This window comes from Hyperoodon ampullatus (genome assembly GCF_949752795.1).
Source record: "Hyperoodon ampullatus genome assembly, chromosome: 3".
In the NCBI taxonomy this organism is placed as follows: domain Eukaryota; kingdom Metazoa; phylum Chordata; class Mammalia; order Artiodactyla; family Ziphiidae; genus Hyperoodon; species Hyperoodon ampullatus.
In genome coordinates, this window is record NC_136916.1 from 123,475,099 (window position 1) to 123,547,187 (window position 72,089).

Below are 72,089 nucleotides of genomic sequence, written 5' to 3' on the forward strand. Positions count from 1 at the left end.
AGAAAACAAACATGGGGGAAAGCAGGGGTGGGGGGGTGAATTGGGAGATTGGGATTGACATATATACACTAATATGTATAAAATAGATAACTAATAAGAACCTGCTGTATAGCAAAAAGAAAAAAAAAAGTCAGAGTTAACCTAGTCTTTCCTACTTTATAGTCTGGCATCAGCTTTTCCTCCTTATTGATGTAACTTCGGTCTGGCATCCTCTTCCAGTACAGCTGTGTCACATCCCCATTAAAAACCTGCTTGGGTAAACATGTGCCTTCATCAATAATTTCTCAAAGCATTTCAGGAAATTCCCTGTCAGCTACTGTATCTGAACTTGCTGCCTTACCACTTACTTTTACACTGTGAAGGTTGGCTTTAGCCTTGAACCAATGAAACCAGCCATGACTGGCGTTAAAAGATGCACCCTCTGATTCTCCACCATGTTTCTTCTTCAAGCCTTCATAAAGGCTTTTAGCTTTCTCTTGAATCAACAATAAGCTGAGCAGGATTCGACGCTGAGGCTGATCTTGCATCCACACACTGAGAAGTTTCTCCATCTCCTCCATCACTTTTCCACGTTTCTTCAATATTCTTGTCAACATCATCGGCACAGCAGACTTTAAATGTTCCATGATCTTGTCCTTGTTCTTTAGAATCATGCTGATGGTTGAACGATTAACATTATAAGAATGAGCAAGGTCTACCATCTTTTTGCCTCACTCCACTCTCTCAATTATTTTCACTTTTGTTTCCATCATTATGGCTTGGTTCTTCTTAGCAGTACCAGCTACATCACTGCTGCTTTTACGCTTACTTCCAGACATCCTGGGCTTGAAATAAAGATACTGTACTACTGTACTCTATACAGTACTTTATTGTCAAGTACACAGAAGTGTAACCACTTGTAGAGGATGCATGCATGTGACAATGTACATCAGACATTTGAACTAACTTACGTGATTGGATATGCAAATGCACACCCTTATCGTTGAAAGTTCCTAACTTGAAGGTTTGTATGTAGGGGACTTAGTGTATGTAAAAAGTAAACAACACATTCAAAAATAACAGAATAAAGAAGAAATCACAGGGAAAATTTTAAAATACTTTGAGATGAAAAAAAACACATCCCCAAACAAAGGATATAGCTAAAGCAGTGCTAGAGGAAAATTTATAGTTAACATCTACATGAAACAAGGATCAAGATGTCAAATCAATATCCTAAATATTCACCTTAAAAAAACTAGAAAAATAACTTATTCTCTTGAATAACCAAAATTGTATACACATTGATTAGCAGCTCCTTTCTCTTCCCCCCAGCTCCTGGCAACCACCATTCTATTCTTTCCTTCTATGAATTTAACTATTTTCAATATTAATATGAGTGGAATTATGTAGTATTTTTCCTTCTGTGACTGGCTTATTTCACTTGGTATAATGTCCTTAAAATTCATTCATGTTATCACATATTACTGGATTTCCTAGTGACCAGATTTACATTATGCCTATAGATAACAATATTTAATTACACACTTAAAAATCTGTTACAAGGAAAGACCTCATGTTAAGTGTTCTTACAATAATAGTAATAATAATAATAGACAACTAAAAAACTAGAAGGTAATCAAACCCAAAATAAACAGAAGAAAATAATAACTATTAGAGTAGTAATAAATAAAATGGAGAATGGAAAAATAAAGACTGTAAAACAAACCACAGTATGTTCTTTAAAAAGATCATCAAAATCAACAAAAACTTAGCTAGATTAACCAAGCAAAAACAGAAGCCTCAAATTACTAAAACAAAAATGGAAGAAGGAACGTCTCTCCCAACCTTATAGAAAAAAAACCCAAAACGTTTTATAAGGGAATACCATGAATAATTGTATTCCAACAAATATGATGCCATAGATAAAATGGACACATTCCTAGAAAGACAAACATTATCAAAAGTGACTCAAAAAGAATTAAAGTGTGGATAGACTTTAAACAAGTAAAAACAGTAAATTAGAAATTTAAAACTTCCCATACACAAAAAGTATAGGTCCAGCTGATTCACTGAATTCCACTAAATGGAATCACTATAATTGCCATCAAACCCCCAGCTGGCTTTTTGAAAATGTTTTTAATAACAATTGTATGTATTTAAGGAGTACAACATGATGCTTTGATATACACAGTGAAATTATTATTATAGTCAACCTAATTAACATATGCATTTCCTCACACATCGACCTTTTGTGTGTGTGTGTGTGTGTGTGTGTGTGTGTGTGTGGTGAAAGCACCTGAAATCTACTCTCTCAAATTTCCAATGTACAATACATTAACTGTAGTCATAATGCTATACATTAGAACTCAAGACTTCTTCATTCTGCATGACTACAACATTGTACCCTTTGACCAACCTCTCTCCATATCTCCCATTTCTCAGGCCCTATAACCATCATTCTATTCTCACATCTACATTTTTCCAAAGACATATAAATAGCAAACAGTTATATGAAAAAGGTGCTCAAGACCATTAATCATCAGGGAAATGCAAATCAAAACTAAAATGAGATATCACCTCCCAGTGGGCTTTTTGCAGAAGTTGAAAAGCTGATCCTAAAATTCAAATGGAAGTTTAAGGAACTCAGAAGAAACAATGTTGAAAAAGAGAAACAAATGTGAGTTGATGTACTCACATTTCCCAATTTCAAAACTTACTACAAAGTTGCTGTAATCAATACTAAATACAGTAATCAACTGATTGTAATACAGTAATAAATTACTATAAATAATCAACACATTACAGTTTTGTCATAAGCATATAGATCAATGGAATACAATTAAGAGTCCAGTGTAAATCTTTACATTTATGTTCAATTGATTTCTGACCAATATAATTCAGTGGGTAAAATTTTTTATTTATTTTATTTACTTCCAGTTTTATTGAGGTATGTTATGATTGACAAAAATTTTATATATTTAGGTTGTACAATACATTTTTTAAGTTGTACAACATAATTTACTGTATGTATATATTGTAAAATGCATACTAGATCAAATTAATTAACAGATCCATCAATGTGTTAATCAATATTTTTTGTTTGTTTTTGTTTTTCATGATGAGAACACTTAAGATCTACTCTTTTAGCAAATGTCAAGTATCCTATACAGTATTATTAACTATAATCACCATGCTGTATATATATCCTCAAAACTTTTTCATCTTATAACTGAAAGTTTGTACCCTTTGACCAATATTCCCCCATTTCTCTCACCTCCCACCATTCTTCTCTGGTTCTTTGAATTTGACTTTTTTAGATTACACATATAAGTAAGATCATATAGTATTTGCCTTTCTGTGTGTGGATTATTTCACTCAGAACGATGTTCTCCAGGTTTATCCATGTTGTTTCAATGGGCAAACTCTTCAAAAAATGTTGTGACAACTGTATATTTATATGTAAAATGATAAAGTTGGACTCCTACCTCATACCATATACAAAAATTAACACAAATTGATATTGATTAAAAATGAATAATAACAGAAATTCAGATGGAGAAACTCTCCCAGAAGACTGTATCTACCAAGTGATAGAAATAGACAACAGAAAAAAGAGAAAGATGAAGAATAGAGGTAAAAGTGGTGATGAATATTAATGATACCAAGCAGGGCCCTGTGGGGCTCTTGGGCACAAAGCCTTCCTGTGTCCCCCATTTCTTTGCTTAGATGAAATAGTCTTCATTCAGCCTCCATAACTTTCTCTGACTTCCAACGGGCAGATTCAAGCAGTTGTTAATTAGGGAAGGGAAGGGATGCAAGGCAAGGGAGAAACAAACACTCAAGAGAAACAACAGTGAAACCTTGGGGCAAGGTCCAGGTTCCCCATCAATGGATACTCACAAAGATATGTTTGAGCTGTTCTGCAGATACTAAAACCCCCTCCAGGTGGGAGAAGTTAATGATTAATGATGGTGTGCTGCCCGGAAGCACATAGACCCCAGACCAGTTGGTACCTGAAGGTTGATGTTGCTGACTCCCACTTACCTCACCACCAACCAATCAGAAGAATGCAAGCCTGTCACTTCCTTGATCCTTATCACTTACCCCTGACCATGAGCCCTGACTATAAGACCTCTCCCTATTCCCCAGGGAGGGGGGCACAGTTTCTGAGGCACTAGCCTGCTGTGTTTCCTCTTTGCCTGGGAAAGAAATAAAACTACCCTTTCTCTTTCCCCAAAACTCTGTCTCTGTATTTCTATTTGGCAATGGTGCACAGAGGGCCAATATTTTGGCAACGTTAATATTCCCAGAAGGAAGGAGGGGAATAAGTAAAAAAAAATAGTAGGAATATTTTTGGTCTTTTTTACTTATATTTTCTGTGATTTAACACTTCTTTCACTGACCAATTGCTTCTGCTGAAATATTTATCTGCACCTCTGGTTTTGTCCTGAAACCTTAGAAGAGCACTACAAGGCATAAGGGAAAGGAATCTGGATTTGAGAAAGTTGCCAGGGTCAAAGTGGAATCCAAAAAGAAAAGGAGTGATTTGATCTGGAGATGTGAGGTCTCATCAGGATATCATTCCCTCCCCTGATTTCTGAATACCAACCAGAGCAGAAATGTGATCATGGGACTTGGCAGCATTTTACAAATGCAAAGCTGACAGGTCAGACTACCCAGCCCTCAAAACACTATTGTAGGGGCTTGTGCAGTTTTTCATTGAGCAACAACTCAGCAACTAATGGCTCCTAATTTACCATTTTGGTTGGAGGTGAAGGGATGGGGAAGTGGTAAATGCCAGGCATTTTCCCTTTGCCATTCCTGCTATAGTTGTTTTTACTTACTGGTCAGGAAACAATATGTAGATTTTGATCTTCATTCAAGGGTTAGAAAAATTACTGCAGGGTAAGTCCACAGACCAACTGTGACACCGATTTGAGCCATTAGTCCACCTATCAATTGACCAGTATAAGCTCCCAGCCTTAACTGTTGGCAATGATAATGTTTGGGGTTTACTACTTTGTCAGCTAAGTCACTGTATGAAATAGCTCTTTGGAGGTGTGGGTTACCTCCTTTTCCCAGCATACGTTTATCCTTGTAAATGGACTCAGGTGCAGTTGGGGAAAAATTGGGTATTAGATATTTTATATTCTTGTAGATTCAGTCTCAAAAAAACCCCTTAAAAAACAAACAAAAAATCCCAGAATTTCTCTTAATCAATAGTTTCTCGAATTGGGAAGTAGTTTAGTCTGGAATCTGAGCCTAAGATTACCATTTACTTTACATTTGAGGCAGCTGATGTCACCCATCTGCTTCCCAGACTTTGCCTTTTTTCCTAGGTTATAAAATCCGGTAACACACTAGTTGATTTTCCATCTATTTCACTTCTATACCATGATCTCCTAGCCACTGCCCTAAAGGCCTGCAGATTAAGGCACCCTAATTTCTCCTCTGGCTTTGTTGCCCATGGGGCATTTTTTTTCTTCATGACACTATGAAATGAACTAGTGAGGAGAAACTGGGGTCTTTGAGAAAAGCTGTGTTGTCTCTCATCTGTAATTCAGCGTGACTGAGAGCTGTTGTCTTGCAACCCAGGCCTTCAACATCAATAAAAATGAGTCTAGAATAGCAGAATCTGTCTCCTATTCCTTCAGGGATCATAGTTTGGAGGTAGCTTCTCTGGCTCACAAGCTAATTTCATCTGACTATGCCCAGTTCACTAAGTTTTCTGTTTCTCCTTCTCGATATTCTGACAAGGCAGTTCTTACATCACCTACATATTTATCGCAGCACATTATCATGCACAAACCAGTGTCCTGAACACAACACTAAACCACAAATCATGAGGAATTTTATGTCAATAAATCCTCCCCATCCAGTCTCGAGATCTACTTCCACATGTGTTTCCAATGCCCTCTAAATCCCCTCCACACATATCAGTGAGATGATTCTTTGCAGGTGTGTCCTACTTCTGTGGGGAGCTTAGGCTGACTCTATCCTAATTTTTGGTTTGAAGATAGAGTGCATGAAGTAGGGGTAAATCCTGGTGTTGAACGACTACATTTTTTGAGGGGGCTGACTCAGATTAGGACTTTCTAAGGGTCTCCAAGCCAGAGGGTTTTCTTTTAAAGCTGATAAAAGGAGCTGCTACTATCAGCTTGGAAGCTGTAGGGAAATCTGAGCTAGAAGGTCCTTAAACTGTTTATATTAATGATTTTGTCCTAGTACTCAGGTCTCATTGTTTCCCTGTAGAGGCCCTGACTTCCATTTAAGAGACTTGATGAAGCTATGTATTCATCTTTTGTAGTTCTTAAAATTAAATCCTCGGTCTGGGGACTTCCCTAGTAGTCCAGTGGCTAAGTCTCCGCTCAAAGGAGGGGACCCGGGTTTGATCCCTGGTCAGGGAACTAGATCCTGTGTGCCGCAATGAAGATGCTTGAGCTGCAGCTAAGACCTGGAGCAGCCAAATAAATAAATAAATACGTAAATAATAAATCCTGGGTCTGATTTTCAACACGTTTTGCCCTAAGTCTACAAGAGCTAAAGTTTCTTTTAATAATGCCTTGGGGCATTAGTTGTTAGTTGTGTGCCTTGATTTATTGGTTGGCTATTCCGTATTTATGAAATTTTGGAAGGTACCTAAAACCTTTAACTGACTCCTCTGACTCTACAGTTCTTATAATTTTGATTGCCTTCATACATTACAAATGATACTGCTACCTCAAAACACCAACGATTCACCTTCTGAACACACCATAGTCAGGTGCTGCTCTCAACAATGTTTTTTTTTTTTTTTTTTTTTTGCGGTACGCGGGCCTCTCACTGTTGTGGCCTCTCCCGTTGCGGAGCACAGGCTCCGGACGCACAGGCTCAGCGGCCATGGCTCACGGGCCCAGCCACTCCGTGGCATGTGGGATCTTCCCAGACCGGGGCACAAACCCGTGTCCCCTGCATCGGCAGGCGGACTCTCAACCACTGCGCCACCAGGGAAGCCCTCAACAACGTTTTATTTTATATTTTTTTACCTCCCCACTTACCACCAGCGATAGTTATCTTCACCATCTGACAACTTGGTTAATTACCACATTCAGAATCCCGTCCTGAAATTATACTTTCTCTACGGCCACTACAAGCAAGAGCTGTAATTTGGGTTTGCCCCCTGAAGCAGAGCTGGAGTCTAGGGCTTGCATGCAGGCAGACTACTTGGGGAAGTGACCCCAAGAAGCAGGAGTGAGAGACTGTGAAGAGTGAAACAGGGGAGGAGAAATGTTGGGCTGCGCCCCGCAGGCCTATAAGGCCTGTGCTTGCCCAGCTTCAAGACCGAAGAAAGAGCCCAGAGTCAGCAAGAGACATCCACGGTTTAATGAATGGGGGAACTTACATGTCTGAAGCAAGGCCTGGAGTGAACCCCACCGTGTGTGGCTGCTGGCAGGCAGGACGAGGGGCTAGTCTTTGCTCCCGGTGGAAGCCGGGCGGGAGGGAAGATTACCAGTTATAGGGGAATTGACGTCAGCTGGGCTCATTAGTTACCAGGGAAACCAGTAGAGGGGCACGCCCCTCACCACCCCTTTGATGAGAACAATCACCAGCTGGGGCCTGGGGCAAGTATGTAGGAAGATCAGTCATGTGAATGGGGTGTAGGTGAATCAGGCACTGGTCGGGCAGGGGATGTACAGAGAGCAAGAGAACAGCCATCTTGAGTGGCCTGACTGTACAGAAACATAATCCAACTGTGGTTTATTGAGCTAAATACTACACTGGGGAACTAGAGCTTGATCCCACTGGGGACTTTAAAGGGCCATGCAGAACGCACCTGAGAATTGACTGCCTGAGTATACATATGTCAATCAGAGTTTCATCTTATTGCATTTAACTCCCTTACACGTCTGGATTTGCACATGAATCAGAATTGCCGAGCTGGTTCCCACTGTCATCCCAGTGGAGGCAGTGATGACCCAGAACAGAATGAGAGAGTTATGCAATTGCTTGCCAAAGCAGCTAGAGTAAGTTAAACGTGGGCCAAATGGAATACCAAAATATTTTACATACTGAATTGTTGCAATTCCACCTCCATGTATTTAACATAAGTTAATCTTCTGTACATATTCACAACGATTCACCTAGAAGGAATTTTTAATTACAGCACTGTTTTTACAGATCATATAACCAACTTGCATCAGAAGTCTCATAAATGGGAGAATGGTCTAAAAATTCAGTACAGGCTTACAGTAGAACACTGTACAGAGAGAAAATGAACAAACTATTTTTACATGTAGAATATGACATCAAGTACATAAAATGGAAAAACATGGCAAAAATATCATTGGTTACTAATAGAAAGCATATATAGGTGGTAAAATTACAAAAACCTAGAAGGGAAGAAAAGATGCCAACTTCAGGGAGTGTTTACTGCTAGGGAAGAAGAGAAGCAAAGGGGTTGAGGGGGTGCTGCAGAGTGAGCTGCAACTGTCTCTGCAAAATTGTATTTATTTATTTATTTTTTTTTTTGCGGTACGCGGGCCTCTCACTGTTGTGGTCTCTCCCGTTGCGGAGCACAGGCTCCGGACGTGCAGGCTCAGCGGCCATGGCTCACGGGCCCAGCAGCTCCGCGGCATGTGGGATCTTCCCGGACCGGGGCACGAACCCGTGTCCCCTGCATCGGCAGGCGGACTCGCTACCACTGCGCCACCAGGGAAGCCCTGTATTTATTTTTTTAGTATGTTAATCAACTCTTTAACTTTTAAAAGTGTGCATGATGTGTGCTTGAGATTTTATTGTATTTATTTCTACTTTGGACTAAGGTTGGACTATTTTTTAATTAAAATGGGTTTCAGAAAGAGTTATTAGAAGGTAGAAATTTAGACAGTGTATAGAGACTATTCTGGTGAATTCTCTACGGGGACAAGGTTATGGATTCAAATAAAGACTTTTTGTTGTTTTTTTTAAATGAGAGCGATGTGAGCATTTTTAAATTGAGTATGTCTACATATCTATTTCATTTTAAAACAATACAATTCCTGAGCTGCAAAGAAAACAACCTACATGTAAATGATAAAATATTAATATATAAAAGTTTCTGAGAGGAAGAAAATAATTAACATAATTTTAAAAGATCCAAATACATTTAGAGGAGACTTAAAAATAGGAAAGAAACCTCAGTGATAAATGTATAAGATATATTCAACTAGGGCCTCCCTGGTGGCGCAGTGGTTGAGAGTCCGCCTGCCGATGCAGGGGATACGGGTTCGTGCCCCGGTCTGGGAGGATCCCATATGCCACGGAGCGGCTGGGCCCGTGAGCCATGGCCGCTGAGCCTGCGCATCCGGAGCCTGTGCTCCGCAACGGGAGAGACCACAACAGTGAGAGGCCCGCGTACCGCAAAAAAAAAAAAAAAAAAAAAAAAAAAAAAAAAAAAAAAAAAAAAAAAAAAAAAAAAAAAAAAAAAAAAAAAAAAAAAAAAAAGATATATTCAACTAGTAGAAGTCAGATAAACTAAAAATATAATTTAAAAGTATTATATTGTATTATATAAATATAAAAAGGAAAAACAGCTGTTATCTCTTAAGCTGGCTATATCTAAAAATAAAAATACTTACAATTATTTGTAAATTGAAATATATGTGTTTGTATATATATGTCCCCAAAATCTGTATATATGTGTATGTGTGTGTACCCTCTTAATATAGTACCCAGAATAAAAATTTTAAAGGACATTACGTAAAGCACAAAGAAGCTATTCACATATTAACACAGTAATTTCATCTTAGAATCTCCCAAGAGAAATTCGCAAAAATGTGTAGAGCAAAGGTTTGCTTTTTCTTTTGTGCTTTGTTTAGTTTTTTTAAATAAACATGAATGTTCATTCTGGTATTTCTTATATCTCATATTTTAAAAAATGAATGGTTGATATAATAAAGTGTGGTGCATAATACGATGGAAATCAGATTTACTAAAAATGCTTTTGATTCATAATATTTAATAGTATTGGAAATGTTCATGACATAATTTGCAATTTATGTGTAGAATCCAATTAATGTAAAATTTGTGTGTGCTTGTATATATACAGATAATTTTGTAAGTACACTTCACATTTTTATTTTTAGTAACTCTCTTCATTCTACCTCTGGATCATGATATCACATGTTATATGTTTTTATTTTCTTTTTAAGCTTTTCTCTAATTTACAAATCTTCTGCAGTAAGTACATATAACTCTTTGTATTCTGATTTTAAAGCATATTTTGTAAAACTATCAGAAATGTAGAGCTATGTTAAATTGCATTATATTCTTTTAAGTAATACATAACAGGTCATTTTCCTTTTCATGTTTTTGCTTTAATTCATGCTCATTCCTTCAAATTAGTATATTGTTAGTTGTTATTGTGGAACCTCCTCATGTGCTAGAATTTATAACTTTAATTCCTTCAATAATCTACGAACAAACACATACTATACTGTCTCTTTAAGGCCTGGCCATAGACTATATTTAAAGGGCACATTATGCTTTACTGATAATAAAGCTTCAAATATAATCTATTGTGAACCCTAATTGTTTTATCAAGATTCTGTCAATAAAATAAAAGTCATTCTAGATATTTTAAGCAACAGGAGAGTTAAAGCAGAAAACTAGAGTCTTCCACAGCAGGGAACACCTGTGAAACAGTCATTCAGTCAGCAAGTGCAGGATTCTCAAGGAAGCCTCCTTGGATGATTTCACCTGCTTGGAGTATCCAAGCTATTAACATGAGCTTGTCTAGAAGATTCTAAAAACCCTAATCTATAACCTTTCTGCAACTGCTATCACGTTAGTTCCCCTTTTTCCATTTCCTAAATCACTTTTGAATGCCTGTCATTAGCAGAATCTAACCTAGAAACCAGCTCACAAGAAATTCTGAGAAAAGGAGTTCCCAGGCTTCTTCCCTCAGGGGTAGAGGGAGACAGCTGATGCTGAGTTAATAATCAACAATCAGGTACATGTAAAATTTGTAAAAGCTGAGCTGAATTGGTTTCCCAACCATCTGAGTGGAAAGAGCAATATAAAAACACTTCATTTTATTTTGGCTTCTTAGAATTCAAATTTAATAGCAATTTCCTAATTTAAGGTAAACTTGGGAGCAAGAACTTATAATGCATACAAGAAATGACATTACGTGAGGGATATGCATGTGGGTAGACTGGGCAATAGATAGAAAGAAACATCAAGGATGGAAAATATTGGTCTCAGTATATGAAATGGACCTGTCTAATGTTCATTTCATCAGAGTGATCAGTCTGTCCACATAATATGGAATATTTTTCTCTAAATAGCCAAATCTTGTTATCTTGGTTTATATTTTACTGAAGCCCCAATACTTACACTACTTTTAAGGAGACTTTAGAAATATACTAATTAGTTAATTAAAATGCATGTTGATAAATGAAAGATAAGCAACCTGCAGTTTATGATGTTTTATCTTGGAGTTTATCCATGAAGGTAAATACATATTCTGTCAATATTTTTTTAAAATATTCATTTGAGATGTACTTTGAAAAATAATGAGCATTATTTTAATAATAATTCCTAGGAATTTCAAGTTTATACTATTTATATTCTATGTACAATATCTGATTTTCAGTATTTTGATTATAAAAAGCACAATATAATCAATGCAGCAACAGTATTTTTTCAAATACTGAATTTACAAACATTGTATTCATTTAGTTGCCTTGCAAGGAATTTCAGGTCATACGTATTATTAGGCTTTTAAAAGTGATCAGTGATTATGGAAAACACAGGACTACTTACAAAAATAAAATGATACAGAATTTACTGACTGCCCACATGGTTCAGTTGCTTTGACTTATTATAGATATTTTATTAAAAATAAGATTTTTATCCATCAGGAAATTGATATATTCTTAATCTTCTAAATAAAATAATATAATTTCTAATTAATTAAAAAAGTAATACAACTGTGGATGTAACATTATTCCAGTCTTAATCCACACTGGAGGTTACTGTCTCAATATTTTATATGTAGTTTCTACAGATTAGTCTAAAATTTTCAATAAGTGGCTTATTACATAGGATCATTCCCCTAATTTTATATAGCACACAATTTAGCATTTATTCTATTATTCTTTAATATTTTTCATTTAAGCAATCTATTAGATGTCTAATAAAATATATATGGCCAAAGGCTTTCATTATTTTTAAGATATAAGAAAATTTTCAAAAACAGAATTATAGTCAATATGTTAATCAAATAAATAATTCTCATAGGAGATGATAATCATCATTACCAACACAACCTACTAGAAAATATCATTAACTAGAACCAAAGCAGGAATTTCACTGTTAATTAATATTTAATTAATTGTACTATAGCTATTAATTATTAATTAATATACATTCCTTTTTGGCTACATTGCTTCTCATCATATACATTTGGCCATCACATATGTATTTGCTATAGGAAATTGGAAAATACTTACTGTTGAATATATGTATGAAAAGAATATGTGTAACTCTTGACATAATATTTTTCTCTCAAAGAGGAGTATTTTCTCTTCAGACTGGATTTCTCTTAAACTGCTAAAGCAATTTATTTGGTCAGTTATGTTTTTTTTCCTGTTTTCTGGTTCTTTTTTTTATGGAAGGAGATATATAGTTATTCTGTTTTAAGATTCTTATAGAATTCTGACAGAAATTGTATGTCTCTGAGAAATCTAATAAAAATCCACTAAAAAGAAAAAAACATAAGTTTAGTTTTAATGTGGTAATACTCTGTTAGATATTCAATTTTAGGGAATAACTGGTATATAATCTATGTAGGTAACTTTATCATGTTATAGAATGTTTTATTTCTTGGGTGTTGTGGCTACTTTAAGCTCAGCTAAAATAGTGATTGTCTCATTAACACGGCTGTTTCCATTGAGGAACCTGGCTCACAATGTGCTCTACTTGATTTAGCACACTGTATGAATTGCTGTGCTCACCTGCTCTGTTATTACTTATCTGCAAAGCACCTAATATTGTCCTTAGCAGAATTTTGCACTAAATATTTATTATATTAATTACTCATAATTAACTATACAATATCGCTCTGATTTAATTCATTAAACACTTGATAAAAGCAGATGCTGTTTCTGTATGGGTGATGACCTGATAGTCAATGACAGATACTATCTTAGCTAACTCTTAACTGACTGATTTTTGGGTAGCATAATTAGAGAATCATACATTTTAGAATACACCACTCCCCCAAATTCTCTATAGCCTACCACATAACCATGCTCAACCCACTTGAGCCCGAGCATTAGGTGGGATTCCACTGTGAGAAGAGTCCAATTACTTAGATGTGGGCTTTATCTTTCTTATTAAGGGAATCACTAGATAGATTTACCTTCCTTTCTAACTCTTGTGTGTGCATTATACCAAAAGAAACCTTGAAGTTATTGGAATGAGGATAATTTCTTAATATCTCATTGTTATATTATTCCTTCTTATTTATATTCTCTATTACATTTACTACACACATGAATAAAACACATCTGATTAGATAAACTTAATTGTCTAGAAGCCCATTTAACTTGTATTATATTACATTCTTCTTATAATAAAGACCCTTATTGTAGTTGAGCTAAGTATTAGCTGAAATAATAATCTCTGAAATCTGTGTCAATACAAAGCAGATTTTTTTAAGAGCATGCATGAGTTTAGTTAATGGTGGTCATATAAATCAGAAGATTCTGTTTCATCTAGTTATTCATGGATGAAGAAAATGGAGGCTCTTCAATTTTTGACAAGTGACTTCCAAGGTCACTTTGGAGTTGTCCACACTCTGCCTACAGATGCAAGAAGAAATACACTGAATTCCTTCAGCCAGAATTCAATGTCATAAGCTTTCCTAGATGCAGAGGCGATAGGGAATCCTGAGTGGTGTGACCTGAGCAAATCATTTCACTTCTGTATGTCTCAGTCTACAACCTGAATTCATATATTCCTACCAAATAAGATTGTTTGGATTATCAAATTCAATGAGGCAATTCACTCATTCTGGCTTCTGCTCTCTTCAAGGCTTTAACTCTGTTTCCTTCCTACCCTTGGGGAACATAACAGTTTCCCACAGTTACTGTGCCCGATATTTAACGACCATATATTTTCCCTTTTATCCTTCTAACACCATTAGGAATATTTCCTTCGTCACAATTTCTGAAGTTAAAGCCTTTAAATTATGCTGTCAGTATCCCTCCTGATGATTAACAGACAATTCTTTAGCTTTTAAATGCTCCACTTGAGATAAATATGTCTTGGGAAATACAAACTAATAAACCAATTTTGATTGGATATATTTTATGAAAAATCAATGATTTATTTTGTAAGTACACTGATAATATATACATCATAATTCCACTGAATACTACCTGATTTATCTACCTAATATTCTCTTTTATTAAAGATGTATTTTTCCCTTAAGATGTTTGACTTTTTATATGTAACTACCAAAAAATGAAAGTGAGCACATTGTGTGTTTATGATTAGAAATGCAGTATTTTTATCATAAAATATGAATGGAAAATTCAAACGAAAATACATCTTATGAATTTGTGTCTATAACAAGTAATATCAATATGCATTTTGTGAGAAAATTGACGCTTTAAGCAGTTATTCAAATAAAATATAACATCAAGGAGCTGCAACATATACTTACAAAGATATTGAGAGTTATAAAAGATTTTCATTGTACATATAAAAGCAGGAAGTACAAATTTTCCAACTGATACTAATTTTGAAGATCTTTATGTATATTTTAGACTTTTTTTTTTAAAGGTTTGGCATTTTATAGTCACGTATGATATAATAAAGTGTTAATGTTTGCTTTATCAATGTGATGTCAAAAACCTCTAATTATTGCCAACTCAATTCATGAATGACTAATTACAAAAATAAATAATTAACAGTAAACCAGAACTAACAAGTTGTGATACAACATAACTAATAATCTTCTAGTTTGTCAAATAAATGAATGGGTTATGAGATAGAGACAATGATAATAAATGTCAATCTGTAGTGTCATTTATCTATGAGTAAAGATATTAATCTTTTGACATTATAAAATGCATAGTGATTTTTGCATATAACTCTAATTCATTTCCTGTTTGTCCTATTGCAGCATCACATTTGTAACACTGCAGTTAAGACCCTGTTAACATTTCCCTTATAAAATCCATATTTTCAACTATTTATAACTATGTGATTAAAATTCTTTTCAGAATGAAACTTGGATTGCAAAATCTCTTTCTAGGAGATATTTTAAATAAAAATTTAAAAGCCGAGTTTTACAGTAAGGATATATCTCATTATGAGAAGTGTGTACTGACAAGTGATGATGGGCTATTGGTGGTTCTTAATTACTTCACGTGTTTCTGCTCCTTAATATTTCTGTTAGATGAGTAAAATAATACATGGTGTTAAGTAATTCATTTTTCATTAAAGACAAACAAGATTTATATTAGTTCTGTAAATACATATTTAAAGTAAGGCTGCGACTTCCCTGATGGAGCAGTGGTTAAGAATCCGCCTGCCAATGCAGGGGACACGGGTTCGAGCCCTGGTGCGGGAAGATCTCACATGCTGCGGAGCAACTAAGCCCGTGCACCACAACTACTGAGCCTGCGCTCTACAGCCCATAAGTCACAACTACTGAAGCCCGTGCACCTAGAGCCTGTGCTCCACAACAAGAGAAGCCACCGTAATGAGAAGCCCACGCACCACAACGAAGAGGATCCCCTGCTCACCACAACAAGAGAAAGCCCACGTGTAGCAACGAAGAGCCAACACAGCCAAAAATTAAATAAATTTAATTAATTAATTAATTAATGTGTCATATTCATGAATCACATGACACACTTTAAAATTTTTTTTAATTTTATTTATTTTTATACAGCAGGTTTTTTAAATTTGAATTTTATTTTTTATACAGCAGGTTCTTATTAGTTATCTATTTTATACATATTAGGGTATATCAATCCCAATCTCCCAATTCATCCCACCAGCACCAGCCCCCAACCCCTCTTTCCCCCCTTGGTGTCCATACATTTGTTCTCTACATCTGTGTCTCTATTTCTGCCTTGCAAACTGTTCACATGACCTACTTATAATGGGGTACTTCATGCTTTCTTCTAATCCCATTAGTTTAGCGTGAATTTTCTAAATGTCTGCTCTCAAATCTGTTTGTTAGTTTTACTTGAGTTATTTACTTGATAGTTATTTCATTAAATATTATAAACTGTCTCATGAAATATTACATAAATTAGGATTTGGAAAAGAAATAGTGTGTTTCTATAAAATCACTGTTGAGGGACTTACTTGGTGGTGCAGTGGTTAAGACCCCATGCTCCCAATGTCGGGGGCCTAGGTTCAATCCCTGCTCAGGGAACTAGATCCCACATGCATGCCACAACTAAGGAGACCACATGCCACAACTAAGGAGCTAGCCTCCCACAACTAAAGACCCTGCTTGCTGCAACTAAGAGACCCAGTGCAACAAATTAATTAATTAATTAATTAATTAACTAAATAAAAAAGAGAGACCCCTAGTTCTCTTAAAAGCACAGTTGAAATATTTAGAAAATACTGGAAAAAGCCTTTCAAACTAGCAATGTATGCCAGGTATTTAATGGATGGACAAATTAACTAAATATATAAGAATTCTATACACAGATTATTTCATAAGTGTCTAATTTCTTGATAATTTCTAAAGAAAAAAGATGAAAATAGCAGAGGATACATTGTACATGTGTTTTCTGCAAAAATTTTGCCAGAACTTTATTACTATGTATTCATGTTAAAAGGAATTATTTGCCTATAAAAAGCTTGGTGGAAAATATGCATTTATACATTTTTAAGTTAAAATATTATATTTAAGTTAAATATACATCTTTAAATCTGTTTATTAGCTTACCAACTTCAATGTCATCAGAATCCAAGATATTTATAAAATTGCAAAGAAATCCAGTTTGGTAGAGTTGTTTCCATTATTTATTGTGTTCATCATATAAGAAACTTTTGTGATTCTGTTTTACCGATATTATTATAAACTTGTTTATTGTAATTGTGCATGTAATACTTATCTTCCTAACTACATTTATCCTATAAAAATGCAAGAGTTTTCATGTATTTTTTTGTTTGAACAAGATTTTGTATCACTCTTCTTAAGCTACATTATTGGAGAATGGATTTTTCAGCAACATGAATTAGGCGTTCATTTATGCAAATCCTCCATGTAGTATCTTCATAAGTCAACCAAATAGAGTACTCAATACTAGGCCCTCATAAAAGATCGGCTAGTGTGTAGGGGATATCATAGCCTAATAAGTAAATAAATATGCAAATGGAAACAAACAATCAAACAAGAATATAGGAAAAAGGCATGACAATGTTAATACACTCCCTATTCTCCTAGTCGAGGTCCCAGTGGAAGAAACTCTAAAGGCCTGTATATCATGCAGATCTGGATGGAAGCAGCTACGTATTTCTTTAGGACAAGAAACTTGACTACTTAAGAGCACTGATTTTTCAGGTAGTTTGCTTACTTTTCTTGTTGCAAATCAATGGTCTTAAAATGTTATGTGAACAAGCTAGATATATACTACAGAGTTTCTACTGTTTGAAGTCATGCCACAAATTCTTGTTCTTGTTCATTAACACTGGCCTCCCTCATACATCTGTCTAGACTAGTCTTCTACAACTTTCAGAAGAGAGCTCTATAAGTGCACAGGTCTCTTTAGTATTTGCTCAAATATATTAACTTGATTAAGCTATGGAGTTTACTTACATTTAGAAAATAAAACACTCTCAGTGTAATTGCACATACTAGTGAAAAGTTTTCTTTGATTCATTCTGTATTTAAATATAGACATGGTTATTTATTATTTAGTGTTGTTTCACTTGAAGAACCATTCCTCTTCTTAGGCACATGATCATATTTTCTCTGACCCTCTAATGAATTGTATATTATTGACTCTACCTCTTCTGTCTTCAACCTCACCTTGGCATCTTATTCTTCATGTTTAGAATTTAAATGCAGCAAGTTTTTATTAAATTAAAAAAAATCAAGCATGCCTACATGTTCCTCATATTCTGTATCCATTTCTTTATCTGACACTCACTTCTCAATTTACCTTGCCTGTATTTCCATCAATACACTAAAGAGCTATCATTAAGGTCAGAAATTACGTCTATTGCTTGAAATTTAATGATATATTTTATTTCTCATATAACTTGACTTTATATTTTTATTCTACACATTTGATAATTCTTCCAGTTGAATCATTCTCATCTGTAATTTCCTGAGGTTTTCCCACAACTATAGCCACTTTTTCTCAAACATACAGCTCTACTTTTAATCTCGGAAGTTCTAAAAATGTAGGCCTAGTTTCACTTCTGTGGATATTCTTGTCTTTAAGAAAGTCACAACTTTGTCACTGGCTACCCTTCCCAATAACTTCTATCAATACTTAGGACCCCCAAGTGCTTAGGAACTCCTTTGTCACAGGTCTCACCTCTGACTCACATGCAACAGCACCTTGAACATCTCAAAACCATCCACAGACATCATGTCCAATGCTGAAACTTTTATCTCCTCTGCAAGATTAATTCTTCTTCCCCAACTCAGTGAGCATCACCAAACATATCTAGTTGCATAAATAAGAACCTAGGAGTCAATTCTACATTTCTCCCCACTCCACCACTCTGACCTTCCCCCAATCAATCTGTCACTAAGTCTGGCATACCATACCTCCTAGATAGCACTCAAGTAATTCTTTCTGTTTTCACTGGCAAGACACTGGCCCAAGATGCTTTAAGGGAGACAAAATTTCACACTATCTAAATTTACATTTGGTAAGTTACACAAAGTCTTAGCTTCATTTTCCTCACCTATAAAAATGGAATTAATGATGAGGGTGATTTGAGGACTAGATAGACGCATGTTTAATAAATGCATAATAATGTCAGTAAAGTTTTGTTAAACTTAGCTTTTATATAGTCTTTTCTGTGAATAGCAGGAGAGAATAGCTATAAATATATGTTGAATATTCCAGATCAGTTCTCCACACAGGAGCAAGAGCAGTGCTTTTGAAATGCCAATTTCACCATGCCATCCCTTGATCAAAAGTTTATCAATTCTCTTCTGTTTTTCTTAGAAGGAAGCACAAAACAATTAACACTGCCTCTGAGGCCCCTTAGTGATGTAATATCAGGATTCTCTCCAAGTTAATTTCCAGACTCTGTTTAGTTACTCTTGCTTCTTCTTGACTTAGGACCTTCCCTGACTTCACAGCCTAGGGTGGGCTCCCTATATATACATGGTTTGTCAATTATGCATATTTCCCCTTCAGAACATTGTCAGGGTTTAGAATTACATGTATATCTTCTTATTTTACTTATGTTTATTTGCATCCCTAGTCTACTAAGTTTCATGAGAGAACGACTATGCTTTATAACTCATTCTTTTTTTTTTTTTTTTTTTTTTTTGCGGTATGCGGGCTTCTCACTGCTGTGGCCTCTCCCGTTGCGGAGCACAGGCTCCGGACGCGCAGGCTCAGCGGCCATGGCTCACGGGCCCAGCCGCTCCGCGACATGTTGGATCTTCCCAGACCGGGGCACGAACCCGCGTCCCCTGCATCGGCAGGCGGACTCGCAACCACTGCGCCACCAGGGAAGCCCTATAACTCATTCTTATAAAGCATAACATGTCCAAGGTCTAACATGTTATCTGGCTTAAAATGTTATCTGGTTTAAAAATGTTCAATTAACATTTCTGAATAGATTTATGCATTAAGAGATGGGTGAATGAACTTTAAACACACTGTAATTTTACTTCTTTTTCAGGGGGAGATCATCATGTGCATAATTCCACAGACTATTCCTCTACACAGGATGTTGTTTTGATATTCTTTTCCTTGCCCTCTAGTTTAGATAACTAGCAAGAAAAACAGAACAGAAAACTCAAACATACATTTAAAGGAAGATAATGCATTTGTGATGGCAAAATGCTAAAAATACCCAAAGATACAAGACTTATTTTTCATATAGTTTTCATTCGCAAATATTGATAGTAGAGTGATTATTTTTCGAGCAATATCTACTGAGTGCATGTTATGTCCCAGACGCTCATGCTGTGACTTAGGGCTAAAATAATGATACAAAATATTATGATGGTTAAGATCAAAGTCTCTGGTACCAGCTTTTCTGTGTGAGAATCCGGGCAAATTCTGTAACCTCTATTTGTTTCCCTCTCTTTAATGATGAATAGAAGATAATAATATCACCTAACCTCCAGGGTCATTGTGAGGATTAAATGAATGTAAAGAATTTAGGACTATAATTTGTGTAAAGAACTGTGCTTGGCATAAAGGAAGTTTTATATATTATAAAACATATCACTACCATTATTTTATAGCTTTAGTACTTAGCTTACAATTAAATGGGAGAAAAAGCAAGTTAATAGACATCAGCAATATACAATGATAAATGATACCACAGGGAAATACAATGTTTTATGGAGTCATAAAGTGGGATGCACTACCTGAATTTGTGGGTGCAGAGAAAGCTTGATGCAATAGTGCGGCATCAAATAGGACCTGAAGGGTGAGACCAAGTTAGTCTGAAATGAATGTGAACAGCCCTCTGAATGGCAGCATACATAGAATTAGCATACACAGTTTTCTTGACTTGTTAGTGTGGTGAAAGCCTAAAGCCCATCTTGTCAAACCATGTGGAGACAAAAAGTTTACGCAAAAAAGGAAAGATATCTCGCAGTCTGCTGAAACCTGTGACTTACAATGGGAGCAATTCTTCACCTTTCCCTTAAACATCTGTTTACTTACAAGTATATTTTTTCTCCAAGAGAATGACTCTAGCTTAGGCAGTCACTTAAACAACTCAAAGTATTTAAAAATATAAATTGTCTTTTTTTTTTTTTTTTTTTTTTTTTTGCGGTACGCGGGCCTCTCACTGTTGTGGCCTCTCCCATTGCACAGCACAGGCTCCGGATGCGCAGGCCCAGCGGCCATGGCTCACGGGCCCAGCCGCTCTGCGGCATGTGGGATCTTCCGGGACTGGGGCACGAACCCGTGTCCCCTGCATCGGCAGGGGGACTCTCAACCACTGCACCACCAGGGAAGCCCAAATTCTGTCTTTTGATAGGAATCATGATATCCTTTTTCTCCTTTTCTCTCTCCCACTTCCTTTTTCTCTGCTTCCTTTCTTTCCTTTTTTCTTTATAAGTTTTGACATTTTTTTTCTTCTTTATCATGCCTATGCTACTTTACTTCATTAAGTAAGTTTTGTTTCTTTTATTTTTTGTTTTCTCCTAGCACTGTAGGAATTCTAGATTGTTGAACCCAATCTGGGTCTTCTGGTTGAAATAATTTTTTATTCCTCATTAAAGCATACAGACACACACACACATAAGATGTTAGCTATGAAACATAAATGAGCCAGAATATAAAAGTGATTTGAAGTATAAGGAAAGGAGATGAAGGAATAGAGGTCAATCCAGCTCTGCTTTAATACCAGTTCTTCAGTGTTAATACTAGGGTTCTACAATTTAAGGGAATCCACTCATGAATGGTGACATGGGTTTATTCAGAAAGTATTATTACATAAATATGTTAAACAGAAATTCATATGTGCAGATTATCTTGAAAATATATATCTGAACTGCCTTAGTATTACTTGTGCAGTTCCATCATAACAAGGAATTGGGGGGAATACTTTGTTGCTTTGTTTTTTAATGGGTAAATAAATTGTTTTAACTTTAATAGATTAGATTATAGCAATAAAAATGACTGAACTACTTCATGCGATATTACTAATCTCACAAATACAACGCTGTGATTGAAGCCATACATAAGAGTATAGTTTGTATAACTGCATCTATGTAAACTTTAAAAAGAGATGAAAGCAAATCTATGATGTTCAAAGTTAGGAAAATACAAGGGCAATAGTAGGATTTTCCTCCAAATCTATATGGTATCAAACAAAATAAACATTGTTGAGCAGTAATACAATGTAATATTTTTTCTTAAGTACACCCTCTGTCTTATTCCCTCAGGATCTTTGCTTTCAGGTCCACTTTACTTAAAAATAATGTAAGAACAAGGAATCTAACCAAAGTTAATATCCATAGCAATATATAGGAAAAGGGCATGTAAAGAAACTGGAACATTTTTGTTGCTTTTATCTAACAGATTGTTTTTGCTTTAATTTGATAATATATATTTTTTTAATTGTAGATTTTGTTTGTTTTGGATCCTTGAGTACATTAAAGAAAATGTGTCTGTAACAATTTTATGAAGGCCATAGCTGTCCAAATCAAAATTCAACTTGATGTTTTAAGCCACATTCATATCTGAAACTATAAATCTCACAAATTGCTTACATAGAAATAGGTAAATGAAAGTGAAAAGTGTCAATGAGCTGGTCTGCTGAAGTGATTAATCTATTTGCCATATATACATATGTCTACTGTTCAACCAAATATTGCATGTTCATTATTATTTGATTAAATGTTTCTACAGGCCCTTAAATATTAATACAATTCTTGTATCCTGATTTGAAATAATCATCAAGATCTGTCAACTATTTTCCTTTGTAGTACTGGGTTTGGAGTGACTCCAGAAGTCCTTTGTCATGTGTGTTGCTTAGAGATGTTTTATCCCTAGTGAGTGGAATGTGAGCTGACAAACTTGCCACTATACTTTGCCAGTATTGAAACTGTTGCAAAGGGATTATGAGATTTATCCAGGGCCAGAGTGCTAATCATTGACTAGTTGGCTGAAAATTATGCTGTAGATGCCTGATTCTTAACACAATTGGCTGTGTAACATCCCTTGAGAACATTGGTGCTAAAAGATTCAGGCTGTTTCAATTTACTCTTTTAATTAAAACATAGAACTAGAGAAGAAACAAATAAAAGAGATGAGAGCAGGGCTTAAAATATCCTCTAGCTCGCCCTCAGTATTCTTTGTCACAATTCTGCTGTAAGGCTCCACCAACATATCTCTGAACAACTGCCACTTTTTCTTTTTCATTATGCAACATGCCGCATTTATGGGCTCAAAATGATACTTTACATTCCATTTCCTCAACATAGCATCATTAGAAGGAACACATAATTCCAAGCACTGACACCTAGAAAATGCAATGCATTGTATTACTTCATTATACTTCCTTGTTTAGAGTTAAAAATGTAGATTAAAGAATCCCATCATCAAATTTTACTGAGCACAAACTGTTCAGAAACTATCAAATATAGACAGTAGTTTAATAGTAAAATAATAGAACTTCCTTTAAGAGAATGGTGTTAACATACCTTGTGAAGAGAGAAGAACTAAAAGTTTAGTGCAGTCTAATGATTCATACATGTAAAAACAGATTTTTCTCCCCCAAAGAAAAATTTACTCCAGATTAAAGGTACGAATTATAAAAATAAAATTGGGGAGAATTATTTATTTTCCATTATGCATTTATTCATAAAACACAAGCAGTCACTGTGCTAAGCTTTAAAGAAGAATGAGATGGACATGACTCTTTCGACAAGCAGCTTATATTCTACAAAGTGAGGCAGAAAACACATACTTAGTTACACAAAAAACAAATACTGATAAGTGGTGGGTCTCAGGAAGGAAAATCCAGGACAGTAAGAATTTGCTAGTCAATTAGCTGAGTATGTGACTTGTGATATTTGGAAACACTGCATTTTTTTCCAGTTAGTTTTTAACCATAATGAAAATAAACATGTTACTGAGTCCAAGCTTGCTCTGCTTACCACACAACAGGCCAGTGAATCCGAGATGGGGTGTTGAGGAAGGAATATTACTTTATTTGGAAAGTCGTCAAACCGAGAAGATGGCAGACTAACATCTCAAAATAATCATCTTATCAGGGTTTGGATGCCAGCTTCTTTTATAGCACAGAGAGGGGGAGGAGATGAGGAAGCAAAAAGGCCATAAATTTGGAAATATCAGATGGAATGGCCAGCCTTGGGGAGGGGATGTGTTAATTTCTTCTTCTTGCAACCATCCACAGATGGACAAGGTCCGGATGTTTCCCTGAACAAAGGCACTTTGGTTTAACATTCAGGCAGAGGGGCAGGGTTCCCCGAGGCAGGCCATTATGTATAGACAGTATCCTTTTAGTGAACAAAAGCAGCGGAAAGCAAAGTTTAAAGTAAAAGAAACAGATCCAACGTGTAGTCAGATTTGGCTCTTCCCTGTTACAAACACATATTTAAAAGGAAAAATAATTGAATTACACATAGTGTTGATAACATAGACTCTGGAGCAAGACATACTGTATGTGAATCTCAGCTTTGTCACTTAACTGAGATACATAATCTTGGACAAAGTTATTTAACCTAACTACTATCAGTTAATCCATCTGTTAAAGAAAGGAAAACAATATTATCTTTCTTACATGTTTTTTGTAAAGATTAATTGACTTGATAACCATATGAATGTATTAAAACAGTTCAGGTTCATGTTATATATGCAATACAAAATATGGTGATGATTATTAGGCTTACAACCATAATGATGCTAAAATACTGAGAGAGTCGAATTTAAACTTATGGTATAAGATCAATAAATGGAATTGTGGACTCCGAATATTGCATTGTCCTGCATACGTACTTAGTTAATGTTCAATCAGGAGAGAGAAACAACACAATAATTTGAACAGGGAAGTTTAATATCATGAATTATTAATTATTAGAGTATTAGAGTAAGGAGGGATTGACTATTAAGAAAGAGAACTCTAATTATAGAAAAAGCAGTCACTAACCCTAGGGCTGAGACAGAATGCCCATGGACGACTCCTGCTTCCCCTAGACCAACATCCGGGTCTTGGAGAAAGCACCCCTGTGACTCACTGAATGGCAGAGAAGTACCTGTGTTGTTCCACTTGTGGTGGAACCTGCCAGAAATCTACCTTCTGGGGTGCCAGAGAAAGCTGTTCCCTGTTGGGTGCTGTGCCTATCATGCAGTGCAGAAGCAGGGCACTGGGGAAGCCGGATGTGAGGCAGGGGTCCGAGGGACTCTGCTATAATACTGCCTGATGGTCGGGAAAAGTGGGGGGGGAGGGTGCTCGCAGCTGAGTACTCACAGCTGTGCACTGCAAGAGCTGGGAACTGGAGAATTTACAAGCACTGAAGGAGCTGAGAGACTGCTACCAGAGAGCCTGGTGAAGGCCTACGCTCTGGGAGAAGCTTCTGGATGATTAGTGCTGTTCTCCCGTGTCCCACAGGAAAGGGCAGTGAAGAGGGGAAAGTGCTTGAAGGAGTCACTTGCTATGAGTGAGCAGACCTGTGCTAGGAAGAAAAAACCCTCCTCCCCGGAATGTCTCTTCAGTCCCTTCTACTGACAGAGCTTCCTGCCACCTGGAATGGAAAAAAAATATATTTAAAATGTCAAGTACCGGGCTTCCCTGGTGGTGCAGTGGTTGAGAGTCCACCTTCCGATGCAGGGGACGCGGGTTCGTGCCCCGGTCTGGGGGATCCCACATGCCACGGAGTGGCTGGGCCCCTGAGCCATGGCCGCTGGGCCTACATGTCCGGAGCCTGTGCTCCGCAGCGGGAGGGGCCGCAGCGGTGAGGGGTCCGTGTACCGCAAAAAAAAAAAAAAAGTCAAGTACCATTTTCACAGAGCAATCTGACAGGGTGAATTTGGAGCTGAAAGGCGATAAATCAATAACTGGCCCAATACACCAAAAAATTCAATATGAAAACATAATTTTATCCCTTGTGCTAACTTATTGGATATGATTCATTCTAGTGTGGGGCCTAGAAATACTTATGAATTGGAAAATTCACAAATACCATTTGCATTTATAATATTTAAGACAAATATTGGCAACCAATCCTTAAAAAAATAGGGTACCCTTGAGTTAAGCATCTGCAGTATTGACCAGAGTGACACCAGATTTTAAAACTTTTATGGAGGTGTTTTACTATTTTAACATAAAACCAATTCCATCTTGTATTAGTTTTTATCTTACTTCACCTATCAGCATAGGTGAAGCATGCTGGTGAAGCATACAAAAAGCAAAGAGACTATAAAGTAAATATATGCAATATTATAAAATTATATAACATGTAAAACAAATATTTTAATAAGTGAGATAGTCTATTTCTTTTTTTGATATTGCAAGCATATTTGATCTAGTTCTGTAATTGCATGTGTGTGTGTTGTAATACATATTGCATATAATTATACAATATATATTATTAATTCCGCATTAACCCCCTGACTTCATCACCTTCCATTCTCCCCCTTGCTCACATGGAGTTGTTCTTCTTAAGTACCTCAAGTATCTCCATTGTGTCTGTTATATAAAGAGGTAAAAAATAAAAGGAAGGGAGTACAAACTACAATCCTAAAGAGAGATTGAGAAAACACACTTTGAAGGGAATAGTCCTTTTTTTTTTTTTTCCATTAGTCAGGGTAGTATCAGACAAACAGAACTGTTCTTGTTCTAAGTAACTCAGATTTCCCCATAAATAGTTTCTATATTACTGCCAGAGTCAAATATCTTCAAAATCAATGTGATTTTGTCACATCTTACTTAAAATTGCCCAAATAATAAAGTCAAACACAATAATAGCATGCAATGTCAGTTCTCCAATAACTGGACCCATCCTAAACTAATACCCAGAGAACCATGTCAATTTCTCACCTATCACATAACCTGTATTCCAAACACACCCAACTTATGATTTCAATAAAACACACCCTGTTCTTTAACTACTCTCTATCTTTTTCCCCCTTCTGTTTCCTCTGTCTTGAATTTATTTCCTGTTTTATCTATTAGCTATATCTTATTATTTTCAAGTACAAGCTTATTCATCACTTCTGTGTGTTCCTTTGCACATGGCTAACAATCTACTTTAAGTCATTAAACGAAAAGAAACTAATGAGTTGAAATACCGATGTTCACTTCTAAATCTCAAGTTCATGGAGAGGATGGGTTGGTGTCTTATTTAATCTCCCTTTTAGGTACATTGTAGAGTATTTGGCACATAGTTGATGTGTAACAGATATTGGTTAAATGAAAAATAATGAATAAATGAAAGATGGAAGATTGTTATAGAAGTTCATATGGGCTAGGTTTGCATTAAGATAATCAAGGAGAATTTTTGCTGAGTTGTGTGAACCAAATCATGAAGGTGGAGGATAATTCAAGTAAAAGAAACAGGTTATGTCAAATTGTCAAACAAAGAAAAAAGTGAAGTGATATCAGAAAACATTAAGCTCACTTGTATTTTTTTGCAATATTAGTGCTAAGGACAAGTTAGAGATTAAATAAAAAAATACAGAGCCTGAAACTAAAGCCAGAAAGAGCACAAAGATACTCAGAAGAACAAAAACTTAAATATAAGCCCCAATTAGATATAAATTTATTTTCCAAGAAATCAGATAAAAAAGGAAAAAACCTTTAAAATTCTTTTGAGGAGACAGTAAAAAAATAAATGTTAGAATCATCTGCTCTTATTTCACTAAATTGCTAGAATAAAGCAATGATATACAGCATAGTAAAGTTTTAGAATGAGTATTCTAACGGTAAGTCTAAGTTAAATGGTTTAAAAAAATAAAGCAATGACATTATCTCATTGTAATTTCTATTCAATCTCCAAAACACCATAGTACAAAATATGGTTTATTTTTGTGTTTTTGTGAAATATGAAATACTTGTTTTTTCAGGCTAAATTAAAATATCCATGGAATCTTTTCTTAAAATTATATAAATTATACTTATATTTCTCTTTACCTATATAGCATAGAAAGTTGTGAATCTTCTTAATAAAAATACAGTACTTTCTATATATCTTTACCATATGTAAAAAGATAAAAATAACTTTTGGTGACTGTTTCTCTCATCTAATAACCATCATCTTCCTAGGAACAAGGATTGTGTCTTATATATCTTGGCATTTTCAATGTTTGCTTCAGTGACTTGCACACTGAATTCACTCATACAAAAAAAGAAGAAATAACAATAAGTAGCATTTATTATTTATTTTGTTCTACATGATATACATTACATGAATTACCACTTATACTTTTAGCAACAGCTGGTGTTATGAGTATTACTACCTTTTCTCTTTTACAGAAAAAACTGAAGTTGAACAATGAATAGCTAAAGAAAGAAAACTCTTCTAATGTCATATCACTGTTAAGTAGCTAACCCAGAATCTGAATCTAGACAGGCTAGCTCCCAAGTCTGATTCTGTAAATACCACAGGATATTCTTTTTCTAGAAGTGGAAAAAAGGCAGGTAATTAAAAGCACAATTACTTGTGTTTTATAATTTTGGGCCTGTATTTATTTATTTTATATAGGTTTTATATATCTTGGTCCTGATGATAAAATCAGTACATGTCACTCAAATTTGATTTCAAATTGTTTCAGCATTTATTTAGCAATAATTAAATTCAAGTTTATGTTTCATGTAATCTATCTATATGCAGTACCTGTTGGGGAACAATTCTTCCTGGGTCTCTTATGTTTTGTATATTTGTAAGCAAAGAACTGACTGTCTTTTCTTCCAGATTTCTTTTCTAAAGGACATTTTTATAGCAAACAGGATTGAAAATAGAGATATTGTCACCCTCTAAATCAAAGGGCAGGCATGCTAGTTCCCCATTAGAAGAGATTTGAAATCTCTAAACTCAACATTCCTTTCCTACAATACAATCCACCCCACCTGTGCAGTTATCCTCTGACTCTTTGGGTCTCCCTGTAGGAATTGGAACTCAGAAATCTAACACAAATAAAACTGATTCTCTGGCTACTGCTATTGCTTTAACAATAAACTGTCCATCTTAGATTAAGGAATCTCATGTCATCTCCCAGCATACATAAAACCAAGGCAAGTTAATTAATTAGCTTGTAAATATTATAAAATCATAGATGATTTAAAGTTCCTAACTTATATATTATGTGTTTTTCTTACTACATATTATTAAAATACTTGTTTATAGGAAAGAAAATTTGCTTATTTATCTAATATTTTAAAATATTTTAAAGACCCAAGATTTGAATGACTGGAAGAGTCCATGAAAATTCATCAGACAAAGATGTATGTGGATTTTTCAAATAGTTCAAATGCTTAAATATTTAATCTATTGCTGTTAATCTTTAATATATATTTGGCTGGTATGGAATATTTTTAAAACACTAGACCAGCTTTTCACAACAGGGGCCAATTTGTCTCCAAGGGAATATTTGGCAATATCTGGAGACATCTTTGGTATACATTGCTTGAATTATATATATACGTTCATTGCTTCTCGAAATTGGGAGTGGTGGGGGATCCAATAATAGCATCCACTAATGCTACTGGCATTTAGTGGATAGAGACCAGGGATGCAGTTAGACATCCTAGAGTACACAGGACAGCCTCCCCTAATAAAGAGGACCAATTTACTTGGTCCCAAATGTCAATTATGTTAATGTTTAGAACACATCTATATCTATATTTATATCTATCTATCTATATATACATCTGAAATTGAGATATATAGTTCCATTCTTTCAATGATAAGAATTAACCTGCATACAAAATTATAAAAATATAAATCTCTATATCTATCATGTGTCTATATAACAGTTATTTGTGAAAATCAAACCATAACATAAACAAGAGCAAATAATCAGCAGAAAACCAAAGTCTCAATTTTTAAAAAGTTTTTAGAATGTACTTACATATAAATATATCAGAGAAGTACAAACAAACCTTATTTTTTAAATCATTGATAATAATGTATAGCCAGTAATGTATATACAGGAAAAAAAAATTATCATGTATGTGGATTGAGGTGAATGGGTACGATCATTAAAAAAAATATATCCTGGACTTCCCTGGTGGCACAGTTGGGAGTCTGCCTACCGATGCAGGGGACACGGGTTCGTGCCCCGGTCTGGGACGATCCCACATGCCGCAGAGCGGCTGGACCTGTGACCCACGGCCACTGGGCCTGCGCGTCCGGAGCCTGTGCTCCGCAGCGGGAGAGGCCACGACAGTGAGAGGCCTGCGTACAGCAAAAATAAATAAATAAATAAATAAATAAATAATTTTTAAAAATCCTGTATTTGGTTCCCTAAGCCTATCCTGTTGCTATAGCAACAGCTGTCCTATATATCCATTTGGTATTATAGCAATCTGTCAAGGAAATTCTGACATGCAATAATTTGTATACATTAATTTTCAAAATTGTAAGAATGTGTTTGAATATTATCTGCTTGTTAGAACAACCCTTAAACATCTATGACTTTACAAATTATACTTATAAAATTATAGGTGTGATCACCTTGTATGTGTGCATATATATATATATATATGGGTGTGTATATATGCATATACAAACATATACATATATATAATCATATATACACTCATATATAGTCATATATACACTCATGTATAACCAGCCAACATAAACTGAACTTCTACGTCATAGTATCAAATGAAATTTGTCAGAATTTATCTAATTGGTATAGTATTATCTGATTCACAAATATGGACTAAAAGTGTCGTCCTTCACATCATCCAGTGTTAGTAGGATCCATGTATATAGAAATTACAAATTTTATTTTTCAGGAGAAAGTTAATGTTGTTTCAAAGACACTAAAAGCAATAAAAAAAAGACAACAGGTAATTTTACTACTTGGTTGGATAGTAACTGAATTTGATAGAACAGTGGGATAATACAAATATTTGTAAATAAATTGAGTATAGCTTTGTAAATTGAACTGACACTTATGAGATTCCAAAGAAGAAAAATGAATTAATTACTATATTCACAATTTAGGAATACCATTCATACTTAACTCATTTAGACAAAAATTTCATCCTGAATGAGAATTTTAGCCTTCCTTTTACTCAGTCTATTAATTGTTGAATATATTTTAAATAGCAACATCTTCTTGTCTACTGAAATACTTATTTAAAATAATTTATTTTCAAAATTATGAGTAGTTTAAATAGATACATATATATTTACATTCTTTTCAGTTGTTATTTTAAAATTCAGCTCAAAGAATTTTCTACCATGAGAATGTATTTGTGTGCCTGTGTGGTTGTGCAGGTTCAGTTGTATAAAATGTAGTCAAAGAATCAACTGAAAGAAATAATGAGAAAGAGACAAGATGGTGGCAGAGATAGTAGTGGGGCTGACAGTGGCCCTGAACACAAGTCCCACTAAAACTGAGTTCCTCTGCTGAGTTTATGATTAACTTTTCTTTCCAAAATGTTATTCCTTTTCTTGTCCAACACTTATTCTCCTCAAGATTGAGAAATATCAAATAAAACTGGGGATTGAAACCGAGCAGGACACTGTTGGCCCCTCCAAAGTACAAAAGCCTTTCTGTGTCCCCCCATTTCTTTTCTTTTTTTTTTTTTTTTGGCTGTGCAGTACAACATGTGGGATCTTAGTTCCTCAAACAGGGATCGAACCTGTGCCCCCAGCATTGGGAACACGGAGTCTTAACCACTGGATGGTCAGGGAAGTCCCCCCCCCAACTTCCTGTTTATAGGGAAAATGTTTCAGCCTCCTAGACCTTTTCTGAGTTCCAAAGGGCAGATTCAAACAGTTACTAATTAGCGGAGTAAGGCAATGCAGAAAGAAACAATAGTGTAGGGTGGGGCCTCATCCTGGATCCTCCTCAGGAGATGTGCATAACAATTTGGTACATGTCTCTAAGTTCTTCTACAGGAACTAAGGCCCCCACCCAGGTGGAGGATGGTAACTTTAGGCTGAGCACAGCCTGTGGACCCCAGACTGGTTGGAACTAGAAGGCAGATGACTGAGATTCCTGGAACACCACCATGTTACCTCACCACCAACCAATCAGGAAGGCCACACACTCTGCAGACCTCCCCCCAAATTTTGTCTATAAAATCTCTTCCCCAAAAACTATTAGGGAGATTAGGTCTTTAGAGCATGAGCCACCCTATTCTCCTTGCTTGGCCCTGCAATAAACCTTTCTCCCCTTCAAACTCCAATGTTTTGGTTTATTGGGTCCCACTGTGTGTCAGGCACACGAACTGGGATTCGACAACAGCCCCAGCTATGGGACAGGCAGTAGCCATAGTGGCTTGTTGGACAAGTGGAAGATTGATGATAAGCCTGTAAAAACTGACAAATGGGATGTGTCAGCTGTGAAAAATTCTTTGAATGATTCTACCAAAATGTACAAGTACGTGGAGAATTTTGGTCTAACTGATGGTTGCCTCACCATCTGTACAATTTCTTGTTTCTTTGACACAGTGGCTTTGATTTGGACCCAGAGTCCAAGCCTGTTCTGGCTTGGTGCATCATATCCTATTTTGTGATGATGCAGATCCTGACCATTTATACCTCATATAAGGAGAAGAGCATCTTCCTTGTGGCCCCAGGAAAGATTCTACAGGGATGTATCCTGATGATATTTGGTACATTCTCAAAATGTTTGGTGATAAATACACTCTAAAGCTGACCTTCATCAGTGAAAGAAAAAAGCAGCAATGGGAAGCCGAGTTCACCAAGTTCATTGTTAAGATTTTGACCACAGCAGAACACTGTTATGGATGCATACAAGCCTGAAATATCCAGGCTCAATGTCAGTCTCACCAAAGAGAAAAAAAATAGCCAATTCTATAACCAACCATCTTTCTGCTGAATCATGATGAATTAAGGGGTATGGGAGAAAGAAACAGAACTTAAAATGGATAAAGTAAGAAATGTTAAAAAAAAAAAGTCCCTAATTTGTCCTGAAAATTTAGTCTATTCTGGATAAATAGGACTTTCTAGGTCAGATATGAGAAGTTGTAGCTCTAATATCTAGCTATAGTTTCATTAGTTTGCTGATTGTGTTGTTTTGATTTGCTTCTCTGGAAAAGCATTTTTGCTAAAAGTGGTACAGACTCCTTCCTTCATATAAAGCAGTACTTTATATGGTATAGCTTTGTGTCATGCAGTATTTGAGGACTCAGTTTTGAAAACTGTTAACCTATTGCTGACTTTATTGTGTTAATTCCTGCTTCAATGGCTGTTTCCCTTAATTCAGGTTACAACTTCTTTGTATGTCAGCTTTCCTTCATACACTATTTTTGTGGGTGTGTATATATCTGACTTGGGGATAATTGGGGAAAAAAACACAGCATTTTAATTTAAAAGAAATTTTCTGCCTGTTACATTTTGTGCTTTTAACCAACTAAAGAAGCTAATGGTATTTTTTATTTTATCTTGCCTAGGTTGTCCACTAATATATCTCTGTTGATTTGTGTGTGCCCTTTAACTGCCATTTTCTAAAATTTTTTCAATAAAAGGAAAGATGTGAAAAAATATAATGAGAGAAAAGTCAAGAATTATGAATTAAAATAGTATTTAAATAGAGTATTTAAATCTACAGAACAAAGATGTTCTACCTAGTTGTTATATTTAAAGAAAAAAGACATCTTTTATTTTAATTGAGATGTAATTGGTATATAACATCATATTAGTTTCAGGTGTGCAACATAATGATTTAATGTTTGTATATATTGCAAAATAATCACCACAATAAGTCTTGTTAACATCCATCACCACACATAGTTACAATTCTTTTTTATAATGAGAATTTTTAAGATCTACTCTCTTAGCAAGTTTTATACATACAATGCAGCATTATTAACTATAGTCAACGTGCTATGCATGATATGCAACGTGCTATCTCCATGACTTACTTTATAACTAAAGAATCAGATTTCTATGCCAGAAAACATGAACAAGGGAAAACTGAGAATTTTAAAATAACAGAATTTTCAAAGTAATAAGAAACTTGAGATATCATTTAATTATTCAATCTTGGATTTTAGAAATAATGCTCAGAAAGTCAGAGTAACTTGGTAAACTTCACACAGGTAGTTAATGAAAAAGACAGAATCCACTTGTTCCAATATCATTATGTCTTAATATATTTTAAGACAACTCTGCCCCACACAGCCATACATACACCTCCTCCAAGGGCTCTTGGTGTCCTCCCTTCCATATTGACATAATTATCTAAAAGTATCAGGCAATAGCAAAGTTGCTTGATGCCACTCCCTTTTTCTTCACACCACGTAATGTTTGATAACCATCCAGATACTCTGAAAGGTTAGCTTTATCTTCTATCTTTCTTGGGGATTCTTCAGCACCAGCCTTCTCTACATGGGTGCTCAGATCTGTATTGCTCTATGCAAGTAGTAACTCTGCATCCAAAATATACAGCTCAAACTTTTCAGAAGCATGAAAGAATTTAATGCTGTGTTAGATTGTGTCCTGGTGAAATCTGAGTTTTCTACTAAAGAGTAAAAATATTAAAAGTAATAAATGAGTCAAATATGAAAGTCTATTTGACATTATTAAATATTTCCTGGAAAATCTTACTATATCTTCTGGGTTCTTTTATTTTTCCATGATCAAAATTATTTCTCATCTATTTCAGGTGGTCACATGCACCCAGCACATAGAAAAACACACTCATTGCTGAACTCACTTCTTTCAATGGATGTTCTGCTTTTCCAATGTATTAGGCTACCTCCCAGTTAAACGTTGTAATTATACATTTAAATCATTCCCAACTCATGAGAAGTAGCAGTGCATTACCCTCATTTAAAGCCTTTTCTTTTAAGGTGTTGCAGACAATTCAAAACTATTCTTGACAATCAATCCGGAATAAAACTTTCTTTTTACTTTATTAATGTACCAGTTAGGGAGAATCTTGACTGCTGACACAATTTCAGAGATTCTCCATGACGATCTTCAGAGAAACTACTGGCCATGCTACCATAAGTGTCCACAGTGCCTGATGTTGATTTTTTTGATGGTTCTTTTGAAACCGAGCAAAATCCTGTGGGGTTCCTGGGCATGGAAGTCTTTCTGTCCCCCATTTCTTGTAGGGAACAGACCTCCAGTCTCCATGACCTTCCCAGAGTTCCAAAGGGCAGATTCAGACAGTTGCTAATCTGGGAAGGGAAGGGATGCTGACAAGGGAGGGGCAGCCAAGAAACAATGGTGCAGCCTTGGGAAAGGGTCCTAGTCCCACCTCAAGGAATACAGATAACAATTCCTTTAAACTCTTTAAGATGTTAGCATTCTTCATACTGGGGAAAGATCACCTGAGGCTACATTAAAGTTACCAGAGAAGCTCATCAAGATTACCTGAGACCAGACGAAAGGAGTGGAGGCCCTGCACACCCTAATTTTATCAGCAACCCCACCCTTGAACGATTGCTATAAAACTCTTCATCAAATTCTCCCAGGTGGGGACACATATTTTCGAGGTCAGGAGCCCGCCTGCGTCCCCCTTTGCCTGGCAAAGCAACAAAGCTATTCTTTTCTACCTCACCCAAAACTCTGTTTTGAGATTCGATTAACCATTGGTGTATAGAGGGTGCACTTTCGGCACAACTTTCTCACAGCTGTACTGGTCTTCTGAGGAAATTTAATGCCTTTTGTGGAATATATAGTTGTTTCCAAAAAAACCGAACCTTGAGTTATGTCATATCTGAATTTGCCAGTATTTTTGAAAATATGCATTTTAATTTTCAGTTATGTTATTTATATATTTCTATCTATATAAATTTAAAACAAAAAATTTTAAAGGTGTTAGAGTTGACAACTTTATCAATATTTCCTTTTCCAGAATATCTCAGATATCTGTTCCTCAGAGACTTACATAATTTAAAAAAGTTGTATATATATTAGAACTTTACTCATTAATACAGCCTTCTAAACTTACAATTTTTAAAATTTTTATTACCCAGCATTCATCTTTTAATTGTTCAGTTCTATCAAAAATTGTATTAAATTTAGCTCAAAAGAAAAAATATGCAGGGATATCATATGTTAGGCCACAGCAGTGTAAAATATTGGTTTAGCCCATGCATTTTTTAACCTTTATGCAAATAATTACAAATAACTATTTTACTGAACTATATCTGCTGCAGTGGAGCAAGTAAAACAATATACTTTAAAATCTGATAGGTTGGTAAAGAAATAAGCATTCCAATTGCATGGTCAAATATGATAGAACACATAAAAATTGCGTTGGTCATAACATTTAAAGGCATATAGAGAAACATATTCCTCTATGATTTTGTTTAAATAGAATTTTTAAAACAATAGGTTGTATAATAATTGGGTATAGTAAATGCTATTCCCTACACTGTAAATTTATTCACATGATGAGTGCTTCATAATCTGTAAACAGTGATGGAGAGGGTATGCAGATGGAGATGGCTCCTAGGGTAGCACACGTGAGCATTTGGGCTCTGCACCATTAGGTGCTGATTGAAACACAGAGTATGTTACTCATAATGTCTGAATCTAGTTCATTACCTGTAAAAATGGGAATGTGATAGCTAAATTGCAGGATTGTTTTGAAAAATAAATTCAGTAATGTGCTTCTCATAGCACAGGGGCTGCACAAATGTTGACTTGTCTGTTTATCATAATGACCAAGTATTATTTTAGGAACCAATACTCTCTGTATACCTATGGATAATGTCATATTTTAAGTTTTGCAACATGATTGTTAGGGCCTCACCTCTTCTTTAGATGGAATATGTTGTAAAGATGTTTTGATTTCCCCATCCCAATTTTAGTCACTTGTTTTGTCTTTTTTTCCCCACCTTACTATTACTATTTAAATAATAGCTTTTTGTTTTAAAAATAGTCAACATGTAAGGAATAAAAAAAAATTATCAAATATCCATTTGTTTAAATATATAACATGATTTTGACTAAATTGACTTTTAAAGTTATCCTGAAATATGAAGTTGCTAAATTAATTGTGCTTTAAATAAAGTACAAAGCACCCAATCTAATATGAAAATAATCAATTCCATTCATTTATTAAAATTTTCCACATTTAATCATAGTTGACTCAAGGGAATAATGATCTTGACCTCTGAATTCCTTTAAATGGATCCTCTAGATACTATTTTCATTAAGAAAAAAACATACAGAGGAATGATATGCCCATATAAAAATTACGTACTGAAAGTATAGGCCCTAGAGCAATCCCTCAAGAAAAATCAAGGTTAGGAAGAACAAAGTCTGAAGTTCTTACAAAATCAAGCTTTCTATTTTTATGCATAAGGGAAGATAGTTCAAAACTTAATGCCATCTAGAGATGTTTGTATCCATGAAAATCATTTTACTCCTCATCTTATTCTCCCTTTTAAATGTTCACACTTGCATGCTCTCTCTCACTCTCTCTCCTCGCCTTTAAGCCTTTCAGTTTGAAAACAAACACCTCTCCTTCTCTTTGACAAGTCACCCCATATATGTAAGAGAAAGTGTTGCTTTGGGATCCCTTCCAAAATTCTCATTCTCACCTAATACCAGAGGTCTTAGGAGGCATTTGCATTTGCAAAGATGTAAAGGCTCAAGTTGGGTTATGAATACTAATCAATGAAGTTGAACTAAATTCTATTCCAAAGCTTCCTTAATGGAGAGGGGCATGTCAGTGGGCTTCTTTATGTTATCAAATCCAAATTCATGTGCTTAGCTCACAGTGAGGCCAAATAAACTGAAATGTCAGAGTTTGGAGCAGAGAAGTGTTATTGCAAGGATCAAGCAAGGAGAACAGGCGGCTGGCTCCTGCTCAAAAGACCAGGACTTCCCTATGGCTTTCAGGCAAAGGTTTTCAAAGACAGTGTAAGGGAAGAGGGTCATAGGATGCGTGATCAATTCATGGATCTTCTTCTGATTGGATGGTGGTGAGGTAACAGGGTGTTGTCCCCAGAATCTCAATCTTCTGGTTCCAACCAGTCTGAGGTCTAGTGCCTGTGGTCAGCATGTAGTCACTATCTCAAAAATATGCATCATATTGTATCTACATCCTTTCAGAAGGAACTAGGGGTCCTGTAACTCTACCGTCCTAATCTTTAACTGCTTGAGCTTGCTCTTTAGAACTCAAGAAGGCTTGAGAGACTGAAGCCTTTTTCCTACAAAGGAAAGGACAAAGAAAGCCTTTTATTCCTGAGAGGGCCCTGCAGGGTCCTCCTGGGTTTTATATCCACACACCTCCCTTTTCTCTGATAGTCCTCAATCTGGAGGGGAATAGGTGTTGGACAAGAAAGGGACTAACATTTTGGATAGAGAGGTTAATTATAAATTCAGCAGGGGAACTCAGTTTCACTTACATGGCAGTCTATAAAGTAAGCACCACTGTCTAAAACATTATTTTCTCTCTGTGGCAACAACCTAATATAATAGTATATTGAAGAAAGAATAGTCCCTCTGTTAGAGAGGATTTGGCCCTGTCCTCTAAGCACAATGATATCCCACTATTGTGCTGAAGAACATGTCTCTTTTCTGCTCTGCCTGTGGTCTGTGCCACGAAAAAAACTGCAATAATTGCTGTCCTCTTAACTTTCCTGAGGAAAGAGTAGAGGCTCAGATTCCAGGTTTTCCTTTGAGATGGAGCCTTGTAGGAGATGCTATTTCTTTCCTCAACAACAGTCTTGTTTTTGGCATAATGGCAGAAACAGGCAAAGAAGGCTCAGAAGCATTTGTATGTAACCTTTTTGAAATTACTCACTCTGATTTCTAAAACCAATGTGTACAAAGACCCAGTCTAAGTCTTCTCTCATCTAATCAACCCTGAAGTAAACCTAGTTTCTAGTTTATCTAGAAGTACATAAGAAGATAAAGTACAACATTAATCATATTATTTTACCAAATTTAGGAGTTATATGTCTAACAGGTTTTGCAGCAATCTAAAACATTTACCAAAAAGGAAACAAATTAGTACCCTCTTAAAATTATGATTCACTTTCTTTCAACTTAGCACTGATCAATGCTATTCACTTCTTTCTTATTCTCTATTTGTTTATTCCCCATACTTTGTGTGACATTTCAGGCCAAGCATGTCTGAAATATAACGGATCTATGTGGCAACACGTTTGAATTTTCAAAACTAAAACTCTGTAAATATAAATATTTATTATCATATTCATAAAAGTATACATGTAAATGTTACTTTTCACTGCCTTATACAGAATGATATTCAGATACAGTTACAGGAAGTAATACAATATTCGTGCTCAATAACAATTAAACTCAGTTTCTCAAGGGGGACAGTACTTCCCACAAAGATGCATTTTGGAAATGCATGGAGGTATTTTCAGTTGTCATAATGATTGTGTAAATATTATAGGCAGGGGCTACTGATGTTCCATGTTTAAAAAAATATATGGGTTGGAGTAATACAATGAAGAGTTCTGTGTCCTCCCTAAATTTTGCAAGTCCCATAGAGAATCATGAAATCAAATATCGTTGTAATAGTATAATTGTATCATCTGACTGCATTTTACACAAAAAGATAACACAACACATTTTGCATTGTTTTGGTATATACTGATTATTTTCCCAAGAATACAATAATACATAAATTCAGGCAAGTCCGGCTTTCTCTGGAATTTTGACCAAAGTTATTCATCTTTTCAGAAAATAGTATGAATCATGGCGACATACTTTTTGAAGTACAATATTTGGTAATTGATAAGCATAGCTGCATTAACTGGCATTTATAGCTTTAGCATTCAAAGATTATACACACACACACTTAGTCCTTATATTAAAATGTCAAATATAGGGCTTCCCTGGTGGCATTTATCGCTTTAGCATTCAAACATTATACACACACACACTTAGCCCTTATATTAAAATCTCAAATATAGGGCTTCCCTGGTGGCAAAAAAGTCAAATATAAAGAAAAGTCTAATCCGTTGAGTATTTTCTTACTCCTAGTAAGCGCGATGGAGAATTTTGTGACTACTTCATTATGTATACTTATCTATATAAATCACTGTTTTTAGATAATTGTAAGGGACTTTCCTTCATTCTTACCTTTACTCTCCTTTCCTTTCCCTCTGCCCTTCCCCGGTGACAAATCTCATGAAAACTCACTCAAGCTTCTAAAAAACTCAAAACCTTGCAAAAAGCTGAGACCCATTCTTGGTCATTGGAAGAATGGAACATTGGATACTAATATTATGCTAAATTCAGTTGCCTTTTTAGGGCATAACTTGTATGTCATGAGTTTCTATGCTTAATGCTCTCCCTCCATTATGGACAAGGAGAAAGCACCATCTTCTCATATATATGTGAAACCTTATTTCCAATATTTATCCTTATTAAATACCTGAAAATTTAATGTTTAATTAATCAGAAACATATATTTAAAAACAAAATACTTTATCTTATAATTTTATGTGTTTTTTTAAATTTATAAGACTTTTATAGTATTTGAAAATCTTTAGATTATATAGAATGTCAGAATTCAAAGTAAAAATCTTGCTACTGCTTTAACAGTCGATTGTCCTTATTTTTAAAATTAAGCCCCACATACTATTGTGGTATTGTGAGTTGCTAAAGAAGGCTAAATTTACCCTAACATATTAGTTTATTCAATAATTATGAATTATGCCTTGTTAAGATACAGCATCATTATTTTGTGATGTGACATATACACTAAATATATTTTCTATGTTAATAAATATCTTTGATCATTAAATTTATATTTTACAATGGAATGGGATTCTGTCTAACCATAGTGATTACAACTTTGCAAATAGTGCTTAGTATGTTTCAATATTAGATTTTCTAACTCATTTGTATTTTATAATTTTATATACAATTTTACATACTGTTTAATATGTTTCACTTTTATATTTTCTAATTCATTTGTACTTCCTACTATTTTTCTCCTACACCTTTGGCCATCAATTGATTACTGAACTTATGTGAACTATATTTTTCCAGAAATATCAGAAATTGTCATTTTCAAAAGTTTCCCCTGATGTTTGTCATGTGAATATATTTGGATTCTGCAGTTTTTCAGAATGGGTTTCAATAAAGAAATAGAGTGCAGTGATACATATGAGACTATGCTAATATTAAACTACAACTGGCTTTTGGTTTTGTAATTCTTAATAACGTCTTTTGAAGATTATGTTTCTTGATAAATAATCACCCAATAATTGCATTGAATAAATTATTTAATTCAGCTGTTTACTTAAATGAAATTTAAGTAAATTAAGAAATAGAAGAGTTATTTTGGATTTGCAACAATGGAAATTTCTTCAAATGGGTAGAAGACTTTAGCACTGAGTTTTGCAAAATACACAATCTGTAATATATAAGGATGTCATCAAACATTTTGAGAACTTTCAATGGTTATGTTGCTTCAAAAGTAATTACTTTAATGGTTAAAATAAAATAAATTGAAAAAGAATAATATTTTGTGACAGGTAAAAAATTTTAAGAAATTTCATTTTCAGTGTCCGTATAGTTTCATTGGACCATAGCCATGCATTCTTTTTTTTTTTACATTTATTTATTTAATTTAATTTTTATTTTTGGCTGTGTTGGGTCTTTGTTTCTGTGTGCAGGGTTTCTCTAGTTGCAGCACGTGGGCTTCTCATTGCTGTGGCTTCTTTTGTTGTGGAGCACGGGCTCTAGGCGTGCGGGCTTCAGTAATTGTGGCATGCGGGCTCAGCAGTTGTGGCTCGCGGGCTCTAGAGCGCAGGCTCAATAGTTGCAGCCATGCATTCTTTTACATATTGACTTGTTTTCATACCACAAGGGCAGATGTGAGTAAAGGCAACAGAGATAGTATGGCCAGCAAAGTTTAACACGTTTACTATCCAGAAATTTACAGAAAAAAAAGTTTGTTCCAAGAACTAAATAAATGAATTAATGTCTCAAGTATGAAAGAAAAGTTGGTCAAAAACAAAGGCTTGATATTTTTCCAAACTAGACATACAAATGGCCACCGAGTAATGAAAAGGTGCTTTACATCACTAATCATCAGTGAAATGCAAATAAAACCACAATGAGATATCATCTCACACCTGTTAAGCTATTTTCAAAAAGACGATAACAAATGCTGGTCAAAATGTGGAGAAAAGGTAATCCTTGGTCACTGCAGGAGGAATTGTACATTGGTGCAGCCATATGGAAAAGAGTATGGCAGTTCCTCAAGATTAATTTCTTCTTTAGAAAAGTGTCTATTCAGGTCCTTCGCTCATTTTTTAATTGAGTGTTTTGCTTGTTGCTATTGAGTTTTATTAGTTCTTTATGTCTTTAATATTAACCCCTTATTGAATATGTGCTTTGAAAATATTTTCTCTCATTCCATAGGTTGCTTTTTAATTTGTTGAAGGTTTCTTTGCTATGCAGAAGCTGTTTAACATGATGCAGTCCCACTTGTTGATTTTTGCTTTTGTTGCCTTTGCTTTTGGTGTCAAGTATAAACAAATAATTGCCAAGACCAATGTCAAGTAGCTTACACACTATGTTTTATTCTAGGAGTTTTATGGTTTCAGATCTTACATTCACATTTTAAATTCATTTTAAGTTGATTTTTGTGTATGGTGTAAGATAGGGGTTCAGCTTCATTCCCTTTCATGTGGCTATCCAGTTATCTCAACACAATTTATTGAAGAGATTATTCATTTCCCATTGTATGTTCTTGACTCTTTTGTCAAAAAGTAATTGACCATATATGTGTGGGTTTATTTCTGGGGTCTCTTTTCTGTTCCATTGATATATGCGTCTGTTTTTATGCCAGTACTATACTAATTTGATTAATATAGCTTTGTAACATAGTTTGAAATCAGGAAGTGAAATGCCTCTAGCTTTGTTCATCTTTCTCAAAATCACTTTGGACTTGAGTTTTTGTGGTTCCACACAAATTTCAGGATCTTTTTTTTTTTCCCTATCTCTGTGAAAAATGACATTGGATTATTTTATAGGCATGTCATTGAATCTGTAGACTTCTGTGGGTGCTACGGACATTTTAACAATACTAATTCTTCTAATTCATGATCACAGAATATCATTCCTTTTGTCTGTGTTTTCTTCAGTTTCTTTCATCAATGTTTTATAACTTTTGGTGTACAGATCTTTTATCATGTTTGTTAAATATTTTCCTCAGCATTTTATTGTTTTTAATATTACTGTAAAGGGATGGTTTACTTAATTTCTCTTTCCGACAGTTCATCGCTGCTGTATAGAAGTGCAACTGATTTTTTATATTGATTTTGCAGCCTACAACTTCACTGATTTTTTTAATTAGTTCTAACTTTTCAATGGAATCTTTTAGAGTTTTCTATATGTAATATCATATCATCAGCAAACAGAGATATTTCTATTTCTTCCTTTATGTTTTGTTTTTCTTGCCTAACTGCTCTGGCTAGGAGGGGAGAAAGGGCATCTCTGTCTTGTTCCTGATCTTAGAGGAAAAGCTTCCAGCTTTTCACCATTGAGTCTGACATTAGCTGTGGATTTGTCATATATGGGTTTTATTATGTTGAGGTACATTTCATCTATATTTAATTTTTGAGAGTTTTTAACCATGAAAGGATGTTAATTTTGTCAACCTGCTTTTTCTGCATCTATTGAGAAGATCATATGATTTTCATGTTTTTATGTTTCATTCTACTAATGTGGTGTATCACATTTTTTATTTGTTTGTATTGAGCCACCCTTACTTTAAAGGAATAAATTCCACTTGATCATGGTTTATGATTCTTTAATGTACAGATGAATTTGGTTTGCTAATATTTTGTTGGGGATTTTTGCATCTATGTTCATCAGGGATATTGTCCTCTCATTTTCTTTTCTTGTAGTGTCCTTATCTGGTTTTTGCATCAGGGTAATGCAAACCTCATAAAATGAGTTTAGAAGTGTTCCCTCTTCTTCAGTTTTTTGGAAGAGTTAGAGAAGGACTGGCATTATTTCTTCTATAAGTGTTTGGTAGAATCACCAAGTGATGTTACATGATCCTGGCTCTTCTTTGTTTGGAGGATTTGATTACTGACTCAATCTCCTTACTAGTAATTGGCCTCTTCAGATTTCTATTTCTTCATGATCCAATCTTAGTAATTTATGTGTTTCTAGGGATTTATCATTTCTTATAGGTTTTTTAATTTGTTGGCATATATTTGTTCACGGTAGTTTCTTATGATCCTTAGTATTTCTGTGTTATCAGTTGTAATGTCTCTTCCTTCATTTTGTTTTACTTCTCTGAGTTTTCTTCCTTCTTTTTAGTCTTAGATAAAGATTAATTAGAAGCCAGATGCTCAGGCATCAGCTGGCAAAGAATGCAATCCAATCATTTTCAGGAAAAAACTGGGAGATTGGTGTTTTTTTCTGCAATTTTTGCATTGAGCAGGGAGGATGAAGGTGTCGATATAGGGAGTGCTCTGTCACTGTTAACATCTGCATCTTTCTTTGTTATAGTGTTATACATCTGTGGGACTCATGAATACCAGCCCCAATGGCTCTCAGAGTTAGCTAATTTGGAAACTCATTCCTCAGGTGGCAGCCTTAAAAGTTGGGGTCCTATATGTGTGGTCCAAACCCTTCACTCCTCAGGGAGAAGCTGGGAGTTGGAAGTTTTCTCCCGACTATAAGGTGGTACGTTGGGGCTGGGCTTAAGGTGAGAGTGTGTCTCAGCCTTTCCTCCCCATTTCAATGGAGGGTATTTAGGGTATTTTCTCAATCATCCAGTGTGGAGGAGTCATTCAACTAGTTTCTGGATTTCTCTCAGAGTGAATTGACACATTTTTAGCTATATATTTGGTGTGCCCATGGGAAAGAAATTCAAAAGCTTCCTGTATTGCCCTCTTGATTACACCCTGGGATTCATTTCTGATTTTCTATTTCTCTCAATACCACAATAAATTATTCACTAAGTCCTGAAAATTCAATTTCTATATATTTCTTCAAATGACTATTACCTCTCCATCTTCTCTGTTTATGCATTAATTCTATTCTTTATCATGGGTAACTGCTTTACTCTTTACCCCATCAGTTTCATTCTTCACATTCTCATCATTGTTGTCTTTAACCTTAAATTATGTAAGTTCTGCTAGAAATTATTCAGCAGTTTTTCAAAACTAAAAAGGTTATATGTAATTTCATTCGTAGACTGGATTATGGCTACTATGTCAGTCTTACTGTCAATAATGTGTTAATATTTACCTCTTCCTCCAGTTACACTCATAGGACCTTATAAGGATTAAATTAGATATTATATCCAAAATGCTTTTCACTGTGTAATTTGTGCTAGGCATTATTTTAATTGTAGCAATATGAAAACTGATAAAATATTAGCCAAACATTTAGGATCTTATCCAGGATCTGATCTAAAGTGACTTTTAATGTAATTCTGGTGCAGCAAAATGCACTCTTTTTGTCATGGAATGACACTAATTGTTTTTCTATGGTTATCAATTTCAGTCCATTTGCATTCAATAACTTGCATTTCCCCAATCTGCTATATCCTTTCTACTTTATGGATCTTTGAACATGTTGATTTTCTCCATTATATTATTAATTCTGAAATTACAGAGAGATTAATCTAGATTACTTTCTAAACTTGTACAGGCTTTTGTATACTAATTTGTCCAAATAATTGTTTATTAAGTGTTCATTTATTTAGTTGAAATATATGTACCTTTATTTAAAGCTAGATTCTATAAGGATTTTTTGGTTGGAGATCTTTAATAAATTTCAGCTAAATCAGGACATGAGGATACCATTTGTTAAAATACGTCAGAACTGTGCTTGATACATCCATTGTTAAGTGTTTCTGGCTAATTGATTAATATTATGAAGAGTGATTCAGTGTTTGGCTGGTCTATAGTGTTAATAAAAGTTCTAAACATTATTACTATTATTAGGAAACAATGGAAACTGGGAAAATCATTCTGCAGGTTTTATAATCATGAAATATCATATGACATACGTTTGATAGTTATGAATTTTTTTTGTCTAGAAACAATAAGTTAGGTTAGCTGACCATGAAAAACCTTTCATCTCTATTTCTAAGGAAAAAAAATCTTGAAAATTGATCTCTTGGGATGAAGAGGTGATCTAGACAGAAAAGGATGTTGATATCACTACTGCTTGTAGTACAAATGTCACAGAGCAGCTACAACTCTACTATATATTCTAACCTTTCTATGTACTGGCCATTTATTTATTTAATTTCTTGACAATAGAATTGTGCACTTTTCTTAGTTTAAATTAGAAATGTCTTCCAGACATTCATCTTCATTGTGACCTCCTATATAAGGCTCAGGAATTTTGCTACTCAGATACTTAATAGAATCTCTTAAATTCTTTAAAATATGGTACCTGGGCTTCCCTCGTGGTGCAGTGGTTGAGAGTCCACCTGCCGATGCAGGGGACATGGGTTCGTGACCCGGTCCAGGAAGATCCCACATGCCGTGGAGCGGCTGGGCCCGTGAGCCATGGCCACTGAGCCTGCGCGTCTGGAGCCTGTGCTCCGCAACGGGAGAGGCCACAACAGTGAGAGGCCCACGTACTGCAAAAATAAAATAAAATAAAATAAAATACGGTACCTATAGATACAGCAGTGTTAAACCTGATATAATCATTTCCATTTAAAAACATTTCATTTTAGAAGTTATACATTATGTAATGTAAAAATATAGTGCATTAAAATGATCATGTAAGGAATGAGTTACATGCAGTGTTAGCCATGTTAAGTATGCATGAAATATAAAAAGCTAATATAAAAAATCCACGTCTTTGTCAAATCACGCATATTTTTGAAAAATGAAAATATTTATTATTTGTCATTGACCAGAATTTAAATGGAATTCACCTTAGGCAAAAATCTTGAAGTCTATCCTTTTTCCATACAATCTCAGATTGTACGTAACCCTTTTTCCTAGCATCACTAAACACAGCTAATGTCTCTGCTCTCTGATTCTCCTATTTCTAGTTCATTTTACCTGACTAAAACATATTATTCTGAAACTTGCAGCAAGTAGACATTATGATCTTAATCATTTTACTTGATTACCTTAAGTTTTAAACAAAAGGACTTACGCCTTGCTAAAATAATTTTGAGCATCAGTGAGGCACAGAGATTTGTGCGTGTGTGTGTGTGTGTTTGTGTGTGTGTGAGACCAGATAGTAATAGACTTGAAATTGCACTAGATTTAAAGTGGACTAGTTTTGCTTTTTTTTTTTTAAGAGTGATATGAAAAAAAAATGTGGTAATAATCTTAGGTATCTCAATTTTAAATGTCCCACTGAGTCAAAAGCTATATGTACTGAGACACAGATAGTGGAGAAAAAATATTTTGTATTCTTAGTCACTGACTTCTTCTAATGTTAAATATTATTCCTTACACTTAATATTGTTTTGAGAAGTCCTGCAGAATATCACTATGCCTGTTATTTCCACCACTGGGCTATAAGGTTTCTTAGAAAGAAATGTAATCTTAGTCTACACTTCATTTTCAAATATAATTATAGCTATATTTCTCTTTCCATTCCATGAAGTCATAATCCATTTTCTTCTTCAAATCCATGAGGTTCAAATGTGAAAATTACATTGTGATAAATTATAAGAAAGTTAATATGTTATTCAATTTAGAATAAAGGATTTATAGTTTAAAGGATTTCTGTCAATTTTATATGAGTTGGTAAAATGATAAGTACCTGAAACTTAAAATATATATAATTGCTAATTCTATTTTTCTTATCATTTTGAAAGTAAAACTCTATATTATTCTTTATTGTAACACATGAAACAGTTGCTACAGTATAAAATTATGGTTGTTTTCTATTATGACTAAAAATAGCTAGTGGGGATGTAATTCAGAGAAATATAATGCAAACCTTATTTTGTCTTTAAAATTTCTAAATATGACAGATGTTGCTTCAGCCCATATAATAAATAATTAAACAGTTCCATGAATAAACTCAATAGAAATAAAACTACAGGAACATTTTCTAGCAACATTATCATCTCAGGTAATTTAATAAGTTAGGGCAAAGCTGTGAAGAACTAAGAAAAGAAATAAATGTTTCTTCACAATAAAAGAGTTTTACCAGGGAAATAAGTTGAAAGTGGTACAAATTAAGAGAAGCAAAATAGTTTTGATAATTACAAGTGATATAATAAGTGAATATATGTGATAAAAGCTGTAAAATAATAAAACACTAATTTCTAATTTACATCACTAGATATATGTCAATATGCATACAGATAAAAGTAAAAACCTATAAACATAAAAATGTTTACATTTAATGTGACTGAGTTACTAAGTCCTCCAAAAGAGAATTTTTTTAAGAAAAAATGAAATGCTAGTGTTTTACAAATTTTAAATGAAAGAAAATTAGTTTAAATTTAGGTTTGATAGCAAATATTCTAAATTTTAAAGAAAAAATTAAGCATCATTATCATGTTTTAATTACCTGAGGGAAAATTACTTTCTCTGAATTACTACTGTATTTGGTTATTTATATAATTTTTTCCCATATGACTCTTCTCATTAATGATTTTGTTTTGTTTCTCCGTGGTTTCAGAAGAAATCTAAATATGAGTGAACTTCCTCCTTCTGATATTTTTATGTACATGAAAAGTATATTTAGGATGGTAAAATGTATACACCTATACACATATTGACTATATTTCTTACAGATAGGACTGTTCATATTCATATATATATGCACATATTTATCTATATGTACTCAAGTTCCTCCCCCTCAAGACTACTGCCTATATTTGAGTCCACTCATAGTTCCTTGATTTTAGGCTTAGGAGAAGTTGTAGTTCTCTTGTTAAAAGTCAATATTTCTAATTAAGATCTTGTATCCCACACATTCTACCTTTCTGAAAACAAAATGTTATTGTTTTCTTCATTTCCAAATTATAACACGCCTTAAGCATATATACCTGCCCAATATGGTGCTGATAAAATGATTTCTGCTTAATGTTACATAATCCTTAAAAATAGTTTTCTAGGGCTTCCCTGGTGGTGCAGTGGTTGAGAGTCTGCCTGCCGATGCAGGGGATGCGGGTTCATGCCCCAGTCCGGGAGGATCCCACACGCCGCGGAGCGGCTGGGCCCGTGAGCCATGGCCTCTGAGCCTGTGCGTCCGGTGCCTGTGCTCCGCAACGGGAGAGGCCACAGCAGTGAGAGGCCCGCGTACTGCAAAAAACAAACAAACAAACAAAAAAATAGTTTTCTATTTCCTTTCAGTATATTCCCAATTGATTTAATGTATATATGCTCATATTTTATGTTCATATAAATACATTAATTTATTTCCCACGTGAAATTATTTTGGTTTTTTTATCTGTGTCAGACAAGGAAAATAAAAGCATTTTTATAATTTTAAGGTGAAAGGAATGAGAATTAAAAATTACTATAGCTCCCAGTAGCAGCTCTTCCTGGATGTCAGAGATTCCCTTCTGACATTTCTCACACATAACGATCCCAGTTTCTAGGAGTTCGATGTCATATAACTTTGTATTTTCATTGTTTACCCATTGGGCAGTGTTTTCTCTAGAGTCAGCACCAGTCAGACTCCTAGCAAGTGAAATAAAAACAGGCTCAGCATCCTGGATCTGGTCTCTCTTCCTCTGGTGTTTCAGCTTTTCTCTAGTGACTGCAGCTGCTGCTGTCTATGGCCTTTGCCTCTGTGCCTATCCTGAGCTTCGGAATATTCCCCCTCTCTGGCTCCAGAGGACTGATATCTTAAACTTAGAGGGAACTTCTGCTCTCTAGCGATCCTGATAAGTATTAAGAAAAAACATGGACCCTTAGGGTTGCCTTTTAAGTCTTAGGAGAGCACTGGATTGGAAGATCTTACAGTACACTTTAGGTATGTCATATCATAAATGGTAGCCTCCTTCTCTGAATAGCAAAGACTGATGCCATGTCCTGCCCACTATCTGCTGCACACAGTAGGTTGTAGCTCTAGGACCTTGATTCAGATTTTTCTTGCTCCAATGGTGTCCTGAAACATTTCGGCTGGACTCCTAGACTCCCACAAGGCTTTTTAGCTCAGCTTGGTTTAAGAAAAGGAAAACAGAGGAGAGCAGCCAGGATGGCAGAGTAGAAGGATGCTAAGCTCATCTCCTCTCATGGGCATACCCAAATCAAAACTAACTTCAGAACAACCATTGATGAAAAAGACTGAAACCTCCCAGAAAAGATCATCTATACCTAAAGACATAAAGAAGGAACTTTAACAAGACATGTAGGAGGGGCAGACTCACAATATAAACAAATCCCATACACCTCGGGTGGGTGACCCACAAACTGGAGAATAACTACATAGCAGAGATTCTCCCACAGGAGTGAGAGATTCCCCCATAGGAGTGAGAGTCTCCCATGTCAAGCCCCCCAGCCTGAAGGTCTGGCACTGGGAAGAGGAGTCCCCGGAGCATTTGGCTTTGAAGGTCAGTGAGGCTTGATTGCAGGAATTACACAGGATAGGGGGAAATATAGTCTTCAGTCTTAAAGGGCACACATTAAATCTCAAGTGCGCTGAGAGCAAGTACAAGAGGAGTAATTTGATAGGCGCTTGGGCCGGACCTATCTCTGGTCTTGGAGGGTCTCCTGGGGAGGTGGGGGGGGCAGCTTTGGCTCACCCTGGGGACATAGACACTGGTGGTGGACATATAAGGAAGCATTTATCTGCATGAGTGCTACTGGAGGCTGATGACATCTTGGCACCAAGTTCTGGCACCATCCAACAGCCTATAGGCTCTAGTGCTGGGATGCCTCAGGCCAAACAACCAACTGAGCAGGGAACACAGCCCCACGCATCAGCAGATGGGCTACCTAAAGACTTCCTGAACCCACAGTTGCCTCTAGACATGCCCCCAGACACAGCCTAGCAAGAGGGCCAAGACCCAGCTCCACCAACCAGTGGGTAGGCAACAGCCCCTCCTGACAAGAAGCGTGCACAAAGCTTTACCAGCTTCATCCACCGGGGGGGAGACACGATAAGAAAGAAAACCACAGCCCCACAGCCTGTAGACCATGTCTGCAAACACAGGCCAGACACTACTTTTGGACTAGCCAGCCCCTGGCCCTTGGGTGATGAGAGGGAGAGTACTGCCGGGGTGCATAGGATATCTCGTACAGAGGGCCACTTGTACAAGGTTGAGAAGTGTAATTAACCTACCATATACATAAAAATACAAATAGGAATTTAGCCAAAATGAGGTGACAGAGGGATATGTTTCAGACAAAGGAACAAGATAAAACCCCAGGAGAAGAACTAAGTGATGTGGAGATAAGCAATCTATCTGAGAAAGAGTTCAGACTAATGATCATAAAGATGATCAAAGAACTAAGGAGGAGAATGGATGCACAGAGTGAGAAATTAGATGTTTCTAAGAAAGAATTAGAAAATATAAACAACAACAAAACAGAAATGAAATATATGATAACTGAAATGAAAAATACACTAAAAGGAATCAATAGTAGACTAAACGAGGCAGAAGAAAGGAACAGTGACCTGGAAGACTGAGTAGTGGAAATCATTGTCACCAAACAGAACAAAGAAATAAAGAATGAAAAGAAATGAGGACAGTGGATGAATTTTATGGTGTTTAAACTATATCTCAATAAAGTCATTTTAAAAGGAGAAACAGGAGGAGGAGGAGGAGAAGAAAACACTAAAGGAAGACATATGAAAGTTTGTGTGGAGGAAAATTTAAATTTAATTTGTGCTGTTCTAGTGGGGAGAACTAGAACTAATGAACCACAGTAGAAAAAGGTAGATTTTATTTGATATAAGAAAAACTTTGTTCATCACCCTCTTCAAAAGAAACAGCCTGCATTATAAGATTGTTTTTCATCCCTGGAAGCTTAGTACTCTCCATAAAGAATATTATAAAATCAAGTTAGGAAGAAAGTTGAAGTAAACTATCACTATGATGCCTCCCAAATTTATGATTTTATGCATCCAAACCTTAATAAGTTATGTGCAAACAGTTTGTGATTTTGGTATCCAGAAACTGCTATATATTTAAATACAAACTGATTTTAAAGGGAAAGAAAAAGAAAGAAGAAATGAGGACAGTTTAAGAGACCTCTGGGACAAAATCAAGTGCGGTAATATTTGCATTATAGGGGTCCCAGAAGGAAAAGAGAGAAAGAAAGGGCCTGAGTAAATATTTCAAGAGATAATAGCTGAAAACTTCCATAAAGGAAACAGTCACCCAAGTCCAGGAAGAAGAGTCCCATATAGGATTAACTCACAGAGGAACACAGAGATGGAGGAACATAAACCAGAATTTCTATCTTTTATTATCATTCTAGAGCCATGATCCCCACTCCTGCCACCAAATCCTCATACACTATTTTAAAACAGTGCTTGTCACCCCAGAAGTTATCTGACTGTTTACTCCATAGCTTGATGTATTTTCTCTATAATTCCCTGGGGTTAATCATAGAAGATGGCATTCAATACTTCAACATCTTTCTAAAAATATTAACAGGGGATCCTCTAAAATCCTATCATTGACATCTACTATTGGTAATTCTCTTCCTTCTTTTCCTTCCCTTCCTCCCTTTCTCCCTTTCTTTCTCTCTTTTTCTTTCTTTCTTTCTTTCTTTCTTTTTTCTCTTTTCTGATGTTACTTTCAGCTGAAGGCAACAGTAACAGAAAAAATAACATGTACATTTTGTATTACCAAAGATAACCCTATAAAAGTTATGAATACATAAACAAAACTCAATTAAAGTAAAAAAATTCACTTACAACTACTCAGAGATAAGCACTGACAGCATGCTGTATGTTAACTTTTAATATGCTATTCTGCTTAAATTATAGTTACAATTGTATATACATACACACTTATTATGTAAGCATAATAAGTAATTTATATTTTCACATATGAACACCAGTTAAAATTTATTTAGATCCTAAAGAAATAGGCTAAACTGTACAAGTTAAAATTTTTATATTTTTCTTTACAATTTCAGTCCAAATTTTTTAACATATGTATATTCTGAAATTTTAAATAAAATTTTTCTGATATTCCACATTTAAGATGTCTTCCTCTATTAATGTTCTTTACAATTCATAAATTTTCTCAGAATTTTTCGAGAAAAGAACTTCAGAGGAAATCTGACTGCAAGTGTGACTAAAGTAAGAATGAACACTTGTTCTCTGTACAACTCAAAAGCATTCTCTTTCTAGTTCAGTTTAGAAAATGTCAGTATTTTTATGACATTTTGAATATCATCAAGGACATGTACCCATTAAAGGTGTTTTAAAAAATAGAGGAATTGAGAAATCATATAATTAACCTTTATACAAAAATGTTAGAGTTTCCTGATGATTTAAAGTTAAATCTGTGGTATTATGTGAAGCAGAGAAAGTTAAAACTTTTATTTATATTTTTCTCTATTCTCTATAGAAAAAAAATGATTTATGGTTAAGTCTGTACTTTCTACACAATCAAGCTATAAAACAAAAAATTAAGATTCTGTTTAATATAATAAAATTACATATACAAATTTAACTGATAAATTATATAATACATATTTTCTGTCACTTGGCTTTTTTTAACATATTTTCTGTCAGTTTTAATTTTCAGGGAAATACTATTTATGTAAGATATTTTATTCTATAAATTGAATAGTCATGTTGAAATTACCTTTTGACATATAGATGATATTGCTATATTTATTATATACTTTCACAAACATACCATTAAAAGTTACCCTGAGAAAACTGAGATATGATAAACCAATGACAGATTTAAAAAAACAAAAACAAATACATAAACATGTTTTTTTATATTCTTAGATTCTTTATTATCTTAATAATCCAACTAAGCCTGCATAAACCATTCTGAAGTGATGACTCTAACAGCTGGAGAACTAATTCTATACAATCCCCAGAGTAGGTTCTTCCAGCAATACCATGACTATAACGTACTGCCACCACCACCTTTGTTGGGGCTCACTACATTTCAAACTCATGTTTAATCATAACATCAAACTTATGCAGTAGATACTAGTCTATTACTAGACTATGGATAATCAATAGTCATCAAATGGGTAACTTTGTGCTACATGAACACCAAATAAGATAGATTAGGACGAAAGTCAGATTGCAATTACATAGTAGGTAGATATAATACAATTAAATATTTTTGTGAGACCAGAGACCTCACTGTGTGACTATATTCCCTGAGAAAAGCCAGAAGTCACTTCTGTTGGGAGACAGGTCTTTATGTTTCTGTATACCTTGTAAACAGAGGTGTTGGCTGTTTTTATTTCATACTACTTTTTCAAGTTTGTATTTATTTCAAAGTGCCTTAGCATACAGAATTTGTTTCTCTGGAGAAAAGGGAAGACTTATTTACTTGTATTCCATTATAATAAGTCTGGGTTTGCTAATAAAGTTGGAGTTCCTCAGCTGTGAAACAAACCACCATGTATGCAGCATTTACCTTAGCCTCTTGTTTCACCACTACAGTATTGTAATTGTGGGGGAAGTATATTAGTTTTCCATTGCTACAAAACAAATTATCACAAACTTAGTGGCTTAAAACTATACAAATGTATTGTCTCACAGTTTCTATAAGTCAGAAGTTTGGGCACATTGTGGTTGAATTTCCTATTCAGGCTCTTACTTGGCTAAAATCAAAGTGTGGAGCTGTGGTTCTCAGCAGGGACTTTTAGTTTTCTTCCAACATCATGAGATGTTGATAGAATTAATTTCTTTGCAACTATAGGGACTGAGGTCCTTGTTTTGCTGCTACCTGTGTGCCAGGTTCTGCTCTTAGCTCCTAGAGGTCACCCAGAGTAGTGTAGATTATAGAAAGGCAAAAGTTAAATGGTAGCACTTTACCTTCAGAGAAAAGGCAGGTGTAATTATCATCAGCATGAATAGATAGAACATCTAGTAGAACCCTCACATTGGATTTATGACAGTGAAATGAGAATAGAAATATAGCAGAAAGACAAAAATGGAAGACTCGGTATGTGTCTGCTTGCTTCAGCCAAGATAGTGCATCAGATGCATTGCTAGATTCCATTAGGAAATGCAGAGACTGGCAACCCATCAAAAACTGTAATATGGGTTCTGAATCATATCCTCATTTAGACACTTGTCCGGATCCTGGAAAACTAGATGAAACATGGCAAATGATGGCAAACTACCAGAATCTTATACAAGCTGGCCCCAGAACCAGCTGCTGCGTTGGAAAAGTGTCACTGCTACATTATAAATAGGAAAATGTGTTCTTTATTTTAATATGCCCATAAGTAGAGATCAAAACCAGTTATTCTTTTATGTAGGAAAGATAGAAGTAAACATTCGCTGTCTTATTCAAGATTATGTTAACATTTATTTTCTGTAAAAATACAATCTTCAGGGATTTTGGTAGTCTTGAACATTCCCAAGAACATCATGCTGATCCATTACATTGATGACATTATGCTATTATGGAATAGGATTTGATAAGGAGGAAGTGGTTAAGTACTCTGCTTGCCCTAAAAAGACACAGGCAGGCCAAAGGATTGGACATAAACTGCTTGCAGATGCAAAGACCTGCCACTGCAATGAAAGTATCAAGGATCCAGTGATCTGTGTCCTCTCAGAATTTCTGCTTTAAGTTAAAAGTCATGTTGCTACACTTCTGTTACAGACTGAATATTTGTTTTCCCCTCAAATTCATATGGTGACATCTAAAAGTCCAATGTGATGGTGTTAAGATATGGGGGCTTTGGAAGGTGATTGGTTCATGAGGAGGTAGCCCTCATGAATGATATTAGCACCCTCATAAAAGAGACCTCGGGCTTCCCTGGTGGCGCAGTTGTTGAGAGTCCGCCTGCCGATGCTGGGGACATGGGTTCATGCCCCGGTTCAGGAGGATCCCACATGCCGCGGAGCAGCTGGTCCCGTGAGCCATGGCCACTGAGCCTGCGCGTCCAGAGCCTGTGCTCTGCAATGGGAGAGGCCGCAACAGTGAGAGGCCCAAGTACCGCAAAAAAAAAAAAAAAAAAAAAAAAAGAGAGACCTCAAAGATGTCCCATACTTCCTCTACTGTGTAAGGACAGAATGAGAAAATTGCCATCTGTGAACCTGGAAACGGGCCCTCATTTAATGCAGAATCTGCCAGTGCTTTGATCTTGGGCCTCCCAGCCTCCAGAACTATGATAAGTCAATTTATGTTCTTATAAACCATATAGTCTGTGGTACTCTATTACAGTAGCATGAATGGATTAAGATACTCAGCAAGTCAAGTGTCATAAGTGAAAGTAATAAGAAATAGCATAAGTGAAAGTAAGTGAAATAGCAATCTATCATACCCTAGAAATGGTACATTTGGGATGAAGCCCAAATAGTACAATTTTTTCATTTTAATTACCTCTCTTGCACCAATGCCTCCTTCTTAAATTGCACCTAGGGCCTAAAGTGGGGGAAATATTCTTTCCTAGACCAACTATTAGCAGACAGAAAAGAGCTCAGTTTGGTTAACAGATGGGTTGATCCAATATGATGTATTAAGTGAAAACTGAAGATGAACTGCCACAACACAGCGAACCAACTTAGGCATGGCTCAGAAGGATATTGGTAAAGGAAATTCTCCCAGTGGCAGAATCAATTGCTAATATATCATATTCTAATACATCGAATCAAAAGACAGAAGTATGTCTGGTCTTTCTAATAATTATTTCTAGTGAACTGCTTAGAGAATTTTTGTCTCACATTCCTGAGTCCTTAGGTTTTGCTGAATCAAAGGTCTGGAGTCCTAGTACTGGTAGTGAGAACTGATGAAATTCTTCCACTAGGGAGCACAGGCAGATGTTACAGATATTATCACCTTGCAATCAGTTTGGGCTCCATACATGGAACAGCAGGCAAAGAGTTACTTGTAGGGGCTGTTGGTTCTGATCACCATTAAAAGCCAGCTGCTTTGCTGCTACACTATGGGTGTGGGAAAATGTAAGCATAAAATGCCTGGGACCTACTGGGGTGTCACATCATTCTTCCATGCCTGGTGATAGTGTAAATGGGCAATTCCAACAATCATTTCCCACAAAGGGTAAAGCAGGTAGGGGTTTTCATTTCTTCAGGGTAAAGTATGTGATCAAACAACCTAGAATTTCTGAAATACTAGCAAAGCGTGTGGACAATCTATAATTGATACTGGAGGAGGCAGATAATTCATGTTTGGAAAAAGTTGCAACAACAAGGAATGTAGCTAGTTCCAATAACACTCCTGAATTATGTATTTTGTAGAGAGTGCAGCCTATGTTCCTACACTACTCTAGGATTTATGGCAATTTTAGGTCCTTTCTGGTCTAAATAAATGTTTTTTGCTTTTGCTTTGATTGCTTGCACTCAAACTGAGGACTAATAGAAAACTGTATGTGTAAAAGAGATTGGTCCAGAAAAGTTTTGTCAAGTGCAAGAGCAAACAGCTGGGAATGTAACACTAGGGAATACCAATATGTAAGGTTTGTGTAGAATATAAAGCTCTAACGAGAATGAAATTGCTAAGCCAGAAGGCAGTAGGTAACAAATAATGTTGAAGGTCTTAAGCCAAAATAAGATTTCAAGTAGGAGGGACTGGTCAGTAATGTCAGTTATTGTACAGAACCAAGCAAGATAAAAATAGAAATATTCTTTATTATTTTTAATATGGAAATTATTAGGTATTTTGTTATTAGACAAGCTTTCTCTAATTGTAAAACTCAATAATAAGTGGACTTTGGGGGAGGGGGATCAAGATGGTGTAGTGAGAGGACATGGAGCTAACATCCTTCCACAAACACATCAAATATACATCTACATGTAGAACAAATCTCATGGGAAATTAACTGAAAACTGGCAGAAGAACTCCTATACAATCAAGGCTGCAAGAAAGATTGCACATAACTGGGTAGGATGGGGGAAAAGGCATCTGGTTGAGACCTATATGCCTGGAAGTGGTCTAAGAAGAAAGGAAAGACTGCACAGGAAAACTCTTGCCCTGGGATGTGAGCCACAGACTGGATATCCCAGTCTTGGGGCCCTATATGGAGGAGATAAGCCCCCTTGGTTGCTGGGAGAACTACTGGGACACATAGAATGGCCAGAAAAGCCTAGACTCCACTTGCAAGGAATGCATGGGTGCTGGGAGGAGAGAGCTTTGCACTGGTGGCTGCTGCCCTACCACTCTCACCAACCCAAGCTGGACAAACACCCTGGCCCCACACCAGAGCTTGGCACAAGATCTAGGATAGCTGGGTCCTAGGAAAAGACTTTATCTAGTGATGCAGAATGGCCAGTGGTCCTAGGGACTGGTCCAGGAGAGGTGGCAGTGGCCACTGTTAACACATATTCAGATAGTACCAGGGCAGCAGCCCAGACCTCTGGTGACAATGCAGCCACTCAAGACCCCATGACTAGCACATCATGATCCCCACTCCCAGGCCAGCAAATACTCTGACCCTGCCCACTCCATGCTACAGCTGGGTATTGGATCTGGTGCTGTCAGGTCCTGAGAAAAGACTCAATCTAGGGATGCAGAGGAGAGACCACAGTGTGGGGAGAAGAAATAACATAAACTTAATGAGAACAGAGCTTACTTGAGCCCAACCCTCAGGGCTTCCCCTCCATTAACTGGGGAAGCAGACCCTGCCCCTGACAGGGAAGCTATAGCTATGGAACAGAGAGGAAGTCTCACCTCACACCCTGCTCAGGCTTTAGCTCCTCCAACACCAGGCATACTTTCTATTAAGGTGATGCTGGCCAGCACATCCTGAGGAAAGGCATGGCCGGTGTCCACATCAAATCCATTCCTGGGCACACAGTCTAAATACAGACACCTCTCCACATAAAAATACCTTTTCAAGTTCACAATAGATAACTGTTTGCCCAAAATTCATAGAGACAAAGAAAGATAAGTAAAGTATAAAGGCAGAGGAACTACTCCCAAATGAAAGAGCAAGAGAAAACACCTGAAAAAATAATGAAACAGAGATAATTAGTCTACCAGACACTGGGTTCGAAAAGTTGGTAATAAAAAATAATGCTAAATGAATAAAGAAAGAGTATCAATATAAATGTAGATCATTTTAACAAGGAAGTAGAAACTATAAAGATGATCCAATCAAAAATATACAATTCAATTTCTGAGATAAAAAACACTCTAGAAACAATGAATAGCTGAATAAATGACACAGAAGAAAGCATCACTGATCTGGAAGATAGAATAATAGAAATCATCTATTCACAACAGTAGACAGAAAAACAAACAAAAAATTAAAGTAGCATATGAGATAGATCTATGAGATAATATAAAATGTGCCAACATGTGCATAAAAGAGGTTCCAGAAGGAGAAGAGAGAGAGAAGGGGATTAAAATGTATTTGAAGAAATTATGACTGAAAACCTCCCAAACCGAAAGAAGGATACAGATACCTAGGAATAGGAAGCACAGAGGGTCCCAAATAAGACAAAAAGGGAACAAATGACAATAATACATAATAGTAGGAGACTTTAACACCCCTCTGACATCAATGGACAGATCACCCAAACAGAAAATAAATAAGGCAACAGAGGTCCCAAATGACACAATAGATAATTATCTGCTGGACACTTCACCTAAATAAAGCAGAATACACATTCTTTTCAAGCACACATGGAACTTTCTCCAGATAGATCATCTGCTAGGTCACAAAATAAGCCTTAACAAATTTAAGATGATAGAAATTATATCAAGCATCTTTTCCTACCACAATGGTATGAAACTAGAAATCAACTACAGAAAGAAAAACAGGAAAAGAACAAACACTCAGAGACTAAACAACATGCTACTAAAAAAACAATGGGTCAAAAATAAAATCAAAGAAGAAATTAGAAAATACCTCAATAGAAATGTAAATGAAAACAACACTTTACAGAAAGGGATGAAGAAAAAAGCAGTTCAAAGAGGAAATTTCACAACCATAGAGGCCTTCCTTAAGAAACAAGAAAAATCTCAAATAAACAACCTAACGTACCACCTAAAGGAATTTGAAAAAGAAGAACAAACAAAGCCTAAAGTCAGAAGGAAAGATATAATAAAGATCAGAGAAAAATGAATAAAATATAAATTAAAAAAACAATAGAAGAGATAAATAAAATGAGCTGATTTTCTGAGAAGATAAACAAAACTGATAAAGCTTTAGCTAGGTTCACCAAGCAGAAAAAAGGATATAAATAAACAAAATAAGAAATGAAAAAGGAGAAATAATAGCTGATACCATAGAGATACGAAAAAAAAAATCATGAGAATACTACAAACAGTTATATGCCCACAAATTGAACAAACTGGAAGAAACAGACAAATTTCTAGAAACGTATAACCTGCCAAGACTGAATCAAGAAAAAATAGACAATTTGAACACAACAGTCACTTGTAGTGAAATTTAATTTGTAACAAAAATAATCCCAGCAAACAAAAGTCAAGGAATGGATAAACTTTATAGGGAAATTCAATTAAACATATAAAAATTTAAAGAACTTATATATATCCTTCTCACACTAATCCAAAATATTGAAGAGGAGGGAACACCCCCAAATTCATTCTATGAAGCCACCATCACCTGATACTAAAATCAGAAAAAGACACTAAAAAAAATAAAATTATGGCCAAAAGTTTTGATGAATATAGATGCAAAAATCATCGAAAAAATATTAGCAAACCAAATCCAACGATACATGAAAAAGAATTATACACCATGATCAATTTGGATTTATTCCAGGCTCACATGGATGGTTCAACATATGCAAATCAATCAATGTGATACACCACATTAACAAAAGAAGAGACAAAAACCAAATGATCATCCCAATAGATGCAGAAAAAGTATTTGACAAAATTCAACATCCATTCATGATAAAAATTCTCATCAAGGTAGGCAGAAAGGGAACATATCTCAACATAATAAAGCCTATTCATAACAAACCCATAGCCAACATTGTACTCAACTGTGAAAACCTGAAAGTCTTCTCACTAAATTCAGGAACAAGATAAGGATGCCCATTCTTGCTGCTTCTATTTAACATAGCATTGGAAGTCCAAGCCACAACAATCAGACAAGAAAAATAAATAAAAGGTATCTAAATTGGAAGGGAGGAGGTAAAACTGTCATTCTTTGCAGATGACATGATTGATACTCTATAGAGAACTGTAAATTCTCCACCCCAAAACCATTAGAACTAATACATGAATTTAGCAAGGTTTCAGGATACACGATTAATATACAGAGATCTGTTGTGTTTCTGTACACTAAACATTACATATCAGAATGAGAAAGTAAAAAAAAAAAAATCCTGTTTAAAATCACATAAAAAAAATAAGAAACATAGACATAGACTTAACCAGGGAGGTGAAAACTATACACTGAAAACTACAAAACAGTGATGAAGAAAACTAAAGTTGATTCAAAAATAAAAAAAGATATCCTATGTTCTTGTATTGGAAGAATTAATATTATTAAAAATGGCCAAGAACTCAAAGCACACAATTGCTATCAAAATAACCAGAACATTTTTCACAGAACTCTAACAATCATAAAATTTACATGGGACCACAAAAGACCCCAAATTACAAAAGCAATCTTGAGACAAAAAGAACAAAGTTGGAGGTTTAACACTCCTAGATGTCAGACTGTACAACAAAGCTACAATAATCAAAACAGTGTGGTAGTGGCACAAAAACAGACACATAGATCAATGGAATAGAATAAAGAGCCCAGAAATAAACCCACACACATATGGTCAATTACTCTACAACAAAGTAGGCAAGAATATACAGTGGAAAAAAGAAAGTCTCTTCAAAAGTGGTGCTGGGAAAACTAGACAGCCACATGTAAAACAATGTAATGAGAACATATCCTCATACCATTTACAAAAATAAACTCAAAATGTCTTAAAGAACTAAATGTAAGACATGAAACCATAAAACTCTTAGAAGAGAATATAGGCATAAAACTCTTTGACATAAATTGAACCAATATTTTCTTGAATCAGTCCCTCAAGGAGAAATGAGAGGAAATAAAAGCAAAAATAAGCAAATGGGACCTCATTAAACTTAAAAGCTTTTCCTCAGCAAAGGAAACCATCAACAAAATGAAAAGACAACCTATGGAAAGGGAGAAAATATTTGCAAATGATGTGATCAACAAGGGGTTAATATCCAAACACTTCATGCACTGCAATATCAAAAACAAACAAACAATACAATCAAAAATGGGCAGAAAACTTGAATAGACATTTTTTTACTTTCCAGAGAAGACACACAGGTGGCTAACAGGCACATGAAAATATGCTCAACATTGCTAATTATTAGGGAAACACAAATCAAAAGCACAATGAGATATTACCTCACAACTGTCAGAATGGCTATCATGAAAAAGTCTATAAAAAACAAATGATGGAGAGGATGTGGAGAAAAGGAAACCCCCGTACACTGTTGGTGGGAATGTATTAGTGCAGTCACTAGGGAAAGGGTCCTTAAAAAAATTAAGGAGTTTCCTTAAAAAAATTAAAAATAGAATTACCATATGATCTAGTGATTACACTCTTAGGTATATATTGGGAAAACACTAATTCAAAAAGATACATTCACCCCAATGTTCATAGCAGCACTATTTACAGTAGTCAAGACATGGAAGCAACCCAAGTGTCCATCAACAGATGACTGGCTTAAAAAGATGTGGTTTATATATATATGTATACACACACATACAGTGGAATATTACTCAGCCATAAAAATGAATGAAATACTGCCATTTGCAGCAACATGTATGGACCTAGAGAATATTATGTTTAGTGAAATAAGTCAGAGAGAGACAAATACTATATCACTTATATCTGGAATCTAAAAAACAATACGAATAAATTTATATACAAAATAGAAACAAACTCATAGACACAGGAGAAAAAACTTACGGTTGCTGAAGGAAACAGGGAATGGGGGAGGGACTAATTAGGGGTCCGGGTTTAACAGATATACAAGCTACTATATATGAAATAGATAAGCAACAGGAATTTACTGTATAGCAAAAGGAACTCTACCCATTACCTTGGAATAATGTATAATGAAATATAATTTACAAAAATACTGAGTCATTATGCTGTTCACTTGAAACTAACACAATATTGTGAAGTAACTATACTTTAATTTAAAAAAAATAGTATGTGCTTCCCTTGCATCCAATTTGTTTTACTCCAGTGACAGCATTTTAATATTAGTAATATTAATTTTTACATTCACTATTTTCAAGTGGTTCACATTTCCAAAATATTTTCTTATCCTTTTTTGGGAAATGTTTATGCTTATTTAAAATTTTTGATTTTGATGTTTCATTCATCCATCTGAAAAAAAATAAATAGAAAATACAAAGGAAAAAAGATGTGAGCATACAAGAAGATATATTAATATCCTTATAATAAGAATCCAAAATTAAGGGATATAGAAGTAATAAGGGAGGAAAATATTTGAAGAAATAATGATTAAGAATTTTCTCATATTCAAGAAAGAGAAGAGACCTTCAACTTATTGTGTTCATATAATGAAAAACGTCAATGTTGAAAAAAATATCCTTAACCAGACAAAGAGTAGTGAAATTTAAAAACACAATTCAACTAAAGTATGCACATTCTTTTCAACTGTACACAAAAAAAGACAATATACAAAAATAAAGGATTTTTGTACACCAGCAATTAACAACAAAAATAGTTGAAACTATAGTTTAAAATTGAATCCAAACAAGTGAATTATCTGGGGATACATTTAACAGTATATGTGAAAGATCAGGCTCCTGGTCAAAAAAACTATGTGTGGTTTTTCAGACCCAACCCTAGGCAATTACAAAGGCGTTACTTGGCTGGTCCCATGAGGAAGACCTGTCTTCTCCACACTAGATTTGGTGCACTGTTAGCACATTGCAGTCTCTGAAGGTAGTTACAGCAAGAACTCTTGCCCCTCTGGCTGGCCATGTTCTTATGCATCTCTGCATTCCTTGCCCAGGCATCTCCACTTGGAGTTCTCCTTGTAAGGGAAACTTGAAGATATTTTTCTCCACTCTCAGTAAGTATTCAGTACTTTTCCACCCCTACTACTTTCCCCTTCCTTTCCCACTGTACACAGCTCCATAAAATGGTAGGAGTCTTTTATTCAGGACACTCTCAACAGTGTAATTATCCCTTGCAATGGTCTCTTATGTGCTGATCCACCTGAGTACAGTTCCTTGAGGGAAAATGGAACAGGAGGCAATGGGCACCTTTTCTGCTTTTAGACTCTTGCTTGTACTATGGCAGTAAGTGATTAAAGGCTTGACTGTCATTTTCACCTTTGGCTTGTTGCTTTAAATGCCTATTCTGACACATGGAAATGCAGCGCTCTCTTCAGCTCAGCTGAGTCCCTGACAATGTCTTTAAAACTTGTACACTGAAACTACACACAATCTTGAGAGAAATTAAAGAAAGAGACATGTTATATTCAGGAACTGGAAGAACCAACATTTTGAAGATACCATTTCTCAATAAGTAATCTATAAATTCAGAGTGATCTCAGAGTCCCAGTAAGAAGTTTTTGGAAACAAAAACAAATTTGAAAAGTCTATTAGTCAAATAATTTGAAATAAAAAAAACAAAGTTGAAAGATTTGTATCTGACCTACAGTATTCAAGAGAGTGTGGTTTTTAAATAAGAACAGGCATATATATTAATGGAACAGAATACAGATTTGAGATAGACCCACATACAAACGGTCAAGTGATTGTTTTATTCTTTCCCAGATTTTTTCAACATTTCACGCTGAAATGATTTTTAACTTCCAGAAGAGTTGAAAATAGAGCACTGACATTTCCCAAAACCCTTCACTCAGCTTTCCATAATGTTAATGTTTTAAATAATCATGGCATATTTGCCAAAATCAAGAAGTTAATATTGGTAAAATACTAGTAACTAAACTATTGACTTTACTTGGATTTCATCAGTTTTTCTACATTTTTTTTGTTTCAGATGCAAACCAGGATACTACACCGAATTTAGTTTTCATGTCTCCTTAGTCTCTTGCAATCTGTGACAGTGTCTCTGTCTTTCCTTGTTTTTCACGATCTTGACACTTTTGAAGAGTGCCTTAGATCTCTCCCTGCTTACCTGAGAAATCATAGGAAAACTCAATCCTTTAATCTATTTAAGTCAAGTTTGTTCTACCACTGAATGTTATATATTTTGAGATTTTTCATTATAATTATTGATAAAAAATTATTGTAAGTCATTTCCTTAAGTTAAAAATATTTTACCAAATATTTTATCTCATGTCTTTGTGAGATTTCCTTTATCTCTTGCCAGGAATTTATCATTTTTGCATCTCAAGCCAAAGTACAGAATATTAAATCATTTTCATCTTCACCATCTAACCAACTGTTCAACTTCATATTGCCATTTCTCTTCTCTTTTTAACTAGAATAAAAATTAAAACAATCTATACTCTCAATTTTTTCCAATATCTTTTGCTCAAGTTCTTTACTTCCAAAACGTTTTGCTTATAGAGATGTCAAAATTGTATAGCTACATAATTAATACCTTGTTAATTTGTATAAAGTCATTGTTGAATGACTTTCTCTTCTATTGTAGTAACATTATTCTATTGTCATATATTTTGAGTAGATAAGCACTTTGTTTTCCTTAGTTAGTGGAGTTTTGCTGGGTAAAGAAAACAATGTAAATATTTATTCTAGTGGCATATGTAAAGAGAGATGCACTTTTTTACAATAGCTCAAACTATCTTGATTGGGAAGGTATAATGGGAACTTTTACATATCTACAGAAGATTTAAGTTATTTTTAATACTCCATTTTATTCTGATTTTATTTCTAATTTTTAACTTTATGAAAAGCGTGTTCACAAGGTTGACAAAATGAGGTTAAAAACAGGTTAAAAAAATATACTCAAGGGGCTTCCCTGGTGGCGCAGTGGTTGAGAGTCTGCCTGCCGATGCAGGGGACACGGGTTCATGCCCCGGTCTGGGAAGATCCCACATGCCGCTGAGTGGCTGGGCCCGTGAGCCATGGTCACTGAGCCTGCACGTCCGGAGCCTGTGCTCCTCAGTGGGAGAGGCCACAGCAGTGAGAGGCCCGCGTACCCCCCCCAAAAAAATATATATATATGTATATATATACTCAATTAAACAAATATTCTACTTTTCCTACAAAGATTACCTTTTCTGAGTGCTGAAATCTATAAATAAAACTTTTGAAATGTTTCACTTATGTTTCTGGCATTAAAACCAGTACAGAATTCAAATTAAATGCTCCAATAAACAAGGCTCTAATTATTTTACCTGACTGCATATTCAAGTAATACTTCTTGTATTATTAAAGTTTCACTATCCATTTTTCTTTATAATTCATTTTGTAACTCATATAGGTATTGACATAAAAGCAAATCAATAGGTTAGGAAAATATATTTTTATTCATGCTAACTATAATATTTTTTAGTTTAAATATGAATCTCATAATGCAACCATCACCACATCACCACTCTGTAATTCCAGAATCTTTTCATCACCACAGTTAGAAAATGTACCTATTAGCAGCCACTGCCTCTTTCTTCTTCCCCTCTGCCCCTGGAAACCATTAACATATGCTCTGTTTTTAGGGAAATGCTGATTCTGACTTTACATATAAATGGAATCATACAATAAGCATTTGTGTCTGGCTTCTTTCCAATGTTTAAATGTTTAAAGATTCAACCATGATGTGGCATATATTCACACTCCACTTTTAAGTCTGAATACTATTCCAATGTATAGATATACTATATTTTATTTATCATTTAATCAGTTAATGGACATTTTGGGTTGTTTCCATTTTTTAGTTATCAAGAATAATGCTTCCATAAACTTTATGTACAAGTTTTTATGTGAACATGTTTTCAATTTTGAGGGGTATATACCTAGGAGTTGAATTATTGAATCATATGCTAATGCTATGTCTAACTTATTGAGGGACTGCTAAAAATGTTTTCCTAAGTGGTTGCAATCTTTTATATTCCCACCAGCTATGTATGACTGTTTCAATGGCTATATATCCTCACCAACACTTGTCATTGTCTGTCGCTTAATTAAAGTCATTCTAGAGAAAGTGAATTTTATCTCCTTGCCATTTTGATTTACATTGCACAGATAACTAAAGATGCTGAGAGTCTTTTCATGTGCTTATTTGCCATTTGTGTATCTTCTTTGGGGGAAATTCTATTCAAATCCTTGGCCCATTTTTAAACTGAATTTTTTTGTCTTTTAAATGTTGAGCTTTTAATAAGAATTCTTTATATAATGCAAAAACCTTATGTGATACGTGATGTTTTCCATGAAATTTGGGATTTTTCAGCAATTTTTTCTTCAAATAGTCATTCTGCCTTTTATCTCCTCTCCTTCTGGAAATCCTATTATGTGTCTGTTACTGTCTTTTATGATGTCCCACAGGTCTCTGAGTTCATCTTTCTTCATTCTTTTTTCTTCTCTTCTAACAGACTGAAAAATTTCCATTAACCAATCTACAAGTTCATTGATTTTTCTCTTCTGTCTGCTTAAATCTGCTGTTGAGTTCCTTTGGTAAATTTTTTCATTTCAGTAATTAAACTTTACAACATGCAGAATTTCTATTTGATTCTTTGTCATCTCTTTGTTGATGTTCTCCATTTGTTGAGACAGCATTCTCATTTTTTAATTCTTTAGACATGTTTTCTTTAGTTCTTTTAGCATATTCTAAAAAATTGATTTTAAACTTTTGTCTAGTAATTCCTATGCCTGGACATCCTCAAGGACAATTTCAATTGACTGTGTTTTTTGCTCCTATGTATGAGCCATGCTTCGCTTTTTTTTGTTTGTTTGTTTATTTGTTTTGATATATTTCTTAATTTTTGATTAAAAACTATACATGCTATGTAATATAAATTGGCAACTCTGGAAATTATATTCTTTCTCTTCCCTAGAGTTTGTTTTTGTTGCTCTTTGCTGTTTGTTTCCTGATATGATTCTGTAAGTTCTGTGTTGTCATTCATGGACACTGATGTGTTTGATTGGTTAGCTTAGGGGTCACCTAATGTTTCCACAGATATTTCCTTAAATGTCTGAAACCAATAATTCAACCAATCTTTGCTGAGAGGTTCTGTATGAGTATTGGTGTATGTCTTTACACTTCACCAGGCATTTTACTTTACCTTTGGTTTTAGTTCTTGATTGAGCAGAGCCTGAAGATTTTATCCAGAGATAAAAGCTTAAAGCTTTCTTATGGCTCTTCTGGGGAAGATGGTGGAAGAGTAAGACATGGAGATCACCTTCCTCCCCACAGATACACCAGAAATACAGCTACACGTGGAATAACTCCTACAGAACACCTACTGTACGCTGGCAGGAGACCTCAGTCCTCCCAAAAGGCAAGAAAATCCCCACCTACCTGGGTAGGGCAAAGCGGAGAGATTCCCGCACAGAGGATCGGTGCCAACCGGCACTCGACAGCCTGAGAGGCTTGTCTGCTCGCCCGCCGGGGTGGGCGGAGCTGGGAGCTGAGGCTCGGGCTTCAGTCAGAGCGCAGGGAGAGCACTGGGGTTGGCGGCGTGAACACAGCCTGAAGGGGCTAATGCGCCACAGCTAGCTGGGAGGGAGTCCGGGAAAAAGTTTGGACCTGCCGAAGAGGCAAGAGACTTTTTCTTCCCTCTTTGTTTCCTGGTGCGCGAGGAGAGGGGATTAAGAGCACTGCTTGGAGGAGCTACAGAGACGGGCACGAGCCGCGGCTGAAAGGGCGGACCCCAGAGACGGGCGTGGGACGCCAGGGCTGCTGCCCCCGCCGCGAGGCCTGTGTGCGAGTGCAGGTCACTGTCCACGCCCCACTTCTGGGGAGCCTGTGCAGCCCATCAATGCTGGGGTCCCGGGATCCAGGGATGGCTTCCCTGGGAGAACGCACGGCGCCCCTCGGGCTGGTGCAACATCACGCCGGCCTCTGCCGTTTCAGGCTCCACCCGCACTCCGTGCCCCTCCCTGCCCCCCGGCCTGAGTGAGCCAGAGTCCCCAAAGCGGCTGCGCCTTTAACCCTGTCCTGTCTGAGCGAAGAACAAATGCCCTCCGGCGACCTACACGGAGAGGTGGGGCCAAATCCAAAGCTGAGACCGGGGAGCTGTGACAACGAAGAAGAGAAAGGGAAATCTCTCCCAGCAGCCTCAGAAGCAGCGGATTAAAGCTCCACAATCAACTTGATGTACCCTGCATCTGTGGAATACATGAATAGACAACAAATCATCCCAAATTGAGGAGCCAGGAGTCAGTGCTGTGCCTCTGAGGTGGGAGAGCCAACTTCAGGACACTGGTCCACAAGAGACCTCCCAGCTCCACATAATATCAAACGGCGAAAATCTTCCAGAGATCTCCATCTCAACACCAGCACCCAGCTTCACTCAACGACCAGCAAGCTACAGTGCTGGACACCCTATGCCAAACAACTAGCAAGACAGGAACACAACCCCACCCATTAGAAGAGAGGCTGCCTAAAATCATAAAAAGTCCACAGACACCCCAAAATATACCAACAGACGTGGACCTGTCCACCAGAAAGACAAGATCCAGCCTCATCCACCAGAACACAGGCACTAGTCCCCTCCACCAGGAAGCCTACACAACCTACTGAAACAACCTTAGCCACTGGGGACAGACACCAAAAACAACGGGAACTACGAACCTTCAGCCTACCAAAAGGAGACACCAAACACAGTAAGATAAGCAAAATGAGAAGACAGAAAAACACACAGCAGGAGAAGGAGCAAGATAAAAACCCACCAGACCTAACAAATGAAGAGGAAATAAGCAGTCTACCTGAAAAAGAATTCAGAATAATGATAGTAAAGATAATCTAAGATTCTATTTCCAAGATCAAAAATCTTGGAAATAGAATAGACAAAATTCAAGAAACAGTTAACAAGGACCTAGAAGAACTAAAGATAAATCAAGCAAAGATTAAAAACACAATAAATGAAATGAAAAATACTCTAGATGGGATCAATAGCAGAATAACTGAGGCAGAAGAACGGATAAGTGAGGTGGAAGATAAAATAGTGGAAATAACTGATACAGAGCAAAATAAAGAAAAAAGAATGAAAAGAACAGAGGACAGTCTCAGAGACCTCTGGGACAACATTAAATGCACCAACATTCGAATTATAGGGGTTCCAGAAGAAGAAGAGAAAAAGAAAGGGACTGAGAAAATATTTGAAGAGATTATAGTTGAAAACTTCCCTAATATAGGAAAGGAAATAGTTAGTCAAGTCCAGGAGGCACAGAGACTCCCATACAGAATAAATCCAAGGAGAAATACGCCAAGACACATATTAATCAAACTTTCAAAAATTAAACACAAAGAAATCATATTAAAAGCAGCAAGGGAAAAACAACAAATAACACACAAGGGAATCCCCATCAGGATAGCAGCTGATCTCTCAGCAGAAACTCTACAAGCCAGAAGGGAGTGGCAGGACATAATTAAAGTGATGAAGGAGAAAAACCTGCAACCAAGACTACTCTACCCAGCAAGGATCTCATTCAGATTTGATGGAGAAATTAAAACCTTTACAGACAAGCAAAAGCTGAAAGAGTTCAGCACCACCAAACCAGCTTTACAACAAATGCTAAAGGAACTTCTCTAGGCAAGAAACACAACAGAAGGAAAAGACTTACAATAACGAACACAAAACAATTAAGGAAATGGGAATAGGAACATACATATCAATAATTACCTTAAATGTAAATGGACTAAATGCTCCCACCAAAAGACACAGATTGGATGAATGGATACAAAACAAGACCCATATATATGCTGTCTACAAGAGACCCACTTCAGACCTGGAGACACATACAGACTGAAAGTAAGGGGATGGAAAAAGATATTCCATGCAAATGGAAATCAAAGGAAAGCTGGAGTAGCAATTCGTATATCAGACATAATAGACTTTAAAATAAAGACTATTAGAAGAGACAAAGAAGGACACTACATAATGATAAAGGGATTGATCCAAGAAGATATAACAATTGTAAATATTTATGCACCCAACATAGGAGCAGCTCAATACATAAGGCAAATACTAACAGCCATAAAAGGGGAAATCGACAGTAACACACTCATAGTAGGGGACTTTAACATCCCACTTTCACCAATGGACAGATCATCCAAAATGAAAATAAATAAGGAAACACAAGCTTTAAATGATACATTAAACAAGATGGACTTAATTGATATTTATAGGACATTCCATCCAAAAACAACAGAATACACATTTTTCTCAAGTGCTCATGGAACATTCTCCAGGATAGATCATATCTTGGGTCACAAATCAAGCCTTGGTAAATTTAAGAAAATTGAAATTGTATCAAGTATCTTTTCTGCCCACAATGCTATGTGACTAGACATCCATTACAGGAAAAGATCTGTAAAAAATACAAACACATGGAGGCTAAACAATACATTACTCAATAACGAAGTGATCACTGAAGAAATCAAAGAGGAAATTAAAAAATACCTAGAAACAAATGACAATGGAGACACGATGACCCAAAACCTATGGGATGCAGCAAAAGCAATTCTAAGGGGGAAGTTTAGAGCAATACAATCCCACCTTAAGAAACAGGAAACATCTCGAGTAAACAACCTGACCCAGCACCTAAACCAATTAGAGAAAGAAGAACAAAAAACTCCCAAAGTTAGCAGAAGGAAAGAAATCATAAAGATCAGATCAGAAATAAATGAAAAAGAAATGAAGGAAATGATAGCAAAGATCAATAAAACTAAAAGCTGGTTCTTTGAGAAGATAAACAAAATTGATAAATCATTAGCCAGACTCATCAAGAAAAGAAGGGAGAAGACTCAAATCAGTAGAATAGAAATGAAAAAGAAGAAGTAACAACTGACACTGCAGAAATACAAAAGATCATGAGAGATTACTACAAAAACTCTATGCCAATAAAATGGACAACCTGGAAGACATCGACAAATTCTTAGAAATGCACAAACTGCCAAGAGTGAATCAGGAAGAAATAGAAAATATGAATAGACCAATCACAAGCACTGAAATTGAAACTCTGATAAAAAAATCTTCCAACAAACGAAAGCCCAGGACCAGATGGCTTCACAGGCGAATTCTATCAAACATTTAGAGAAGAGTTAACACCTATCCTTCTCAAACACTTCCAAAATATAGCAGAGGGAGGAACAC

The 72,089-nt window shown here is 35.6% G+C and overlaps 1 protein-coding gene and 1 pseudogene across 2 annotated transcripts; one reads left to right on the forward strand and one right to left on the reverse strand.

Annotated features, from left to right (window-relative positions):
* Nucleotides 1-284: 284 nt before the first annotated feature.
* On the reverse strand, nt 285-701 carry LOC307049629 (tigger transposable element-derived protein 1-like; the record flags this gene model as incomplete). The annotated part of the gene is made up of 1 exon (XM_079699168.1): nt 285-701. The coding sequence occupies one exon, from the start codon at nt 699-701 to the stop codon at nt 285-287; it is 417 nt and encodes a 138-aa protein (XP_079555294.1).
* A 7,176-nt stretch (nt 702-7,877) lies between these two features.
* On the forward strand, nt 7,878-32,684 carry LOC307049630 (signal peptidase complex subunit 2-like; annotated as a pseudogene). The gene is made up of 2 exons: nt 7,878-7,982; nt 32,062-32,684. The product of its transcript is annotated as a signal peptidase complex subunit 2-like (transcript).
* Nucleotides 32,685-72,089: the final 39,405 nt, after the last annotated feature.